The sequence below is a fragment of the Salvia splendens genome, chromosome 8 (genome assembly GCF_004379255.2).
Source record: "Salvia splendens isolate huo1 chromosome 8, SspV2, whole genome shotgun sequence".
Taxonomy (NCBI): Eukaryota; Viridiplantae; Streptophyta; class Magnoliopsida; order Lamiales; family Lamiaceae; genus Salvia; species Salvia splendens.
Window position 1 is genome coordinate 28,583,244 of NC_056039.1, and position 60,537 is coordinate 28,643,780.

At 41.8% G+C, this 60,537-nt stretch overlaps 3 protein-coding genes across 3 annotated transcripts; all 3 read right to left on the reverse strand.

Annotated features, from left to right (window-relative positions):
* Window positions 1-3,749: 3,749 nt before the first annotated feature.
* On the reverse strand, window positions 3,750-4,342 carry LOC121743280 (cysteine proteinase inhibitor 1-like). Its single transcript, XM_042136535.1, has one exon. It carries the CDS (start codon window positions 4,309-4,311, stop codon window positions 3,943-3,945), a length of 369 nt encoding a protein of 122 aa, XP_041992469.1. The 5' UTR covers window positions 4,312-4,342; the 3' UTR covers window positions 3,750-3,942.
* Window positions 4,343-49,680: 45,338 nt separating this feature from the next.
* LOC121746028 (cysteine proteinase inhibitor 5-like) lies at window positions 49,681-50,043 on the reverse strand. The gene has a single exon (XM_042139965.1). The coding sequence runs from the start codon at window positions 50,041-50,043 to the stop codon at window positions 49,681-49,683; it is 363 nt and encodes a 120-aa protein (XP_041995899.1).
* Window positions 50,044-53,461: 3,418 nt separating this feature from the next.
* On the reverse strand, window positions 53,462-56,049 carry LOC121746226 (tonoplast dicarboxylate transporter-like). The gene is made up of 6 exons (XM_042140164.1): window positions 55,508-56,049; window positions 54,797-55,274; window positions 54,681-54,724; window positions 54,479-54,574; window positions 53,900-54,410; window positions 53,462-53,818 (listed from the first exon to the last, which is right to left on the reverse strand). Exons 1-6 carry the CDS (start codon window positions 56,042-56,044, stop codon window positions 53,760-53,762), a joined length of 1,725 nt encoding a protein of 574 aa, XP_041996098.1. The 5' UTR covers window positions 56,045-56,049; the 3' UTR covers window positions 53,462-53,759.
* Window positions 56,050-60,537: the final 4,488 nt, after the last annotated feature.

A 60,537-nucleotide genomic window follows, 5' to 3' on the forward strand; every position in this document is an offset into this window, starting at 1 on the left:
TTTACTTGACCCAGTGGTTAAATCTCCGTTGATCAAGCTAGCTAGTTTAATTCTTCCTAGAGTAAAAACAGTAGTTAAAAACTCTCAAGTTAAAGCATGGCAGCAACCAACCCCCCTGTTCACTACTCACACACTCAACACACCAACTTCTCTGTGGGAGTTTACAAATTACTTTGGTAAGGAAAAAAGAGCGAGAGCAAGACTGCATTGATTAAGTGGCAACGACATTTGCTAACTGATCCGACCGGTTCGGTTATCATTCCATATAACTTGATCTGCATTCTAATCGCGTTTTCGTCTCTTTCCAAGTCCTTCCAATGGAGTATGAAATAGGTGGTAAATTACGAGCACAATAACAAATATAGTAGTGAGAGTGAGTAGTAGAATGTAGAATGTAGAAACTAGTAAACAACTTGAGCAATTAGAGAGAATGGGGAGAGAATAGAGAAATGGAGATTTAGAGAAGGAAATCCTTGTTAACACAAGAATGGGGAGTGTAGAAATGAAAGGGAAGTGGGGTATTTATAGGAGTAAAATTAGAAGAAATAAAAAAAATTTCAAATTTCAAATTCTGCATAAACCGGCGGTTTACCACCTAAACCGGCGGTTCAGCCCACGGTTTTGGCCCGAAAACCGCCGGTTTCTGACCGGCTTGCAGGCCTACGCCCTGAACCCTATGGCCTACGCCTGAAAAGTTGCCGGAACCGGCGGAAACCGGTGGTTTTTCTGAACCGTGCCCGAAACCCTACAACCCTATACCGGAAATAGCCGTTTGAACCGTTGAACCGACGGTTCAAACCGGCAAACCGTCGGTTCACGGTTCACAAAACCTTCGACCCTGAACCGGACCGTTGGAACCGGTAACCCGCCGGACGGTTCAAACCGCCGGTTCCGGTCCCGGTTCCGGTTCATGAACTGGCGGGCCCGAACCGGCGGTTAACCGCCGGGCCGGTTCGGTTTGTGCACGCCTAAATTTACTAATTCCATACTCCTTACATTCCATGATAGTAGAATTATTTTGCAATTTCAGTACGTTCTATAATAGTGAAGTCATTTCTCTTTTTAGTAAAAGTCAACATATTTCTTATCACTTACTTTTCTCCATCTCTTACTTTTTCTCTCTACTTTTTCCTCTATCATACTTTATTATCTTCTTATTTAATACTTACACACATTTTTCTTAATCTCCGTGCCAAAAATAAATGTATTCACTATTATGGAACGGAGGTAGTACTAAGTCCTATAAAAAACTAGTATTCTACTTTTATAAGTTTTTTTTTCTTTTATAAGGTGAGTCTCATTTTCCACGAGCAATACTTCAATCAATTTTTCTTTTTATCTCTTTCATGTTTTCCAATTTTATATTAAAATTGTACCATTCCCAAAATTCATGTTTTTGTGTGGCGGATGGAGTATTTAAATCTGTGTCGTTTTCACATTCTTCATTTTATGGGACAAAGGAAATCTGTTCCAAAAAATAGTTCATTATTTCATTTTTGCAAACTTTTTTACCATATACTGACTACATTCTAAAAAAAATAGATGAACTTGTAATAATATGAGTTTTAATATACAGTTGGTAAAATAAGATGGAGATTTGAAAAAGTAAGAAAAAGAGAGAAAAATGGTAATAGAAGTAGTGTTAAGGGATTGTGTGGTCCACATTATTAGTGATATATAATTAGTTAAAACTTTTCATATTTAGACTTGGTTTTATTTTAGCAGATAATCCAAAATGCTAAAACTAATCAATCTATTCTTGAGGATGGAGGGAGTATTACGTTACTTTAACTATTTTTTTTCTTTCTCTCATATTTTATTCAGTAGCTTCATTTCTCTTTATTTTCCCTTAAAGTGGAAAACTCTCTCATATTTTACTCACAGTAGCTTCATTTCTCTTTATTTTCCCTCAAAGTGGAAAACTCACTTTGTTCAAATAAGATTTCGACAGAATACTCATGTGAAAAACAGCTATCAGAACCAACCATTACCCAAAAAGAAAGGCCTTTATAGATTTGATTGGGACATATTTAAAGTTAGGTCTCCTCTGTAAGCTAAATTTCCATTTTTATGATATAAGTTTGTTTCCCTCCGAAAGATGTGTTCATTACGAATTCGGAAGGTCCAAATCATATTCTTATCCTTTAAGTATACTCGAAATGTATTCTTTAAAAAAAATGGATAAAGAAAGAAAGAAAATAAACAACAAGGGAATTTTATAGTTGCCCTTCTGGTTCTGAAAAAAACTTTATGATATAATGATAGTATATGAATAGTAATACTAGGAAAATCTCAAAACGACGGAATTTCCAATTAAATTGTGTTTAGGACTCAAAAATAAGATGTTGCGTGACCAAATATCTTTAGTTAATAGTACTCCTATTATGTTTCTTTTTATTAATGTTTAAATCTCAAAGAAAGAAACTATATCAAGTTGCAGAGCCATGTGTTCCATATAGAATGGGGCCAATCAAATAAAGAAAATTGCCGACTGATTGGATTTTATATGATTTGATTTAATATTCCTTCTCTCTCTCAATTTTAGTGTGGCCAATCAAATAAAGAAAATTGCCGACTGATTGGATTTTATATGATTTGATTTAATATTCCTTCTCTCTCAATTTTATCACAGTTTGACCGGACACGAATTTTAAAAAATATAATAAAAAGTGAGTTAAAAAAAGTTGGTAGGATATAAGTCCTACTTTTAAAGTATTAATTTTATAATAAATTGTGAGTAAGAATAAGTTAGTAAAATGTGGGTCCACTATAAAAAATGGTAAAAAGTGAAATGTGACAAATTTTGTGAGACGAGCGAAAAAAGAAAAATGTGACAAAATTTCAGGACGGAAGGAGTAATTAACAAAAAAATAACAATAATAAACTATTAGTTGGAGATATTTTAATAGAGTGAACTACAAAAATAGTCTATGAACTATGAGTTTATCTCACGAATAATCTATGAACTTTAAAAATATCTATAATAATTTATGAATTAAGAGTTGATTTCAAAATGTACTTTTGGCATTTATCCACCCGAAAATGCCTTTTTGGGTTGCTGGGTAATTTCATCTTTTTAAACTTTTTAACTTTTTCAATCTGATATTATTTCAATGTACTAAATCTGAAATTATTTCAAAATTATCTTCTTTTTTCATCTGTCATCCTTCACTTTGTTTCTTTATTTCAAAATTAGATTTAATTTTATAAAATTAAATATAAAATTTAGATTTTTATAAATATCAATAAATTATTTTTATTAAAATGATTAATGTATGTATTTTATTATAAAAGAGTTTTGTCTGAGCTGGCTGCATAGTTTTATTTCGCAGTGAGTTGAGAAAGAATACATAAATTAATAATTTTAAATAATATATTGATATTTAAAAATCTAAATATTATATTTAATTTTATAAATTTAAATATGTATTTAGAAAATGAAACAAAATGAAGAAGGACAAATGGAAGAAAAAATAATTTTGAAATAATATTAGATTTAGTGCATCATTAAAATAATATTATATAAAAATATTTTAAAATGTGGAAAACTGAAATTGACCAACCGCCTAAAAGGGTACTTTTGAGTACAAAATGCTAAAAGAACTAATTTTGAAATAAACCCCTACTTTAGAGACTATAATAGATTTTTTTAAAATTAAAAAATTATTGACGAGATAAACGCTTAGCTTAGATACTTATTTTAATAAAATTAGAAAGTAAAAAAAACATGGGAAATCTTCTAGACCCACTAACGCATAATCTTTTGTTCATTTCTCTGAAAATTACAAAAGTTCACCACAAAAATCACTCAACAAAAATCTCAATAAAAACTTGCAAATCTGGAAGCAGATACAAATATCTCGAAAATTTATTTCACTTCAATATCTGATACTGATACACAATATCTGGCCAGTTTCACAATCTAATTTCTAAAATCGGCGATTAGGCTTTAATTTTCTCGAAGGAGGTGAGCTTAAGGGATTTCGGCCCAGGCTTGGAATAAACGACGGCAGAATAAGTCTTGGGCGCGGCGGCGGAGTCCTTGGCGGAGATCACGAGCCTGTAATTGATACCAGCTACCACCTGCGACTCTCCCTTTACCACAGACACCAAAACCAAGGCCGCGTTCTTCTGCTTGTTGTGTTCCGAAATCGCGAATTTCGCAATTTTGAGAATCTCCGGTGCATTGGGATTGGCGATTGGCTGCCAGCCGCCGACGATGCGGCCACGGGAGGCGGCTGAGATGGGAACTAGCGCAACTACCATGAGTGAGAGAGCGGCGAGGAGAATGTGAAGGGATTTGGGTGCCATGATTTTGAGTATGGTGGGTGGGGAAACGGGGACAGTTATATTTATAGTTGGGGGAAATTTATTACGAGCAATATATATCTTAGTCACGAAGTTTCATTTAATATATTGGTACTAGTAAAAATATTAATTTTGTTATTATTTGAAGGATAAGATATCATTTGTTTTCAATAAATTTTTTATTTATTTTATTTTCTTTATCCCCACACATATATTAACGGTTTATTTCCTATTTTTTTCTTTGTCAACTTATCTCCTCTCCCATTTACTTACAACTTTCTTGAATTTTAGGTAGAGTTATTAACTGTAATAAAGTAGAGCGAGAAAATAGTTGGATATTTGAACGAGACAATGAAAAAAATACATCTTTATTCTTTACTTATTTGTTTTATTCTCATATGTATATTAGACGTTTCTTTCATTTATTTTCTTTGTCAACTTTCAATAATATTTCCTTTGTCCTATATACAATAATTTCACGAATTAGACAAGAGTTTAGGTAGAGTTAATGAGTGTAACGAGATGGGGGAATAATAAAGTTGGATATTTGAATGAGAGAACGAAAAAAATAATATCTTTATAGGTATAAATTATAAAGGAAAAATACACGATTTTTACACGAGGTTGATGAAGTACAAATTTAAACAAGTGACACAATTGAAGAAATAGTATATTTACTTTCCAAAGACGTTATGTCTTGCTGTATTTAGTTTTGATGAGCTTTCTATTTGATCGACTTAGTGGGGAGTGAATCCCAACTAGATTTGCTAAGAGTTAGCGAATTCGGGTGTGGCTAGGGGGGTGAGCCTTTACTCAGACTAGTGTACACATATAGAGATCGTGTGTCATCTTTCGCGTTTTTGATACTCTTGTCGTCCGCATCGCATCTCCTCAACTTGTTCGTAATGCTTTCGTGCAATTAATAAATTATTCGAGAAGTATTCGAGAAGTATTTAAATTAACTCGGAATCTAAAATAACTAATTTTGATATTTTTGCATAACAATCCGGTCAAGAGAAAATTCAGAAAATAATAAAACGTGATCCCCCAAAAGAAATTAAGTTGGGCCCAAAACATTTTAAAACCATCAACCCAAAGCAAATAAATAACCCGGCCCACCCAGGAGCCCCAAATCGGCTACTTGCCGTTGTCCTCCTCTCCTCCACGCCGCTGCCGTTCGAACAGCCGGCGTCGCGTCTCGGTCCGGCAGCCCCCCAAACTTTAATCAAAGGTAATCCTTTGTTTCTTAAATTTCTGTTCTACAGTTTCGAGGCAAAAGTTGCGTGTAAGGATTGTGGTTGGGAAGTTATGATCATTGAACGGTTTCTCTAATAATTTGAGTTATTCCGTGGTTGTATGAGATTCATGTTCTAAACATGAAAGATACGGAAGATAGAATGGTGTGGTTACCTTTGGTGAAAATTGGACTTTGGGTGTCAAAAGTAAAGGACTCCTTGCTATTTCTGCCATGGAAAACTCTCTGAGTTTGATAAAAAGAATTGGCTTTGTGAGAATCTCTCTCCTCTTTGTGATTAAAATTTGAATTCAGGAACAATTTTTTTTAGAGTGAACTATATAAAACGTTCCTGACCTTTGCATTTGTTTCACTCCAGGCTTATCGGCACAGATCTCTGACGTTTAACATAATCACATATCTGGTATTTGTAGCCATTTTCGGTCCACAATACCCTTATGGCTTGCAGGGTATTTTAGACATTTTACGGGCGTGTTGCAGGCATCTCTGCCCGAGGCTGCACTTTTGCAGACCGGTCTGCATCGATGTCAAGTCAAAAGTTTGAATTTAATTTCTTAAATGTAATGTGCATTCATTCCTAAAAGTTTGAAATTGAATTGTTTTCTTCCTCCTCTCATTGTAATTCAAGCAGCAACTGTAATAATTCGTCGTATTGACTCAATTTAGATAATTTCTTCTGTCGCAATGTAAATCGGCCTTCCATTGTCTGTCGTCGTCTTATCCCTACCGAGTGGGGTACTTTTTTTGAGTGGAATTTGCAGCTGAATGTAGTCATATTCAATATAGGGTTTATGTGTGTTGGGTTGAAATTCGTCCTTCGATTGTACTGTGCATTTATTTGTTGATGGTCGAATTAAACTGTGTACTTTCCTCTACATTTGAATTTTGAAGGATATGAAAATGTGTTGTATTCTCTCACCTCAATTCACCCTCCCATTTTCTTTCGTCTACTGCGTGTGGTCCCCGCCGTCGTATACTCATTGTTCAATTCTGTATAGCTGAGCTTGAGATCGCAAACTTGCACTCTGACCCATTTCGGTGGTTTTAGTAGCTGTAGCTGGAAATTTAGGGTTTAAGTATGTTATGTGTGTGTTATACTGCTGTCACCAGGCTATTTTTTTGGGGAATTTAATTTCATAAATAATGTCGTATAGGTTTTTAATATGTTTGGTTTTAAATTTCCCATTCAGCGCGTTCGTGCAATGTCTTCTTCAAGTTCTCAATCGTTCGGGTCAAGCTTCAATTGGGAGTGGCCTCGTCCACAGATTGTGATCTGTAATCAAGATCTCGAGGCGTAGCTTGTGACATCTAGGACGAATGCTAATCCTGGGCGACGTTACTATCGTTGTCCAATATGGAAGGAAGATGATTGTAGATTCTTCCGTTGGTTTGATGCAGGTCTATCGCCAAGCCAAGACACTTACTTTCAAAGAATCAAGCTCGAACGAGACAGGTTTGAAGAACAACTCCGTTGCAAGAATATCGTGGAAGGTGTCCTTGAAGATAAATTACGCATGAAAAGTGACGAGTGCGAGAAGCTGAAGTTAAAATTGAGCATGAATAGTGAGGAGTGTGCACGTGTTAATTTAGAAATTGTTAGAACCAAGAAAACTGCCCGAAATCTGAAGATTGTAATATCGTTTTTATGCGTTGTAATTTTTTTCTTAATGTAATGGTAACACTTTTGCTCTTCAAGCAATAAGGGTGGATTTATAGGTACTAAATATTTGAAGTCTCATTTGTAGTATACAGGTACGGGGTGAACAAGTAAATATTGTGTATGAATGAACTTTCACACTGACGACTGGAATTTCCCGCATAGGTACATCAAACTAGCATTTTGAAGTTTTAGTTTTATAATCACAACTAAAGTACGCATCTTCTGTTGAAATACCACCCTGCGTACAAAACTTTTGGTTGAATAACACCCGACGTACAAAACCTTTTGTGAAATACCATCCTACAGACAAAGTTAAGATATGCAGCACACGAGCCTTCTCATATATCGTAGTCAAAACAAAATACGAGTGCGTTCCCATCATGATCCCTAACAAGCATAGTATGCAAAATGTGATTAATGTTAGACAGAAAGACTTCAAGACACCATTGTTTACAAGCCACAAACAAAAACCAAGATTGTTTACAAGCCACAAACAAGATTGACAACCGCGCATATTCAATCCTGATCCCGTCGACGGCCACAGCGTTGCGGCCGAGTCCTGGTCCGACGTGTGCTTGGCCCTGGAACAATGGGATTGGTCTACAAAAAACAACAAACCGGTCAGATGGACTGGATTTTTAGGAAATGAGAAATGAAAGATTGTCGTGAATACTACCTCCTGGCTTGACCGCGCAGACCGCGTGTGCTAGGTCGTTCTCTCCGAGGCATAGTTGTCTGTAACAAACAAATCATTAACATACACAATCAGTGGGTACGGAAATCATGTAATTGTAATGAATAATACCTCTTCATCTTGCACCACGTTAGACGACCCAGTCCTGTCACTGGGCTCACCGGGCTGTGAACTCTGTCCAACCTTGGTTCGAGTATCTACACGGGGATCGTTAGTGCATGTTCTTCGGTTATACCCATCTTGTCCGCACCGACGACATCTGAGTACAAAGGTTCGACTTAGAGACTCAGATCCATCCGCGTGCTGACGAACCACGCCTCACTTTCTTTGGCCGACCACGTTGTCGCTTCGTCCTCGGGGGTGCCAATTCAAATCCAACTGCAGAGGTCTTCGGCTAATTATCCATCCCATTGATTGGATAGAGGACATTCTCGTACATAATCATCATTGTCGACCGCAAATAATAGCGGGACACATAGGCTACTACATCCTTCCCAAGCTTGTTGATAGTAGCGATGGCGTGAGTGCAGGGGATCCCAGTAAGCTGCCATAATCTGCATGAGCAAGTAAAGTCCCACATGTTCACTACGTACTGGTCTGACTGTCCTGAAACTTGGTACGTATCCTCTCCGTTCCAAGTTGATCTCCAAGAAGAAGCCCGCACGAACAACTTATCCACTATCTCTTTGATAACGGGAGGCAGTGGGTGCTCGTATGTCTTGATCCATTAGCCTCTAATCTGTATCCTCTCTATCTGACTTGTCCGGATCTCCTCCAGCATGGTTATAATGGCCAGCTCACGAGCAATTTCTATCTTCGAATTAAATGTCTCGCATATATTGTTGAGGATAACATCGCAACAAACATGCGGAGAGAAATAAGCCTTCACCCATTTTTCTTTAGGCGCAACCCCGAGTAGGTACTGATGTGCTTGAGGATATATAACCCGCAGTGCATCCATCCGCTGAACATACTGTTCGTGTGTTGTACTTGACGCAAGCTCCCACAACATCTCCTTAAAATTCTCCCCGATGAATCGCTTCTTGAAGTTGTTGTAGATGTGTTGCACACAGAAGTGATGCTCACTCTGTGGGAAACCCTCTGTTAGGGTTGGTATACTGAAAAGCATGTTTCGAACGAGAGTTCGCACGAATAGAACGTTGCATGTATACGTAAAAACTCTACAATCCACTTTTGACCCGATTCAGTATTATTCGAGCATTTCGCACGAATAGAATCAGTATATTATTACATTGTGTTTGCTTGTGCGTTTATGAGATGTTTTATAAACATTTAAATGCATAAGAAGTAAATAAAGCCTAAGTCTTTTGCTTAGTAGACTGGTTGTGGACGTCGTCCACTTTAAGGTAACTACAGTCGGTTCTATGCAATGCTTTGCAAAAGAAAAAGAAGAATTTCACAACCTAGATAGGCTTTGGCTACCTATCGTGAAAGGTTGCAATGTCAGTCCGATTATTTCTAAGCCTTATTGAAATAAGATGACGTTGGTGTGGTATAGCACTGAATGGATCTAACAGCAAGACGTGTCTTTATGCTATCTACTGAAAGACGAGGTCTTGATAAATATCTATTTCTTAATCAATGTACGTTAGCATTGAGCATACGATATTGAGTATCTACTACTTTGACTTACCAAAGGTGCGGGTTTTTCGTCACCCAACGATCCAGGTATATTGGGTAGTGGTGATCATTATCAAGCGGTGCTAGGATTGCTATTATGTTGAATCGCGCATGAGGTGAGTCTCGTTTGATATTGTCCTCAAGAGGAGCTTGACCAAGGTTTTATTATTCGGAAACTGGCCAGTTGGAGTTTTATTACTCTATGAATAATAAATAAGTGTTTCTTGCTAAGTCTACTCTTGGAGTTAATAAGATGTTAATTAATTAAGTCCATGGCAGACTTTAATTAATTAATGGGCATTTATATCTTAAGCGTGGGAAATGAATAATAAACAAAATGGAAACCCGGAATACTTATAATTTCGGATTTGGATGGGGAGTTCAATATTACGTCTGTAGTGGCTGCTCGTAATATTCCAATATAAGCTTGTATTAAATTGTGGGTTCAATTTAATTAGTAAAAAGCTAATTGGGGGAGCCCATATCCAAAACATTCCATAGATCCCTGACTGGGCCCAATATGAACTATTATAAATAGGAGAATAAAAGAGACAGAAAAAATTAATGATTAGAGTTAGAATTTTCGTCCCTCTCTCTAATTAGAAGAGGAACGATTTTTCTACTTCTTTTCTCCTCCGTGAGTTCTTCAGCTCCTCCTCCGTGAGAATTTCTGTCTTCTTTATTCGAGTCCTAGTGTTTCGATAAGATCAGCCCACCCTGATGTCGGAATACAGTTCGGGACACCAGTCAGAAGATCTGTGGTCAAGTATTGAAGATCATCGTGGAGAAGGCGCAAGCAATCGACGATTCTTTGGAGAATCAACGAGGTAAATTGGCTAACTCCGTAGCAAGCATGTTTTAGGATTTATTTGTTCTAAAGCATGTATGTAATTCAAGTTATGAGCATGATACATGTGATAATTACGCGAATAGATTTTGTCTGAATAATCTGCTAAATAGATCCGTATTATGTGATCCGTTTGCTTGCACGCTTCCGCTGCCAACCCCTTCAATTGGTATCAGAGCCAGGTTTTTGGCTCTGATTATTTGGATTTAAATTTCGCGAAATTCATGTATGCATGCGTTATTTGATTGCGAAGCATGTTCTTGGTGTTTTGTTTAATTTTTATGCATGACGAACTCAAGAACTATCGAATCAAGGAACTTGAATTTTTCGATCGTACGAGACGTGCGATCCGTCGGCGTTCGCGCTGAGGCGGATCGCACCACGCGCGATCGAAGTAGGGATGTCGAGACAGTGGGAGTAGGGGAGCTACGATCACGGGGCGACGCGCAGACGAGTGAGGGCTCGTGCACGCCGCCGGCCGAGACCGCACGCCCCAGACGAACCCGCGTCGAGATCGACACAGAGGCTGGCATGGTGCGGCAGTTTGACCGAGAACTGGTCGAGACACCGAGGCGCCGAGAGCCCAAACCCTAGGCGGAAGGACCGAGACGACGCTTGAGCCACTGGCCGAGAGCAGCGCACCTTCGTGCGCACGGCTGGCCGAGGCAGTGGGAGCATTGGGTCTTGGTGTGCCGAGTCGGGCGACGAGCCACTGGCCAAGAGGAGCCGGGCCACCGCGCAAGCTCCTGGCCGAGCGACCGCGTCACCCGACGTGCCGATGAGGCCGAGAGCGTACGCGCCTTGTGCGCGACGCTGGCCGAAGACGGAGGCGACGGGCTGGCCGAGGAACCGTGCCACCCGACGCGTCACCTGGTGCCGAGACACTGGGTGCGTCGTGATCCGACGACGAACTCGTCGGATTTTCATCGTTCATCGTTCGTGCGAATCTCGTACGATGAGATAACGATGAATGATTATTTTAATGATTACTTAATTATTTTATTAAAAGATATCATTAAAATATTGTTATTTAAGGGAAATAAAATCTTTTTGGAAGATTTGCCTTGATTTTAGGAATATTTATTCCTAGATGATATGGATGGGAATAATTTAATAGTTTCCTAATATTCATCTAGATTCAAGATAAATATAGTGATAAGATTTGAATATATATTTTGTGGATTTTATATATTATATGAGATTTGATTTAATATCAAATCATGGATTAATTAGATTCTTTCCTTATTTATTGGATTTATATGGATTTTATTCCTGGATTAAATCCTAGTTATATTTGGAAAATAATAATCTAATCATTTTGTCTGAATAATCTGCTAAATAGATCCGTATTATGTGATCCGTTTGCTTGCACGCTTCCGCTGCCAACCCCTTCATCCTCCAGGATGGCTTTTGCAAGACCCTGCCAAATTCATGTAACACAACACATACAGTAGTACATGTATTATAAGCCCCAACACATACAGAAAATCTATAATCACACTCGATTTACTACGCTTATAGGCAAAATCACAACTGAAGTAGTATTCTTTAAATAATCACAATTACAGTATACACGTTTTACTGAAATCACATTTCACGTACCTTTTGCTGATCAGACATGAAGACAAATCGTGGGGCAATCTCCTGTAATTGGATGTCCTCTGCCAGATAGCCGAGGAACCATTTCCACTGCTCATAACTCTCAGCCTCAGTCACCGCCCACGCGATAGGCCACCAGCTGTTGTTTGGATCAATTCTCATGGCCGTCATGAGTTGGCCTCTGTACATTCCTCGCAAGAAACAGGCATCCAAGAAGATAATCGGTGGGCAAAAACGCATCCAACCCTTTTTCAACGGTCCGAGGCAAGTATAAAACCGCAAGAATCTTGTACCTACAGCCGCAAGATCTCTAAAGTTCTCATAGTGTATATGCACACTAGAGTCCGCGTGTGTCCGCTCCAATTCAGCTTTGTAGTCAAACAGCCTACATTGAAGTCCCGCCTTGCCAAAAATACCTTCTAAGGCAATGTCTCTTGCTCTGTACGCCTTCATCCTGCCAACTTTGAGCTGGAATTCCTCATCCACACACTGTCGTATAGCCGCCAATGGGATGTGGGGATTCGCTTTGTTTTTCTCCATGTAACGCTCAGCTAGCCACTCGGATATAAGTCATCTCTGATCCAATACCTGGGAGCATGTGTGCGCATGATCTCTGTGCATATTCACTACCACAAAATCGGTATTATTGTGGCTTTCAATCTTCCTTGCATAAACATACCATTCACAAGACTTTCCTTTACACATGGCATGAAGTCTCTTGTCATCATTCTTGGATACATCGATATAGTGTCTGCTCATTATCGCGTACTGGCGAATGGCCTTATAAAAGAAATCTCTATCCTTAAAAAAATCACCGGACTTCCACTTTGGCAGCTCATTTATCAGCTTGAAGTGGGTGTATTTGATACCCTTCATACGCAAGCCTTCCAAATCCTTAAGATCTTGGAGATCTTGTAGCTCATCAACTGTATCTTGCTCGCACAGAGGGTTTGTATCTGTCGAGTTCCTTTGATCAACAATAGGGGAGGACCTGCGTTTTTTCTTGGAGCTTCCACTGCTTTCACCTGTCTCTGGCTCCGCACCCCCTTGTTGTCCCGCTTCCTGTTCCGAGTGTTGTTACCGACACAACGACTCGTAATATGAGGTAAACATTTGTTCATCACGACACATGTTGGCCAACGAGATAAAATGGCCGACCTCATCATCACTGCCATCATCTTCAATACTTCCCTCGTTATGAAGATGACATCCATCGGGAACATAATCGAACGACGGACAATAAACATCTTCCGCCACCTGATAGGGTACATCTTCTACCACTGGTATGGGTTCTTCACATGCGGCTGCAGCTGGAGCTGACTCATGCACTTGGGTGTCAGCTTCGGACATGAACAATTCATGGGTAATATCCTCAATGATCAGAAAGATATCATTGTCAACCCGAATGTCCGGCTGTGACTGATAACCACCGTCCATTACCGGTCGGTAAACGTCTTCATCTGCTGATGCTCCTGCCCTTTCCGGATCTGGTTGGTGAACTAATCCTTCCGGCTCAGTTGCAGGTTCATCCACACTTGGACCAAACGGAATGGAATGGTCCACAGATGAAGGTCTAGCGACATCTTGCAATACACAAATGAGATACACAAAATCAGATGGACTACATCACAAATGAGGGACTACATCACAAATGAAACGAACCAAATGTACACATATGAGATACACAAAATGTATACAAAATCACAAATGTGGTACTAAATCAATTGTGTAAATCACAACTCATTACCTCTGGTACGTGTTGTTAGGGTTTTGTATACTAGAAATCACCTTTCGAGTGATTGGATACTGTAAAACTCTAATGGTTATTTTTCAATAAATGCAACAGATTATTTTTGTCATAATGTTGTTATGTTTTACATTTAACGGTTGTTTATTGCATATTTAAATGTATGAGCAAACGTAACAAAGTCTAAGTCTTTGTTTTAGTAGACCGGTTGTGGGCGTCGTCCAATTTAAGGTAACACGGTCAGTTCTAACCAAAGAAAAATAAGAATTTCACAACCTAGATAGGCCTAGACTACCTATCGCGAAAGGTTGCAATGTCAGTCCGATTATTTCTAAACCTTATTAAAATAAGATGACGTTGGTGTGGTATAGCACTGAATGGATCTAACAGCAAGACGAGTCTTTATGCTATCTACTGAAAGACGAGGTCTTGAGAATTAATTTCTTAATCAATGTACGTTAGCATTGAGCATACGATATTGAGTATCCACTACTTTGACTTACCAAAGGTGCCGGGTTTTCGTAACCCAACGATCCAGGTATATTGGGTAGTGGTGATCATTATCTAGAGGTGCTAGGATTGCTATTATGTTGAAACGTGCTCGAGGAGAGTCTCGTTTGATAACATCCACAAGAGGAGCTCGAAACGAGGTTTTATTATTCGGAACCTAGCTAGTTGGAGTTTGATTACTCTATGAATAATAAATAAGAGTTTCTTGCTAAGTCCACTCTTGGAATTCGAAATATGTTAATTAATTAAGTCTATAGCAGACATTAATTAATTAATGGATGTTTCCATCTTAAGCGCGGGAAATAAATCAAATACAATTAAAGGAAACCCGGAATACTTGTAATTTCGGATTTGGAAGGCAGTGCAATATTACTTCTGTAGTGGCTGCTCGTAATATTCCAATATAAGCTTATATTAAATTGTGGGTTCAATTTAATTAGTAAAAAGCTAATTGGGTGAGGCATGTTCCAGATTCTTCCTTAGATCCCTGACTGGGCCCAATATGTTACTTAAATAAATAGGAGAATAAATGAGACAGAAAACACAACAATTATTTTGTCAAATTTTCGTCCCCCCTCTAAAGAGTGATTTTCGAAAATTGTGCTCTCCTCCGTGAGCTGAGTTCTGTCTTCCATTATTCGAGTCCTAGTACGTTAGTGAGATTTGCCCACACAAATATCAGCGTATAGTCCGGGACACCAGTCAGAAGATCCGAGGTCTTGTATTGAAGATCTTCACGTGGAGACGGAGCAAGCCATCATCGATTCTTGATTGAATCAACGAGGTAAATTGACTAATTCCGTAGTAAGCATGTTTTAGGAATTTTATGTGCTAAAGCATGTTTTAATTCAAGTTATGAGCATGATACATGTGATAATTACGTGAATAGATTTTGTCTAAATAATCTGCTAAATAGATCAAATTCATGTGATCCGTTTTGTCCGCACGCTTCCGCTGCCAGCCCCTTCAGTTGGTATCAGAGCCAGTCTTTGGCTCTGATTATTTGGATTTAAATTTCGCGAAATTCATGTATGCATGTATTATTTGATTGCGAAGCATGTTCTTGGTGTTTTGTTTAATTAATTATGCATGATGAACTCAAGAACTATCGAATCAAAGAACTTGAATTGCTCGAACGCACCATGTGCGATCGAGATAGGGATGTCGAGACAGTGGGAGCCGGGAGCCGTGATCACGGGGCGACGCACAAACGAGTGGGGACTCGTGCGCGCCGCCGGCCGAGACCACACGCACCAGACGGAACCCGGGTCAAGGTCGACACGGCGGTGACTGGCGCGGAGTGGTGGCTCGTCCGAGAGCCACCGAGACACCGCGAGACACCGGGCCGAACCCTAGGCGGAAGGTCCGAGCTGGCCGAGAGCGGATGCGTCACCGTGCGCGCCGCTGGCCGAGAGCTCGCGACACCCGACGACTCGGAGGGTCGAGCCGGGCGCCGAGACGCTGGCCGAGAAGCGTCGGCACCCGTCGATCAGGGCGCCGAGACGCTGGCCGAGAGGCGCGCGCCTGGCCGAGAAGCGTCGGCACCCGACGAGCCGAGACGCCGAGACAGGCGTCGAGCAGCTGGCCGAGAGGCGAGTGCCGCCGTGTGCGCGCCTGGCCGAGAAGCTGCGACACCCGACGAGCCAGGCGGCCGAGACGCTGCATGCGTCGTGATTCGACGACGAATTCGTCGGATCTTCGTCGTTCATCGTTCGTTCGAACCTCATACGATGAGATAACGATGAAAGATTATTTTAATGATTATTTAATTATTTTATTAAAAGATATCATTAAAATATTATTATTTAATGGAAATAAAATCTTTTTGGTAGATTTACCTAGATTTTAGGAATATTTTTATTATTATCTATATCTATGGAAATAAATAATATTATTTTATTCCTAGATGATATAGATGAGAATAATTTAATAGTTTCCTAATATTTATCTAGATTTAAGGAATATTTTTATTATTTTCTAATATTTAATAGTTTCCTAATATTTATATATCTAAGATCCTAAAAGGGATAGATATGTATGAATACATTAAATAATGAAATATCTTCCTAATCTTGGACATGGAATTAATTTGAATTTAATTTTTCATGTCTTATTAAGAATTAAATAATTTGTTTATTTTAGATATATCTTATAGTAGACATGAATAAGAATTATATTCTAGAACAATAATTTCCTAAAGGAAGATACCAATTAATAAAAGATTTAATTATCCAGTAGATTAAATACCAACAGAATTTAATTAAGCCTTAAACTGCCTCAAGGCTAAGGATAATTAAAGTAAAACCATAACCCAAAATATAGAAGCTATAATTACGAACTCAACGTTTGTATATGGCCTCCATCAATTGGCCTGCAATTTATGAAGCCTTTTTCTAATATTATCGCCACATGCTCTGTGGGGACAATAATCCTAAGAAAATAGCAAGTTCATGAGGGCGGGCTTCTCAAATATAAATAGTATGAACTAGAATGTAGTTTCCAATATTATCGCCACCTGCTCTGTGGGGACAATAATCCTAAGAAACTGCGAGATTCAGAAGTTCACACAGGATTTATGAGATAGCTTGATCTTGTTAGCAGCACACAAGCATTGTTATGGGAGTGTGTTGTAGAAATGAGACTCTGTAATGCTAAATTCGGTGGTCTTGCTTAGGCAACATTAGGCGGCCATGCCACTCTGTGGTCTCTGGACTATTCGTCGGTGTTGTGACCAGTAAAATTGTAAGATTTTAATGCGTATTGACTTCCTCTGGAGGGTACAAAATTTTAATTTTACAGTTGTAAGATTTTGAAAAGTTTTATGGTTAATCTAATCAAACTTCTTACATAAGTTTATGACAATAGTAAAATACTCTGTTTTGTAGTGCAAATCAAATCGTCAATATGTCATTCAATCCTCTTTCCGCAATTCTCAAAGAAAATAAACTCGAGGGCCAAAATTACATAGAATGGAAACAAAATTTGGACATCGTTCTCACAGCAGATGAGTACATCTTTGTGCTCACCACCCCGCAACCTCCAGTGCCGGCGGCTACCTCTGCGGCAGGAGTCAGAGATGCACACAGATGGTGGCATAAGGCGAATGAGATGGCTAAGTGCTACATGTTGGCATCTATGTCTTCAGTACTCAAGCATCAGCATTCAGCCATGGAAACAGCCGCCGAGATTATGTAGAATCTCAAAAATCTTTTTGGTACTCAGAATCAAACGGCGAAGTCTCAAGCCTTTCGGAGTATCATGTCGAAGACAATGAAGGAAGGCTCGTCTGTGAGGGACCATGTCCTCGAGATGATGGGCCACCTCAACCAAATTGAGGTCTTGGGAGGGACGATCGATCCCGAGTCCCAGGTGACTATCATCCTTCAAAGTCTTCCCCCTAGCATCCAACAGTTCAAGCTCAACTTCGTGATGAACAAAAGGAATTACACCTTGGCAGAGTTGTTGACTGAACTTCAGTCGGCAGAGGACCTTATGGTCCAGGCTAAGGCGGCCATGATGACTTCGGCGCCTCGTTCCTCTGGCTTAAAGCCTAGCAAAGGAAAAAGGCAAGCACCGAACTCAGGACCGGCCAAGATAGCTAAGGGAAAGAAGAAGAAGAGGGCTAACAAGAAGCCCACGGGGAAGTGTTTCAAGTGTGGAGAAAAGGGGCATTGGAAGCCAGACTGTCCTAAACGGGGCAAGGCTACAGGTATGCACCAAGCTCTAGTTGTCGAGTCTTGTTTGACTTCGACATCAATTTGCACTTGGGTTATTGACACAGGAGCCACTGATCATATTTGTTTTGATCCTGACTTAATGCAGGTGACAAGACGGCTACATGATCGTGAGATCGAAGTCCAGCTGGGCGACGCTACCAAAGTGGCGGCCGTTGCAGTGGGAGACATTTATTTGCGTTTTAGTAGTGATAAATTTTTGATTTTGAAGAATGTTTTGTTGATACCTTCTTTTAGAAGAAATTTAATTTCAGTTTCTAAATTGGTTTATGATGGATATTCGATTTCTTTTAATGACAACTGCGTTATTAAGAAAGATGGTTCTTATATCTGTCGTGGTATCATGGAAAACAATCTGTACACAATCACTTCTACATAGTTTAATAATCGCAAATCAGAACTCAATACAACATCAAAAATTTCAAAGAAACGAAAAGAACCTTCAAATTCAATGAACGAAACGTACTTGTGGCACCTTAGACTTGGTCATGCCAATGAAAGGAGGATCCATTCTCTTGTTCAACAAGATCTTATCAAAGGTCTAGAGGAGGAACCTTTTCATAAGTGTGGGTCATGCTTAGAAGGCAAGATGACCAAGAGGCCTTTTAAGGCTAAGGGAAATAGGTCCAAGGAAGTACTTGAGCTCGTTCATTCCGATGTATGTGGACCAATGTCAACTGAGGCAAGAGGTGGTTTTCGATACTTCATCACATTTATTGATGACTTCTCGAAAATTGGATATGTCTACTTGATGCGTCACAAGTCAGAGTCTTTTGACAAGTTTAAAGACTTTAAGACTCTTGTGGAGAAGTATCATGGGAAGAATATCAAATGCCTATGATCTGATCGTGGAGGCGAATACCTCAGTGCCGAATTTTTGGACTACTTATCGGAAGTGCGAATTCAATCCCAACTGACTGCTCCGGGCACACCCCAGCAGAACGGCGTGGCTGAAAGAAGGAACATGACCTTATTAAACATGGTTCGATCGATGATGAGTTATGCACGTCTGCCTATTTCATTTTGGGGACATGCCTTGCTTTCCGCAAGTCACATTTTAGACAATATACCATCAAAATCCGTACCTAAAACTCCATATGAGTTGTGGACTGGGCGTAAGCCCAATCTAGCACATCTCAAGGTTTGGGGTTGCCCGGCTCATGTATTGGAAAAGGATCCAACTAAGCTAGGATCTAGGACAGAGGTATGTTTGTTTATAGGTTACCCCAAAGGAACGAAAGGTTATGAATTCTTTAGTCTCCGAGATAAGAAAGTCATTGCGAGCACTCACGCGACATTCTTAGAGGAAGACTATGTAATGAATCATAAACCCAGCAGTGAAGTGGCTCTTGATGAGCTAACTTCAGTCACAAGTTCCATTAACCAAGAACAAGTACCAAGTGTACAAACAATTCCCGAAACTTTAACTTCTACTCAAAATATTGTAGTGCCGCGCCGCAGTGGGAGGGTCTCACATGAGCCCGACAGATACATTGGTTTGGAAGAATCTATGGATCACTCCTCGGACAGCAATGTATTAGATCCCTGGAACTTTGCGGAGGCGCAGGCAGATATCGATCATTGCGAATGGGTAAAAGCAATGGATTCGGAACTACAATCTATGATAGACAAAGACGTCTACGATTTATCCGTCCTACCCGAAGGTTGTACTGCCATTGGGAGCAAGTGGATATATAAACGTAAACGTGGACCCGATGGACGAGTTAAAGTCTTCAAAGCAAGACTAGTGGCCAAGGGGTATACCCGAAAGGAAGGCATCGATTATGATGAGACCTTCTCCCCAGTGGCCATGCTCAAATCGATCCGGATACTGTTGTCTATTGCAGCTTATATGGATTGGGATGTATGGCAGATGGACGTTAAGACTGCATTTCTAAACGGCAGTCTTGAGGAGACCATCTACATGGAAAAACCCGAAGGATATGCCATAAAGGGCAAAGAACACATGGTTTGGAAGCTTAAGAAGGCCATTTATGGCCTCAAGCAAGCATCCAGATCGTGGAACCAATGTTTCGATCAAACTGTTTGCAAGTTTGGATTCGAAAAGTGCCCAAGTGAGAGCTGCGTGTATAAGAAAGTTGATAAGGGGAATGTGGTGTACTTAGTTTTATATGTAGATGAAATTCTTCTAATTGGAAACAATAAAAAGATGTTGTCATCAGTTCGAACATGGTTATCAAACCAGTTCGAGATGAAGGATATGGGAGACGCGGGACACATCCTCGGGATCAAGGTTCTTCGGAATCGAGAGAAGAAGATGTTGTGCTTATCTTAAGAATCTTACATCGAAACAGTAATTAGTCGTTTTAGCATGCAGGACGCCAAGAAAGGTTTCTTACCTTTTAGACATGGCATCCATTTATCTCAAGAGATGTGCCCTAAAACGCCGTCTGAGATACAAGCAATGAGAAGGATTCCATATGCTTCGGCAGTTGGAAGTCTCATGTATGCTATGCTTTGTACTAGACCAGATATTTGCTTTGTTGTTGGCATGGTGGCAAGATATCAGTCGAATCCGGGGGCCAAGGACATTGGACTGCCGTAAAGAACATACTCAAGTACCTTAAACGGACTAAGGACTATGCTCTAGTTTAGAATGCAGTCGAGCACTGTCCTTTGGGATATACTGACTCAGACTTTCAAGCTGATCAGGACTCGAGAAAATCTACTTCAGGATATGTGTTCACCTTAGGAGGTGGAGCCGTAATTTGGAAGAGTGTGAAGTAGAAATGCATTGCGGACTTGACCATGGAACCCGAGTATGTGGCCGCATCAGAGGCTGCAAAAGAGGCTGTATGGTTCAAGAACTTCCTTATGGATTTAGGTGTGGTTTCGAATCTGCCCAAGAGCATCACTATTTATTGTGACAATTCTGGTGCTGTGGCAAACTCGAAAGAACCAAGAGCTCACAAAGCGAGCAAACACATAGAGCGGAAGTATCATACCATTAGAGATATAGTGCAGAGAGGAGACATAAAAGTGGTCAAGATTGCGTCAGAGAACAACCTGGCAGATCCTTTTACAAAGGCTTTGGCGGTAAAACCGTTCGAGTGCCACGTTGAAGGGATGTGAGTTCGACTCATTCAAGACCTCAACTCGCTTTCAGTATAAGTGGGAGAAATTTAGACGTGTGCACTACTATTTTGTATACTCGAAAGCTGTTTTGAGTATAAGTGTAATAGCCGAAAATGTTGAAGTTTTATTCTTTTATTTTTTTTGGTTGATTTGTGATTTTGTGTTTAATATATGGTGTGGAAAATCTTAATTGTTTTATTTTTTGTTGTGGATGTGAGATAATTTATCTAGGCAATTAAAATTAGGTTAATTAATAAATCATGGATTAAAATTCTAATTAACTAAATCTTTTTCTCTCCCTCTTCTTTTTTTTTTTCGAAAACCCCTCCCCCTCTCCCACTAATTCCTCAACCTCCCCCTCACTCCCTCATAACCGATCCCCCCCCCCTTTTCATTCTTTTTCTCTCTCGGTTCTCTCTCAAGCTCTCTTCTCTCTCGCGTCGTGCACAACACCGGTAAGCCCCTCTCTCCTTCTCTCTCTGGTCCTCTTCCCTCTCACTCCCTCTCACTGAATTCTTGGTTTCGTCAAGGTATATCTCTCGTACCGAATTGAAATCGGAGTAGGGAAGCGTTTGATCTACGTTCGAACTATCCGGGAAAGGTAACCCAAACCCTAACCCTTGTTAAATTCGAAAAACATGCATGTAGGACGTTTTTGGGAAGGTTTAGATGCTGAATAGATTTTGTGATTATGTGTTGTTGTCGAGCATGTTTTGATAGTAACTGACAGTGGGTTCCGACCCCGTTTTGACTGAGCAAACGATCTCCTTTTGGTACGAAATTTTTAACCGTATAAACTTGGATGTGTCTTCGGTGTGGTGTGTAAATTTCAGCTTCATTGGATGTCGTATGATTTTATTATGATTTTTGCAAGTAGACTGCGCAGATTCGCGAGTTGTATGTTTTTGGGAGATGTTTTCATGTGCTTTGGGTGTGTTTCTGAGTGTTGTGTTTTGTGAAGTATGTGGGTGTGTTTGGCCAAGAGATGGCTCGGGAAAATCAGTGTTTGGTTCGAGGGTTTCGTGTGTGTTGGCCGAGAGTTGTAGGGTTCGGCCTAGGGCAGTGTTGTGGAGAGTTTTGAAGGGATGAACCAGGTGTTTGGGTGTGTTTTGGGACGTAGGAGGTGTGGTGTGAATGTCGTATAGGGTTTGAGAATCGGAGGTTGGAGGAAAGTGAGTGTACACTGGACCGCGCCAGGCGCCGAGCCAAGGCCGAGACGGGTGCCGCGCCAGGCGCCGAGCCAAGGCCGAGACAGGTGCCGCGCCAGGCGCCGAGCCAAGGCCGAAACAGGTGCCGCGCCAGGTGCCGAGCCAGCCGTCCGAGGTGCCGAGCCAGGTGGCCGAGGTGCCGAGCCAGGTGGCCGAGGTGCCGAGCCAGGCGGCCGACGTACCGAGCCAGGCGGCCGAGGTGCCGAGCCAGGTGGCCGAGGTGCCGAGCCAGGCGGCCGACGTGCCGAGCCAGGCGGCCGACGTGCCGAGCCAGGCGGCCGACGTGCCGAGCCAGGCGGCCGACGTGCCGAGCCAGGCGGCCGACGTGCCGAGCCAGACGGCCGAGGTGCCGAGCCAGGTGGCCGAGACACCGAGCCATGCCGAGATGCCGATCCTGTTTCCGAGCTTTTTCCGAACCTTTTCCGGGCCAGGTGAGCCGTTTGCACAGTAAGAGTATGCCAGGAGTTGGAGTGCTGTGTGTGTGTGTCGTGTGCGCGTTTTGAGGTACGTCGTACGCGTGTCGGGTGCGTGCGGGGTGCGTTTCGAACGTGTGGCTTTGTGTGTTTGTTTGATAACATGTTGTTAAGTGTGTGTACGTGTAACGTGCTAGATGTTGAAGTCGTCCACGTAGGAATCATGCATTGTCGTTTAAACCTCGTTTACTCTGACTCTAATCACGATTTATTTATCTGTCAAAAGGGTGACTGTTTCGAGGGAAGTGTGGTTGAAGGGAACTGTTTTAAAAGCTAAGCAATCGAGGTGGGCTTTTCTACCCTACTTTTATGTGGGCTATTTTTTTTAATACGGACTTTGTTCCGGAAATGTTTATGGAGGTGAACTGTTTGTCTTGCCAATTGTTTTGATTTGAAACCTATCTGAAGTGGTTTACCACATATGTTTAATCAAATTCGGGTCTGTTGGGCTGCGAACCCTCAGGCTAGTGTACACGAGACCGGGAGCCATCTGAGAGCAAGTTGGCCGGTCTAGTTGACTTAGGGTGTGGCCACGCCCCTTGTCACCGTTGGATCAGATAGTGTATGATGGTGGGAATAAGGGTGGCAATATCTGAAAATGACTGCGCAGTCGAATTTATGAAATATATTTTGTGTACTTGGGTTATTTTCTTACACTTAAAACCCCAAGGTTACACTGATGTGGCATGACAAACTATGATTTTGGCGTGTGTCCACTGAGTGCAATAAGTACTCAGCCCTGCATGTTGTTTTCTTAATGTGCAGGTTGAGCGGCGATGGGGATGACGGATGTTGAGCAGTGAAAGCCAAATGAGTGTTTTACTTGGTCTTTTGGATGGTGTCGTGTCGTCATACCCGGCATCATCTGTCTTTTGGTCTTTTCCGCTGCTTTGTAATCCGATACATTGTTTTTATTTAACTCTGTTTACATTAACTTTAGTAATGTCTTCTTAGTACAATGTTTGAAGTGAACTTCTTTTTAATAAATGTTTTTGGGTCAAATATTCCTGTTCTCCCCTTTCTTCCCCGCTTCTTTATTCCTCCCCTAGTCGCGGTCCACCGTACTTCCTATCCTTAGGAAATGCGGGCGTGACAATAAGTGGGAGATTGTTAGGGTTTTGTATACTAGAAATCACCTTTCAAGTGATTGGATACTGTAAAACTCTAATGGTTATTTTCCAATAAATGCATCAGATTATTTTTGTCATAATGTTGTTATGTTTTACATTTAATGGTTGTTTATTGCATATTTAAATGTATGAGCAAACGTAACAAAGTCTAAGTCTTTGTTTTAGTAGACCGGTTGTGGGCGTCGTCCAATTTAAGGTAACACGGTCAGTTCTAAACAAAGAAAAATAAGAATTTCACAACCTAGATAGGCCTAGACTACCTATCGCGAAAGGTTGCAATGTCAGTCCGATTATTTCTAAACCTTATTGAAATAAGATGACGTTGGTGTGGTATAGCATTGAATGGATCTAACAGCAAGACGAGTCTTTATGCTATCTACTGAAAGACGAGGTCTTGAGAATTAATTTCTTAATCAATGTACGTTAGCATTGAGCATACGATATTGAGTATCCACTACTTTGACTTACCAAAGGTGCGTGTTTTTCGTAACCCAACGATCCAGGTATATTGGGTAGTGGTGATCATTATCTAGAGGTGCTAGGATTGCTATTATGTTGAAACGTGCCCGAGGAGAGTCTCGTTTGATAACATCCACAAGAGGAGCTCGAAACGAGGTTTTATTATTCGGAACCTAGCTAGTTGGAGTTTGATTACTCTATGAATAATAAATAAGAGTTTCTTGCTAAGTCCACTCTTGGAATTCGAAATATGTTAATTAATTAAGTCTATAGCAGACATTAATTAATTAATGGATGTTTACATCTTAAGCGCGGGAAATAAATCAAATACAATTAAAGGAAACCCGGAATACTTGTAATTTCAGATTTGGAAGGCAGTGCAATATTACTTCTGTAGTGGCTGCTCGTAATATTCCAATATAAGCTTATATTAAATTGTGGGTTCAATTTAATTAGTAAAAAGCTAATTGGGTGAGGCATGTTCCAGATTCTTCCTTAGATCCCTGACTGGGCCCAATATGTGACTTAAATAAATAGGAGAATAAAGGAGACAGAAAACACAACAATTATTTTGTCAAATTTTCGTCCCCCCTCTAAAGAGTGATTTTCTAAAATTGTGCTCTCCTCCGTGAGCTGAGTTCTGTCTTCCATTATTCGAGTCCTAGTACGTTAGTGAGATTTGCCCACACAAATATCAGCGTATAGTCTGGGACACCAGTCAGAAGATCCGAGGTCTTGTATTGAAGATCTTCACGTGGAGACGGAGCAAGCCATCATCGATTCTTGATTGAATCAACGAGGTAAATTGACTAATTTCGTAGTAAGCATGTTTTAGGAATTTTATGTGCTAAAGCATGTTTTAATTCAAGTTATGAGCATGATACATGTGATAATTACGCGAATAGATTTTGTCCTAATAATCTGCTAAATAGATCAAATTCTTGTGATCCGTTTTGTCCGCACGCTTCCGCTGCCAGCCCCTTCACGTGTGCATGGGATTCTCCACCTCCAACATCTCCTACTTCTTCAAAACATCCTCCTCCAACCTCTGCGGTACATTCAATGTCGGGTGCTGCTACGGATGCTTCTCCAATCTCAGAGACCGGGGCTTCGGTTGGTACTGATTCGGTTGATACCGCTTCAAATGCATTCGCCAAATTTTGACTAGCTACCTCCGCGTCCCTTTTCCTCTTAGCATGATCATCGTCTAAACTCTTCGTAAGATATTGCACGAACTCTATATCCCTATCATACCATCCAATCATTAAAGGCTTATTCCGCTGCCTCCTCATCCGTCTAGGCTTTTGCTTTGGCACACTAGGTTCGGTTTCTTCAATCTCTTCAATGATGACTCCTGGGGGTTTAGCCGCCCTGAATCTGAGAAGCACTTGTGCTTCATCCTTCATTTTCTTCAATAGAGCGTCAGCCCGGGTTATCTCTACAACATAGATGTGAACTAACTTTGTTGTCGTAGACGCCACCTTGAGGAAATCCGTCAGATGTGAATCCTCAACAATGGGCAACAACAGGCCGCCGATTGAAACCCCCGCGCATGCATTACTGTACTTTGGATCGCAATAATAGAACTCACATATCATCTTCCTATCGTACTTCAACTTTAACACCATGCTCGATAGGTCTATGAGCGCGAAATGGTTTATATTGCAGAAGTCGAAGTATGTCAACTTCCAACCAACATACTTGTTGTCATCGTTGGTATTGAAGAATGAACCGCCATGATGGAAAGCAATTGAAAACATTCCAGGCGCATCCCCTGTTAAGGAGAACAATAATCGGACCGTTAACAATCAAACCAAAACAGTAAACAAAATTCACAACAAAAAATCAAACTCTGGCGCCCTAATTCACCAAATGAGGATTAGAAATCAATTTCCGGAGAAACAAAAATATATTCACAGTTTAAATAAATTCTGTAAACCTTAAATCACAAACCGAGGGTTATAACTTACTATATTCATCTTCTGGGACGAAAAAATCAAGATCAGGATCGCGGATATCCCAGGTTTCTTCTTCCACATCTATGACCACCGGTGCATATCTCGGTGGTGGTCGACAGTGTGGTGGCGATGGCGGGGGTGTGGGTTCCCTGTTACGGCGAGACGATTTCCGGGACGACGAACCGCCTGATGATCCGGCGCGCTTTCGTTTAAGTGCCATTCGTGCAAAATAGTTTTTTCACAGAGGGGGCAGAGAGAGAGATTAGATTGAAGAGTGAGCACAATGTTTTGCAATTTTTTGGCGGGGTAGGAGAGATAACTCATTTTTTGCAAAACTTTTAGGCGGGGTGAGAGTGAAGGCCGAAACTAAGACTTGTGAAATTTTTTAAACATATTTCATAAATCACACCCAGAGTCCTGAGTACGTGGCGTGTGCGTGTGGTCCATTACGTTACCAACCGCCACTGATGCGCCATCATGACTTGATGGCTGACACCCGCACATCAAATCACGCCAGAGTATGGTGGCCGCCACTGCAGGTCAGATGTGGTCTGACCAAAATGCCCGTTTAGGGTTGAAGGGTATTTTTGTTCGAAAATACCTGATATGTGATTATGTTAAACGCCAGAGACCTGTGGCGATATTTTTAAACGTCAGGGGCCTGGAGTGAAACAAATGCAAAGGTCAAGGACGTTTTATGTAGTTCACTCTTTTTTTATTTGTGTGGAGGCATGAATTGCAGATTTAGTATTAGGAGAGATACGTGTAATTGAGGTTTTAATTGGTGACTTTTGATTGCAGATTGAGGGAGATCAGAAGTCACGCTTCTGGAGAAGAAGATCATATCTAAGAGCATCCACAGCGGCGAGCAATTGCTCGTCCGTCCGTCCGTGCCAGCGGCGCGGCACCGCTTTCCGCCGCTGCGCTCTTGCCGCTGGCACAACGCTTCTTGATGCATCGAGCACGTCCGTGCCAGCGAGTAGGCGACGTGGCGCGTTCTGATTGGCCAACTGCATATCCGTTGGAAAATTATTTTTTTTAAATCGAAAATAATACCAAAAAATAAAAAAAAATATTTTCACAATCCCAAAAAATTGGCCTTTTTTGCCCATTTTTCTGTATTTTTTGAATTTTTTCCCTCCAATATAGTCTATAAATACACACATTCATCATCATTTTTTACATCAAATCATCTCACCTTCATCTCTCATTCATATTTTTCATACAACTTATCTACATATTCATCTCTCACTCAAAACCTCAAATGGATTTCACCCATCTCATTGCGGAAGCGGAGCGTGAAGAACAAGAATACTACGAACAATATTGTGCCGCTTATGAAACATATGTCGCAGCGAATACCCTCGCCCCTCCTCCTCAACCAACTAGATCAACTCGCCGCTACATCCATCGTGACCGGGGAGGGAGCCCACGAAAGGCTCGTTGCCAACTATTTTTCCGACCAGCCGCGGTTTCAGGAAGATTAATTTAGGCGTCGTTTTCGCATGTCAAAGCCCTTGTTCATGCGTATTCTCAACACATTGTCCGCCCGTGTTGAATACTTCCAAACAGGTCCAGATGCAGCCGGTCGGCAAAGTCTCTCAGCGTTGCAGAAGTGTACGTGTGCCATCCGACAACTCGCTACTGGGCAAACGGCCGACCTCTTCGACGAGTATTTGCATGTCGGTGAGTCCAATGGAATCCTTTGTCTTAAAAATTTTTGCGAGGGCGTTCGTTCAACTTTCGGTGATGAATTCCTTCGGGCACCCACCACCGATGATTGCCAACGGTTGCTTCGTCTTCACGAAACAGTCCATGACTTTCTCGGTATGCTTGGCAGCATTGACTGCATGCATTGGAGGTGGAAGAATTGTCCGACTGCTTGGAGGGGGCAACACTTAAGCGGCCACAAAGGCGACGGCCCAACACTTATCCTTGAAGCGGTCGCCGACTACCGCCTATGGATTTGACATGCATATTTCGGTGTTGCCGGATCCAACAACGACTTGAACGTGCTCTATTCTTCACCCCTCTTCAATGATGTGTTGAATGGTGTAGCACCGGCGATTGACTTCACCGTCAACGGAAATGTATACCACATGGGTTACTATCTCGCCGATGGTATCTACTCAAGGTGGTCGACTTTCGTGAAGACGCTCAGCAACTCGCAAGACCCGAGACGGGTTCTTTTTGCGCAGCGTCAAGAGTCTGCGCGGAAAGACGTCGAAAGAGCATTTGGGGTCCTTCAAGCCCGATTCAACATTGTGAAGGCCCCGTCTCGCTGTGGTACGTGAAAAATATCGCCGACATCATGTACACGTGTATTATCTTACACAACATGATTATAGCCGACGAAGGACCGAGGGCGGCTAGCTTTTACGACGAGGATGAAGCCGGAAGCTCAAGCGCGAGGCCTCCCCCACGCCGAGATGTGCATACGACGGTGGGTGAGAGGATCAAAACAAGGCACACAATGCGCGATACCCGAACCCATGTTGAGCTACAAGAAGATCTAATCAAACACATGTGGGCGAAATTCGACCACGAGTAGTGGGTTTTTTAATTTTATGAATTTAATTATGTAATTTTTAATTTTTAGGAGTTTAATTATGTAATTTTTAATTTTTAGGATTTTAATTATGTAATTTTTATTTTTTATAATTATGTAATTTTTATTTTTTGGATTTTAATTATGTAATTTTTATTTTTTAGGATTTTAATTATGTAATTTTTAATTTTTAATGTATTTTGTAATATTATTCCGAGTATTTTTAATGCATTTTAATTTTGTGAAAATGTTTTTATTTAAATTGAATAATGGAATGGTGGGACTGATGGGGTACGAACTAAACAACTAAACCCTAATGGCGAGCCCAATAGCAGTGACGGCCCATTAGCCCAAAACCCAAGAAAGAGTATCAGTTCGGCACAACCAAAGAGTTCAGTTCGGTTCGGCACAACCAAAGAGTTCGGTCGCAGCCTACAGCTCGGTAAAAGCCAACCAATCAAGCTCTACTCTCAGATCGGCAAAAGAACCAATCAAGCTCTACTCTCAGATCGGCCAAAGCTGATCGGCAAAGTTCAGCAGTTCGGTCTCAGTATTCGACCGAACAAGGAGATAGTGGACCCATGCAGGACCTCCACGACCTCCACTACACCCACGATCTATTTAGTGGTATGAAGCAGTTGTCAACCTGCAAGCCACGATCTTGGATAGTGGACCCATGCAGGACCTCCACGACCTCCACCACACCCACGATCTATTTAGTGGTATGAAGCAGTTGTCAACCTGGAAGCCACGATCTTGGTTCACATGTATAAATAGAACTTAGATCAGATAGACAAAAAAGCTCTCTAGATATCGAATCATATAGCAAGTCAGTGTTGTAAGCTGTAATCCAGATCAAGCAATACAAATTTGCCCTCCTTTCTTCCCGTGGACGTAGATTTACCTCAGTAAATCGAACCACGTAACTTTCTGTGTCGTGATCTATAGTTATTACCTGCATTTATTACCATCAAAAATTCGCCCAATCATCACTGGCGCCGTCTGTGGGAACCAGAGAACCAAATCTGTGATAAAAGCGAGTTTTTGATCCTCTTCCACCAAAAAAATGCATACCAGATCACATAATACCCGTGCTTCCGTCCGTGATAACCATGAGGAAGCTAGTCCAGCCCGTAGGTCTGGAAAACAGCCTCGTGAGAAATCTGTCTCCAGTTCTCACGGTGAAGGAACAAGCCACTCCAGAAGTCATCGCACCGAGTCTTCCCAGCAGCCCGATTTGAACGAGGCTGTCAAGTTGTTTTTGGCCGAGAAGCAGGATGAATTCTTAACATTCCTGCAAAAAGGCCAAAAGCCGGAGACGAAAACGGCGGATTCTCTCTCTCCATCTAGACATGAAAGTCACTACCGCAGTAGTGTCGCATCTCCCCGGAGAAAGAATCCTCACCACCGACATGTTCCTCTTCCTCCTCGTTACCGGAATCACAGGAGAACTCCATCTCCACCATACCGAAGAGATGTCGGGTTCGCCATGTATGGAGCGCTGAAGACTCCATTCTCGGATGATATCACCCGAACTCCGTTGCCGCAGAATTACCGAACTCCGTCAATGACTTATGACGGGTTAGTGGATCCTCATGATTTCTTGGGACGCTATCAGTATAATATGGCGAACCAAGGTCTCAATGAGGTTCACATGTGTAAGCTGTTTCCCGAGCTGCTCATCGGGAACGCAAGGAGGTGGTTTGATAGCCTCCCTCAAGGCAGCATTAGATCTTACAGAGATCTAATGGATGCTTTTCATAGGAGATTCTTCCAGAAAGCGGAAGCCCGAATCACTTCGGCTCAGCTGCTTTCTATTCGTCAAGGTCGCGATGAAAAAATTAGCGACTTCATGACGAGGTTCCACAAGGAATGCCTACAAGTAGATGATCTCAATGATCTACTTGTCATTTCGGCATTCCAAAATGGAATACTGCCAGGAGCTCTCTACAGGAAGCTCGTTGAATGCAGTCCGCAAACAGCTCAAGAGATGTGGGACATTGCGGACCAGTTTTCTCGTGCCGATGAGGCAGACCGTCGAAAACGGTCTTTAGACAGCTCATCTAGAGGAGACAAAAAGAAGCCCGATCATAGCGATCAGAGGCTTCCTCGCCGAACTCCTTTTGAAAGAATTCAAAGGGCACCGGTACAAGGCAGATTGGGACCACGTCTCGATCTTGAGAAACCGCCCGCTCAGTTCGTACCATTGAACAAGTCGAGAGCGGAAATTTTCGAACTGCATTCCGATATGTTCGAAAAGCCAAAGCGGATGACGAAATCGGCCGCGCGCCGAAGTCAGGATAATTATTGCTCCTTCCATCAAGACCACGGTCACGATACCGAGGAGTGCCGACATTTGGCTGCAGGTATTGATGTTCTTGTGAAAACAGGGACGTTAAAAAAATACCAAAGCAAGCAGCCGAAAAAGAACAAGAAGCAGAGAGGTGCGAACTGTGCTCCTCAGGATCCGAAAAGGCAACAGGATCCCGAAGACGATGACGAGCCGCAATATGATGGAGTAATCCAGACTATTGACGCTCTCCCAGCCGGGAAGACTAAATCGTCCCTGAAGTCAGAGCGCAGAGGCTTCAATCGAGAGGAGCCAACGCATAAAAGGCTGAAGCAGGACGAAGTGATTACATTTTCAGATGCTGATCCCGTCCCGGCCATCTCTCCTCATCAAGACGCCATTGTCATTCAAGCCGGAGTGGCAAACAAACTGATCCACAGAGTGTTCGTGGATACAGGAGCGTCAGTTAGCATTCTTTTTAAAGAATGTTTCGATAAACTGGAAGTGGATCCAGCTCGGCTCAGTCCGGCTCCGCTTCCTCTGAAAAGTTTCGCCCAGGAGGACACCCGCCCTGAAGGTATTATCAGCCTTCCGATTACGGTGGGAAGAGCGCCTACAAGCTCCAGTACGATGATCGAGTTCTTTGTGGTAAAAGCTCGGTCCCCGTACAACATTATACTGGGAAGAGACTGGCTCAACACAGTTCGGGCCATTTGCTCTACTTATCACCTCACCATCAAGATCCCCACTAAAGGAGGGATAGCGGTCATCCGAGGTGATCAAAAGAGAGCAAAAGAGTGTTTGCAGATTGCGCTTAAAAGTGCCGAGCAATCAGATCGGCACCATCAAGCATAGCAATCACAGCAGCCGGAGTCAGAGGCAGGCGAAATGACCGAAGTCACACCGGAGCCGAACTCGATGGAAGTTCGGTTATATGAAGATGATCCATCCAGAACGGTGAAGATCGGTTTCGCGGGAACACCTCTACTCCGGGAAAAGACCATCCAGCTCCTCAAAGAGTACAAAGACGTCTTTGCGTGGTCGCCGTTGGACATGACCGGAGTGCCCCCTGAGGTAATTACACATCGGTTAAATATTGATCCTTCAGTCCGGCCTATAAAACAGAAGCAAAGACTCTTTGCGGCAGAAAGAAGTCAAGTCATCCATGACGAAGTCCGCCAATTACTGAAAGCGGATGTGTTATTTGAAGTGAAATATCCTTCTTGGGTGGCCAACCCTGTGATGATCAAGAAAAAAGAGGGAGGATGGCGGATGTGCATAGATTTTACCGATCTAAACAAGCACTGTCCTAAAGATTGCTATCCCCTTCCGAACATAGATAAAAAAGTAGAAGCTTTGATAGGCTTCGAAATTTTTTGTTTTCTTGATTTATACAAAGGATATCACCAAGTTTTAATGGATGAGAGTGATGCTTCAAAAACGGCTTTCATTACTGACTTCGGCATTTTTGCTTACAAAAAGATGCCATTCGGTTTAAAGAATGCCGGAGCCACATATCAAAGGATGGTTGACAAGCTATTTCGGCACCTAATCGGAAAAGAGGTTGAAGTGTATGTTGACGACATAGTCGTTAAAAGCAGAAGCACTTCGGAGTACGAAGACAATCTCAAGTCCACTCTCGACGTGCTCCGAAAAGCCAACCTCAAACTCAATCCCCAAAAATGTACCTTTTTGGTAGATTCGGGAAAGTTTCTAGGTTGTTGGGTTTCAAAGGAAGGACTCAAGGCAAATCCGCTAAAAGTTCAAGTTGTTCAGAACATGGCAACGCCGAAGTCCATACATGATGTGCAAAGGCTAACTGGATGTCTAGCCGCACTGAATAGATTCCTTTCCCAAGCAGCCGAAAAGCAAATGCCGTTCTTCAATGTGTTGAAGAAGGCACCAAAGTTTGAGTGGGGAGTCGAGCAGAAAAAGGCTTTTGACGAGCTCAAAAGTTATTTAGCCGAGCTTCCTATTCTCTCTGCTCCAACAGATGCCGAAGTGATATTCTTATACTTAGCGGCATCAGATCAAACCATTAGCGCGGTGCTTGTACGAGAAGAAGGCCTAAAGCAGTTTCCCATCTACTTTACAAGCCGAGCATTAAGAGGTCCAGAAACAAGGTATCAACCTCTGGAAAAAATTGCTCTGGCATTAGTAAATGCAGCAAGGAGACTGCGGCCATATTTCTATGCTCACAAGGTATGCGTCTTAACCGATCTTCCACTTCGGCAAGTTTTGACTAAGCCAGAAGCATCAGGCAGAATTGCCAAGTGGGCCATAGAGCTGGGAGAACACTCAATAGAATTTCTACCTCGGAAAGCCATCAAGGGACAAGCCTTGGCAGATTTTCTTGCAGAGGCAAAGTTCGATCAAGCAATCCCTGTTATTGCCGAACAGAAAAATCCTGCCAATGACGAACTAACACAGCCCCAGGAATCCGAAGTAGAGCCGCCGGACTGCTGGAGTGGATTCGTAGATGGAGCTTCGAATAAGACGGGAAGTGGAGCTGGTATTCTACTTATCGCTCCCGACGGACACGAGGTAACTTATTCACTTCGGTTCCTATTCCCAACTACTAATAACGAAGCCGAATACGAAGCCCTCCTTGCCGGACTTCAATTAGCGCAAAGTCTATTTGTCAAATCTCTCAAAATCCATTGTGATTCACAAGTCATAGTGAATCACATGCTGGGTACAAGCGAAGCCCGAGATGAGAGGATGAAAAAATACTTGGACAAAGCGCAAAGCATTAGCCGAAGTTTCTCTTATTTTCGGATAATCCGCATTCCCAGAGCGGAAAACAGCCGAGCAAATACTTTAAGTAAGTTGGCCTCATATCCGAGCTCAAAGGTGGAGGAATTACTACACCGAAGCATTGATGAAGCTGAGATACATTCAGTAACCAGCTCGCCGAACTGGATGACGCCGATCTTACAGTATCTAGATCAAGGACAACTGCCCGAGGATAAGAGAGAAGCTCGGAAAATCACATGCCGAGCACTTCGGTATGAATTTCATGAAGGAGTCCTATACAGAAAGTCCTACCTTCAACCGTTATTGCGATGTGTAGGACCAGAAGAGACGGACTACATCCTTAGAGAAGTTCATGAAGGATCTTGCGGTACCCACATCGGAGCTAAAGCTTTAGCTAAAAAAGTTCTGAGATGGGGATATTATTGGCCAACTTTGGTACAAGAAGCAGTGCAGCTCGTCAAGACATGTACGAAGTGCCAAATCCATGCAAATATCCCAAGGATGCCGCAGACCGATCTATGTGCTATGCAAAGCCCTTGGCCTTTTATGCAATGGGGCATAGACATAGTAGGACCACTACCACAAGCTCCTCGGCAAATGAAATTCCTTATCGTTGCCGTGGATTACTTCACGAAGTGGGTGGAGGCTGAACCATTAGCTACGATAACGAGCTCGAAGGCATTGGATTTTGTCTGGAAGAACATAGTTTGCCGATTTGGCATACCCCATATCCTCATTTCGGATAATGGGACTCAGTTCACCGACAAGACATTCAAGAATTGGTGCCAAGAGCTGAATATTCAACAGCGGTTCACTTCGGTCTCTCACCCACAAGCAAACGGACAAACGGAAGTAACAAACCGTATTCTAGTGAAAGGGTTAAAAGCTCGGTTAGAACAAGCCAAAGGACAATGGGTAGAAAATCTTCCTCAAGTCCTATGGTCTTACCGAACTACACCAAAAACCTCAAACGGTGAAACTCCGTACAGTCTGGTGTACGGCACTGAAGCCGTGATTCCGGTTGAGATCGGCATACCCAGTCCCCGAACTCTTAATTTCTCAGCAGAACTAAATGAGGACGGACTGAGAGCCGAACTAGATCTTGCCGAAGAAAGAAGAGAATTGGCCTGCATAAAAGCAGCCAAGTACAAGGAGCAAGTAGCCCAGTATTATAACCAAAGGGTGAAAAAGCTGCAATTTCAAGTGGGAGATCTCGTCTTGAGAAACAATGAAGTAAGCCGAGCAGAAAAGCTGGGCAAACTCGAACCCACATGGGAAGGTCCATATCGGGTGTCAGAAGTCCTCGGCAAAGGGTCTTATAAATTGACTCACATGTCAGGAGAACAAGTACCCCGAACATGGCACATTTCCAACCTCAAGAAGTTCCATTTGTAAGAGACAGTCCGGTCAGTCAGTCTTGTGTCTAGTTCGGTCCTAGGGGTATGTGCTTTCTTTGTTTTTTACTTGTTTTTCATGCTTGTCGTTTTATAAAAGTTTAAAACCTTTTTCGTCTTTTTTATTTGTCTTTATGTGCGTTGTCTCTCTATGTGCGTGTCGTCTCTTACAAATGTTACTGAGGTATTTTGTTCTTTAAAGGCTGATCCCCTTTTTAGAACATGTATTAAAGACAATTGTGAGTCCAAGCTTCTCAGGAAGATACAAGACTCCACAATTCAGCTTAAGAAACAAGCAGTTCGTCTGAAACGAACTGCAAAAAGGGAAAGTCCGATCCGAGCGATAAAACTCGCCAAATTAGGACAAAGGGAAAGTCCGATCCGAGCGATAAAGCTCGCCAAATTAGGACAAAGGGAAAGTCCGATCCGAGCGATAAAACTCGCCAAATTAGGACACAAACCAAGTCCGGTCAAAGAAGTTTACTTCATAAGACCAAAGACGAGTCCGGTCAAAGAAGTTTACTTCATAAGACCAAAGACGAGTCCGGTCAAAGAAGTTCACTTCATAAGACCAAAGACGAGTCCGGTCAAAGAAGTTTACTTCATAAGACCGAGGACGAGTCCGGTCAAAGAAGTTTACTTCATAAGACCGAGGACGAGTACAATAAATGAAATAAAAAATCGCTGAACTGTAAGTACGCAGTGATAGAAGCGAAATGAAAAAAATTTTCATTTATTAAGTCTTGTTCGGCATACAACTCCGCTGCCCTACGAGAGGGCGTTACGCTATTACAAAGGACTATTCTACTGTCCACGGTTGCTAAAGTTGAGCCACCTATCCGAAAAATCCTCATGATGCTGAGTTCGGGCGTTCCGAGCAGTTGAAGAATAAGTAGGTGGACGAGCTGCTCTGATCGATCTACCGCCTCTTCCCTGAGTCCGGGAAGTTCTGGCACCTCGGCGGCGAAGAGTCTCTTCACGAAGCATTTGTTGATCTTGCTCACTCATAATCACAGCTCCTCTACGAACTTCAGTCCGTCCTTGTCTTGACGTTTCCGGTTGCTCCTGAGTCCGTTCTCGTCTTGACGTTTCCGGTTGCTCCTGAGTTCGTTGCTGATTTGGAGTAGGATTTTGAGCAAGTGGATCAGAGGTTTGAGCTGGAGTGTGAGCATCTGTTGGCGGGAAATGCCTAAGGAATCTCTCGATTGAAGGACGCCGGGAAAGAATGATGTCGTACCGAGAAGCCCAGCGCCGCAATGATTTCACAACTTGTTGGCAAGCCGAGCTCTCCAGCGCATTGTTCCTCCGGAGTACATGAAGCTCCTCCCACAGTTCATCAACTTGATTCTGAACTTCAGATATGCTCATTCCCCCGCGTCCGCAGATGAAATCCTCATATGCAGTCCTCTCAGCGACGACAATATCCAGCTCGGCCTCCAGATCCTTCCTTATGGACTCTAAGTCCTTATTGTCGGACTCCAGCTCCACTGAACGAGCCAAGAGTTCGTCATACTTCATCTGGTCCTCTATGGCTTTTTTCTCAGCTTCGTTTAAAGCCGAAGAGTATAGCCGCTTCCAGTGAAGTACCCTCCAGCTCCTTAGAGTTAAAGAATACAAAGCAGCTAGGTCAGTTCGGCATTTCAGCTTACCGAGCAGGCAGTAAACCACAACAGGAGTAAAAGAGGTCAAGAAAAGCTATACGAAGACACGAGTGTAGAAAGAAAATTTTTTCATTCATAAGAAAAAAAAATTTTTACACAAGGAGGGCTTCAAGGCCATTTTACAAGAAGGAAGAAAGAAACTAAACTAAGAGAAGGGAGACGAAATCATACTCCGCCAGTTTCATCTCCGGCTCCCCTCCGGGTTTCAGCTTCTCCCTCCTTGTCCACCTCGGCTTCAGCCTCAGCCTCCCTACTCCCCCCAGCCTGCTCGGCGCCCCCATAGCCGATCTGCTGCACCTCCTGCTCGGCCTGCCCGTCGCCGGTCTGCCGATCCGGCTGCTCGGTCTCCTTGCCGGCCTCGTTTTCCTGCTCACCCTCTCCATGGAAAATTGGAGCGGGTGAAACAGGTCCCAAGGAGGCAAAGATGGCCTCCATGTTCTCGTCCCGGTCAGCTCGGCAATTACGGACTCGGTCAGCAGAAAGCAGGACCGAGGATGACGCGAGCTCGTCAAGGAGCGGCAGACTCTGGAGACGAGCTGCAATTTCTCGGCCATACAGCGGCAGGACGACTTCGGGTCCCTGCTCAGCATTATCGGTCATCAGTTTCAGCAGATCACCGACAAAGGCCGAAAATTGATTGCTCAAAAAGAGTTTCTCCGCGAAAGCACGGAGAGCCTCCCCTTGGGCAACCACGGCAGCAGCCTCCCTCTGTTTCGACTGCTCTCTCTGGATAATGAGCTCGTTTTTTGCCCGCTGTGCCTCATCCTGAGCCGAGATCCTAGCAGCCCTTGCTTTCTCAAAGTCTGCCCTAGCCTGTTCGGCCTGGTGACGAGCAGCAGTCAACTTCCTCTGCATCTCAGCATAGTCGCTGGACGCTTTAGAGAGTTCAACTGCGACGAGCTTGCTGAGCATATCGTTCCTCTGAAAATGGAAAAAGGAAAAAGTCAACCGAGGGGCCACAAAAAATACAGGAAAAAAGCAAGGCCAGAAAATCAAGAAAAGAATTCACCTCGGCGAAGTCCGTGGGCCATAAAAAGGGCTCACAGATATGTTCCGAAGGAGGCGCCAAGACCACGTCTTTCTCTGGCGCTCTTGGGGGCTTCTGAAGCTTCGCCTTCCTATTTGCCGAAGTCGACTCCGGCTTCTTTGGATCCGAAGAGGTCTTTTGCCTCTTCGGATTCTTCTCGGCATCAGACGCCGAGCTGGTGGTATTCGGCCTCTCCGGTTCCTTAGATTCGGAGGATTTGCGACCGAGCTTGTTTAGCAAGTTCACTGCCAAAAAGCAAGAAAACAAGGTTAGTTTTCGTCGTCCAGGTAGTAATGCATGAAAAAGAAATCCTCACCCTCAGTCTCGTCGTCCGAAGACGAGGAGTCGAACACGAAGTCGCCCTTGACGAGCTCAGACTCCAAGTACTGCGTCCTAATCATAGGAATCTTATTGAGCTAGCCCTCGAGCTCGTTCAACGGTTCTAACCGAGGATGAGGAATTACGGACTTCGGCCCTCTCCAGGGAAAGCCCGGAGCCGCTGTCCTATTGTAAAAAAAGAAGCGATTTTGCCATTTCGGCCATTTGGTTTTACAAAAGGCTCTAAAGGGCTGTAAAGGGATCAAGTAAAACCAAGATCCCTTCCTCTTAAACTGGAAGAAATTAAGGATTGCCCTCAGAGACAGATCCTTATCTAGCCTACGCAGTTCGGCAGCAAAGGCCGATAAGTGCCTCCAAGAATTCGGAGTCACCTGACCTAAAGGGAGTTGGAAAAAATCAAGAAGCTCTACAAAAGGTGGGGGAAGAGGGAAACGAAGCCCGCATTCTAAGCAGGCTTCGTAAACGGTGGCATAACCCTCCGGCGGCGAGTTAGCCCTATGATCGTCGTCAGGAATCACCACCTTCCCCCCGGGAAGAAGATATTTTCCGTGTAGGGATATCACAGTGTCCTTACTCAAGATGCTGTGAAAGTATTCTACGGTCTTCTCCCCGGACTCTTTCCGGCTAGAAGATCCCTTACCCCCTTTCCTACCGCTACCTGACTCAGAAGAAGAAGAAGAAGACATGATTCTTACTCTTTGAAAGTCTGAAGAAGTTCTGAAGAAATTCTTGAAGGAGCGGAAGGAAATTTTGCGCAAAAGAGAGAGAATGCAGAAGAAACAATAGCAAAAGTGTTCCAATGATGGAAAATGGTAATATTTATCAGATTCACAGAGGCATTTCAAATCCGTAGCGCCGTTTCAAATCCCCCTTTTTCTGGATTCAACGGCCGGATTCGCTATCGCATTTAATGCAGACACGCGCATGGCACGTCCCCTGACGTCAGCCTCCCCCTTACACTCATCCAAAATGCCGAAGTGATTCACTTCGCTTTTCGGGGGGGGTAGTGATGGGGTACGAACTAAACAACTAAACCCTAATGGCGAGCCCAATAGCAGTGACGGCCCATTAGCCCAAAACCCAAGAAAGAGTATCAGTTCGGCACAACCAAAGAGTTCAGTTCGGTTCGGCACAACCAAAGAGTTCGGTCGCAGCCTACAGCTCGGTAAAAGCCAACCAATCAAGCTCTACTCTCAGATCGGCAAAAGAACCAATCAAGCTCTACTCTCAGATCGGCCAAAGCTGATCGGCAAAGTTCAGCAGTTCGGTCTCAGTATTCGACCGAACAAGGAGATAGTGGACCCATGCAGGACCTCCACGACCTCCACTACACCCACGATCTATTTAGTGGTATGAAGCAGTTGTCAACCTGCAAGCCACGATCTTGGATAGTGGACCCATGCAGGACCTCCACGACCTCCACCACACCCACGATCTATTTAGTGGTATGAAGCAGTTGTCAACCTGGAAGCCACGATCTTGGTTCACATGTATAAATAGAACTTAGATCAGATAGACAAAAAAGCTCTCTAGATATCGAATCATATAGCAAGTCAGTGTTGTAAGCTGTAATCCAGATCAAGCAATACAAATTTGCCCTCCTTTCTTCCCGTGGACGTAGATTTACCTCAGTAAATCGAACCACGTAACTTTCTGTGTCGTGATCTATAGTTATTACCTGCATTTATTACCATCAAAAATTCGCCCAATCATCAGGGACCCCTGTGCTCGTCCTTGTGAAAGAGCACGGATGTGGGTGTTGTGCTCTTGCCTAAGAGCAGGCAGAAAAAGTGGGGCCGGGCCCACATCCGTGCTCGTTGGCAAGAGCACGGATGTGAATGCTCTTATGTTTTTCAGGGAATGTACACCAAACTACGATAATGTTGGAGAGATTTTCTGCCACGCTCAGAATTGGCGACTTGAACGATTACATAGCTCCATCACAAGGCTGTGTCATTAACACTGAGGTAACTGGTTCTTTTAATCAGTAATGACCAGCTAGGTTTTTGAGAATTGTGATTGGAATTTCACATATTTTGTTCCTTGTTGTTGAAATTGTTCAACTGATTGCCTTTCTGTTAAGAGCTTGGTAAATATTTCCAGTTGTCTAAATTCTTGTGCCAAAAGAAATGAGTCTAATATCTTGGGACGGAGAGATTACTAAGTATTATGTAATATAATCGGAACATTTTATTTAACATCTTCTTCGCAGACATACTCAACATCCACCGCGCTCATCACAACTCAACCTGAACATTCAGGGACAGAACTAGAAATTGAAATGAGCCGGTGCTCAAAACTAATGACAAATACGGCAAAACACACGATGCTCTTGAATCTCTGGTAGCGACTAGTCTTATCTAATAGTACTAGTGGTCCGTAATGGTGTATCTAGGATTTTAGATTTGAATCCAAAGAAAATATTGATATAAACACATTTAGTCATATCTTGATATCATAAGAGTCGCAAATTGAGTTGTTATAATATTAATTTAATATAAATATGGTACTTCATCCATTCGAGATTACTTATCCCACTTTGGTTCATTTCAAATATTACAAATGGAAAAAAAATATTGGTGAATGTGTATAATTATGTAGAGTATTAATTTTATGATAAAATATGAGTGAAATGTGATGCCTATTTATCAAAATTAGTAAAAGATAAATGAATACGTGTTAGTAGAAAGACAAAAAATGAAATATGAGACAAATAACTATGGGAAAAAAATTTATTGGAATAAATAAATTGATTAATACAATATATTATTATAAAAATAATATAATAAAACTTTAAATAGTACTATTTGATTCTTAAAACATTTTTAAAGATTGAAGAACATATTAATATATTCCTAAACTAATATTATTAGTGACTTAAACGCACTCAATCATGATAAATTAAGTCAAAGTACTCTTGTTTATTAGTACTACTCATTTTTCCACCATTAAATTATACCTTTCGATTGAATTTGATTTAACCAATTGAAAGGATTGAATTTAAATTATCTAATTGAAAATTTGGTGCTTAAATGCCAATGTAGAATTTTAGATATTACTACTATTTTCCTAATCCCACAAAACAATAAATGGAGATAAACGTGAACTCTATTCCCAAGGTCAATCATATTTCTCTCTCCCCTCTCTTTCTCCTCATCTTCTTCCTTCAATTCCTTACATCTCTGTAAAAAAAAACCATAAAAACACTATAAGAAAATCTACGAGGGCGGCACCGGCCAAGCCCCCGCTGAAGCGGCGGCTTGGCCTAAGCTATCTTCAGCGGGGGCTTGGCCTAAGCTATCTCCATCCCTATGAATATTCATAAAACACATGCATGGCTGAGTACGTATGATGTACTCAATGAACTTATGCCAAAAATATTTTCATATGAAATAAAGTCATCCCATATCATCTTTGTGTGAACTTTACTTTAAAAATTACGACTATTTTGATTTTAGCTTTCAGCATTCTTATTTGAGTGCGTATGAAAATAGTTCTATATTTTATTGAAAATTTTGTTTTTTCTTATAATTCATTTTCTTAAAAAATAAGTATCATAAAATATAATTTTTGGTCATTTGTACTCCCCTAGTCTGAAAATATGTGCCAGATATTTTTTTGTAATTCATCCGCATTATTCTATTTAGCAGGTACTCCTATTTTTTACTTTCGCAAAAACCTTCCAAAATGGGAAGTGATGTTTGTTGGTTGGCCAACCCAATTTTATTTGTCTGGGATTCAATTTGAGCAATTGTGGTGACTGAATTGAGAGAGTTTATTTTGTGAACTGACGGTTGGGCGAATTTTTTATGGTAGTAAATGCAGGTAATGAATATAGATCACGACACAAGGAATTACGTGGTTCGATTTACTGAGGTAAATCTACGTCCACGGGAAGAAAGGAGGGCAAGATTGTATTGCTTGATCTGGTTTACCAGCTTACAAATACAGACTTGCTATATGATATTTGATGTCTAGAGAGCTTTCTTTCTCTTCCTCCTAGTCTATCTGATCTAAGTTCTATTTATACATTGAACTAAGATCGTGGCTTGCATCACCACTAACTAGGTCGTGGCTTACATCATCACTAATTAGGTCGTGGCTTACATCATCACTAATTAGATCGTGGATGTCGTGGAGGTCATGAGATCCTGCATGGGTCCACCACTAAATAGATCGTGTAGTGGAGGTCGTGGAGGTTCTGCATGAGTCCACTATCTCCCAGTTCGGTTGAAAACTGAGACCGAACTGCTGAACTATTGCCGAGCAGCTTTTGCCGATCTGAGAGTAGAGCTTGATTGGTCGGCTTTTACCGAGCTGTAGGCTGGGGCCGAACTCTTTGGTAATGCCGAACTGATACTCTTCCTTGGGCTTTGGGCTGATGGGCCGTCACTGCTATTGGGCTTGTTTAGTACGTACCCCATCACTACCCCCCCCGAAAAGCGAAGTGAATCACTTCGGCGAAGCGAGTCACTTCGGCATTCTGGATAAAGGTACGGGGAAGGCTGACGTCAGGGGATGTGCCTTGCGCGTGACTGCATTAAATGCGACAGTAAAATCCGGCCGTTGAATCCTGAAAAGGTGGGATTCGAAACGGTGCGATGATTTTGAAATCTTCTCCGAATCTGATAAATACGTCCTTTCTTCATCATTTGAACACTTTTGCTATTGCTTCTTCTGCATTCTCTCTCTTTTGCGTAAAAATTTCCTTCCGCTTTCAAGAATTTCTTCAGAATTTCTTCAGACTTTCAAAGAGTAAGAACTATGTCTTCTTCTTCGTCTTATGAGTCAGGTAGCGGTAGGAAGGGGGATAAGGGGTCTTCTAGCCGGAAAGAATCCGGGGAGAAGACCGTAGAGTATTTTCACAGCATCTTGAGTAAGGATACTGTGATATCCCTACACGAAAAATATTTTTTTCCTGGGGGGAAGGTTGCGATTCCCGACGACCTTCATAGGGCTGACTCGCCGCCGGAGGGTTACGCCACCGTTTATGAAGCCGGCTTGGAATGCGGGCTTCGTTTCCCTCTTCCCCCTGCCTTTGTAGAGCTGCTAGATTTTTTTCAACTCCCTTTAGGTCAGGTGACTCCGAACTCTTGGAGGCACTTATCGGCCTTTGCTGCCGAACTGCGTAGGCTAGATAAGGATCTGTCTCTGAGGGCAATCCTTAATTTCTTCCAGTTTAAGAGGAAGGGATCTTGGTTTTACTTGATCCCTTTACAGCCCTTTAGAGCCTTTTGTAAAACCAAATGGCCGAAATGGCAAAATCGCTTCTTTTTTTATAATAGGACTTCGGCTTCGGACTTTTCCTGGAGAGGGCCGAAGTCCGTTATTCCTCATCCTCGGGTAGAACCGTTGGACGAGCTCGAGGCCGAGCTCAATAAGATTCCCATGATTAGGAAGCAGTACTCGGAGTCTGAGCTCGTCAAGGGCGACTTCGTGTTCGACTCCTCGTCTTCGGACGAAGAGACTGAGGGTGAGGATTTCTTTTTTATGCATTACTGCATTGACGACGAAAACTAACCTTGTTTTCTTGCTTTTTGGCAGTGAACTTGCTAAACAAGCTCGGTCGCAAATCCTCCGAATCTAAGGAACCGGAGAGGCCGAAAACCACCAGCTCGGCGTCTGATGCCGAGAAGAATCCGAAGAGGCAAAAGACCTCTTCTTCGGATCCAAAAAAGCCGGAGTCGACTTCGGCAAATAGGAAGGGGAAGACCCAGAGCCCCCAAGAGCGCCGGAGAAAGACGTGGTCTTGGCGCCTCCTTCGGAACATATCTGTGAGCCCTTTTTATGGCCCACGGACTTCGCCGAGGTGAATTCTCTTCTTGATTTTCTGGCCTTGCTTTTTTCCTGTATTTTTTGTGGCCCCTCGGTTGACTTTTTCCTTTTTCCATTTTCAGAGGAACGATATGCTCTCCAAGCTCGTCGCGGTCGAACTCTCTAAAGCGTCCAGCGACTATGCTGAGATGCAGAGGAAGTTGGCGGCTGCTCGTCACCAGGCCGAACAGGCTAAGGCAGACTTTGAGAAGGCCAGAGCTGCTAGGATCTCGGCCCAGGATGAAGCCCAGTTTGCCAAAAACCAGCTCGTCATACAGCGAGAGCAGACGAAACGGAGGGATGCTGCCGCCGTGGTTGCCCAAGGGGAGGTTCTCCGTGCTTTCGCGGAGAAACTCTTTCTGAGCAATCAATTTTCGGCCTTTGTCGGTGATCTGCTGAAACTGATGACCGATAATGCCGAGCAGGGGCCCGAAGTCGTCCTGCCGCTGTACGGCCGAGAGATAGCAGCTCGTCTCCAGAGTCTGCCGCTCCTTGAGGAGCTTGCTTCGTCCTCGGTCCTGCTTTCTGCTGACCGAGTTCGTAGTTGCCGAGCTGACCGGGACGAGAATATGGAGGCTATCTTTGCCTCCTTAGGGCCAGTTTCACCCGCTCCAATTTTCCACGGAGAGGGTGAGACCGAGCAGCTTGATCAGCAGACCGGAGACAGGCAGGCCGAGCAAGAGGTGCTGCTGATCGGTGATGGGGGCACCGAGCAGGCTGGGGGGAGCAGGGAGGCCGAGGCTGAAGCTGAGGCAGACAAGGAGAAGGAAGCTGAACCTCACCGAGGAGCCGGAGACGAAGCTGGCGGAGTATGATTTCGTCTCCCTTCTCTTAGTTTAGTTTCTTCCTTCTTGTAAAATGGCCTTGAAGCCCTCCTTGTGTAAAAAAATTTTTTCTTATGAATGAAAAAATTCTTCTTTCTGCACTTGTGTCTTCGTATAGCTTTTCGTACTCTCTTTTACTCCTATTGTGGTTTACTACCTGCTCAGTAAACTGAAATGCCGAACTGACATAGGCTGCTTTGTATTCTTAACTCTTAAGGAGCTGGAGGTACTTCACTGGAAGCGGCTGTACTCTTCCGCTTTAGACGAAGCTGAGAAAAAAGCCATAGCTGACCAGATGAAGAATGACGAACTCTTGGCTTGTTTAGTGAAGCTGGAGGCCGACAATAAGGACTTAGAGTCCGAAAAGAAGGATCTGGAGGCCGAGCTGAATACTGCCGTCGCTGAGAGGACTGCGTATGAGGATTTCATCTGCGGACGCGGGGGAATGAGCATATCTGAAGTTCAGAATCAAGTTGATGAACTGTGGGAGGAGCTTCATGTACTCCGGAGGAACAATGCGCTGGAGAGCTCGGCTTGCCAACAAGTTGTGAAATCATTGCGGCTCTGGGCTTCTCGGTACGACATCGTTCTTTCCCGGCGTCCTTCAATCGAGAGATTCCTTAGGCATTTCCCGCCAACAGATGCTCATACTCCAGCTCAAAGCTCTGATCCACTTGCTCAAAATCCTACTCCAAATCAGCAACGAACTCAGGAGCAACCGGAAACTTCAAGACGAGAACGGACTCAGGAGCAACCGGAAACGTCAAGACAAGGACGGACTGAAGTTCGTAGAGGAGCTGTGATTATGAGTGAGCAAGATCAACAAATGCTTCGTGAAGAGACTCTTCGCCGCCGAGGTGCCAGAACTTCCCGGACTCAAGGAAGAGGCGGTAGGTCGATCAGAGCATCTCGTCGACCTGCTTATTCTTCAGCTGCCCGGAATGGCCGAACTCGGCTTCACGAGGATTTTGTGAATAGATGGCTCAACTTTAGCAACCATGGACAGTAGAATAGTCCTTTGTAATGGTGTAACGCCTTCTCGTAGGGCAGCAGAATTATATGCCGAACAAGATTTAATAAATGAAATTTTCATTTCGCTTCTATCACTGCGTATTTACAGCTCAGCGAAAAAGTTTCATCGTGCTCGTCCTCGGTCTTATGAAGTAAACTTCTTTGACCGGACTCGTCCTCGGTCTTATGAAGTAAGCTTCTTTGACCGGACTCGTCTTTGGTCTTATGAAGTAAACTTCTTTGACCGGACTTGGTCCTCGGTCTTATGAAATAAACTTCTTTGACCGGACTCGTCTTTGGTCTTATGAAGTAAACTTCTTTGACCGGACTCGTCTTTGGTCTTATGAAGTAAATTTCTTTGACCGGACTAAGCTTGTGTCCTAATTTGGCGAGTTTTATCGCTCGGATCGGACTTTCCCTTGTCCTAATTTGGGGATCGGACTTTCCCTTGTCCTAATTCGGCGAGTTTTATCGCGTGGATCGGACTTTCCCTTGTCCTAATTCGGCGAGTTTTATCGCGTGGATCGGACTTTCCCTTTGTTGCAGTTCGTTTCAGACGGACTGCTTGTTTCTTAAGCTGAATTGTGGTCTTGTATCCTCCTTAGAAGCTTGGACTCACAATCGTTGGCTTATATATGTTCTAAAAAGGGGATCAGCCTTCGAAGAACAAGATACCTCAGTAACATTTGTAAGAGACGACACGCACATAGACAGACAAAACGCACATAGACAAACAAAACGCACATAGACAAACAAAACGCACATAGACAAACATGAAAAACAAGTAAAAAATAAAGAAAACACATACCCCTAGGACCGAACTAGACACAAGACTGACTGACCGGACTGTCTCTTACAAATGGAACTTCTTGAGGTTGGAAATGTACCATGTTCGGGGTACTTGTTCTCCTGACATGTGAGTCAATTTATAAGACCCTTTGCCGAGGACTTCTGACACCCGATATGGACCTTCCCATGTGGGTTCGAGTTTGCCCAGCTTTTCTGCTCGGCTTACTTCGTTGTTTCTCAAGACGAGATCTCCCACTTGAAATTGCAGCTTTTTTACCCTTTGGTTATAATACCGGGCTACTTGCTCCTTGTACTTGGCTGCTTTTATGCAGGCCAATTCTCTTCTTTCTTCGGCCAGATCTAGTTCGGCTCTCAGTCCGTCCTCATTCAGTTCTGCTGAGAAATTAAGAGTTCGGGGACTGGGTATGCCGATCTCAACCGGAATCACGGCTTCAGTGCCGTACACCATCGAGTTCGGCTCCGGTGTGACTTCGGTCATTTCGCCTGCCTCTGACTCCGGCTGCTGTGATTGCTATGCTTGATGGTACCGATCTGATTGCTCGGCACTTTTAAGCGCAATCTGCAAACACTCTTGCTCTTTTTTGATCACCTCGGATGACCGCTATCCCTCCTTTAGTGGGGAAGGAGTTCGGCGAGGAAGCCTCTGATCGCTATGATCGGGCTTCTTTTTGTCTTCTCTAGATGAGCTGTCTAAAGACCGTTTTCGACGGTCTGCCTCATCGGCACGAGAAAACTGGTCCGCAATGTCCCACATCTCTTGAGCTGTTTGCGGACTGCATTCCACGAGCTTTCTGTAGAGAGCTCCGGGCAGGATTCCATTTTGGAATGCCGAAATGACAAGTAGATCATTGAGATCATCTACTTGTAGGCATTCCTTGTGGAATCTCGTTATAAAGTCGCTGATCTTTTCGTCGCGACCTTGACGTATAGAAAGCAGCTGAGCCGAAGTGATTCGGGCTTCCGCTTTCTGAAAGAACCTCCTGTGGAAAGCATCTATTAGATCTCGGTAAGATCTAATGCTGCCTTGGGGGAGGCTATCGAACCACCTTCTTGCGTTCCCGATAAGCAGCTCGGGAAACAGCTTGCACATATGGACCTCATTGAGACCCTGGTTCGCCATGTTATACTGATAGCGTCCCAGGAAGTCATGAGGATTCACTAACCCGTCATAAGTCATCGACGGAGTTCGGTAGTTCTGTGGCAAGGGAGTTCGGGTGATATCGTCCGAGAACGGAGTCTTCAATGCTCCGTACATGGCGAACCCGACATCTCTTCGGTATGGAGGGGATGGAGTTCTCCTGTGATTCCGGTACCGAGGAGGAACAGGAACATGTCGGGGTTGAGGATTCTTCTTCCTGGAAGACACGGCACTACTGCGGTAGTGACTTTCATGTCTGGATGAGGAGGGAGAATCCACCGTTTTCGTCTCAGGCTTTTGGCCTGTTTGCAGGAATGTTAAGAATTCATCCTGCTTCTCGGCCAAAAACAACTTGACAGCCTCGTTCAAATCGGGCTGCTGGGAAGACTCGGTGCGATGAGTCTTTGAGCGGCTTGTTCCTTTTCCGTGAGAACTGGAAGTAGATTTCTCCCGAGGCTGTTTTCTAGACCTGCGGGCTGGACTAGCTTCCTCATGGTTATCACGGACGGAAGCACGGGTATTATGTGATCTGGTATGCATTTTTTTGGTGGAAGAGGATCAAAAACTCGCTTTTATCACAGATTTGGTTCTCTGTTTCCCACAGACGGCGCCAGTGACGGTTGGGCGAATTTTTGATGGTAGTAAATGCAGGTAATGAATATAGATCACGACACAAGGAATTACGTGGTTCGATTTACTGAGGTAAATCTACGTCCACGGGAAGAAAGGAGGGCAAGATTGTATTGCTTGATCTGGTTTACCAGCTTACAAATACAGACTTGCTATATGATATTTGATGTCTAGAGAGCTTTCTTTCTCTTCCTCCTAGTCTATCTGATCTAAGTTCTATTTATACATTGAACTAAGATCGTGGCTTGCATCACCACTAACTAGGTCGTGGCTTACATCATCACTAATTAGGTCGTGGCTTACATCATCACTAATTAGATCGTGGATGTCGTGGAGGTCATGAGATCCTGCATGGGTCCACCACTAAATAGATCGTGTAGTGGAGGTCGTGGAGGTTCTGCATGAGTCCACTATCTCCCAGTTCGGTTGAAAACTGAGACCGAACTGCTGAACTATTGCCGAGCAGCTTTTGCCGATCTGAGAGTAGAGCTTGATTGGTCGGCTTTTACCGAGCTATAGGCTGGGGCCGAACTCTTTGGTAATGCCGAACTGATACTCTTCCTTGGGCTTTGGGCTGATGGGCCGTCACTGCTATTGGGCTTGTTTAGTACGTACCCCATCATGAACTGAGACAACATGTTTGACAATTGCAATATATAGAGAGAGATAGGAAGATGATCCAGTACAAAATATCCTTCCTATGTTAACTAACAATTTGAAGTGTTATGATTGCCTACAATAACTACTCAAAAGTCTCAAATTCGAATCAATTGTGTCGCAATTTACAAATTTAACATTGCATTACGATAGCAAAAAATAAAAATTATGTACCACCTCTCCAATAGATAATATTACCACCGGAGACCTATGCGATCATTCATCAATGTAGAATCCAGAAATCCTGTGTTGGATAGCAAAAAAATCCAAAAAATATATAAATAGGTATATTAAATACGTTTATATATGAATTATTCTCTTATATTTATCTGTATTTATACATAAGACATGAAGCGGAGGCAAAATATCCATCGCTAAAAAGCACAAACCATGCGAAAAATACAAATTATACACCTTTTTTGGTAATGGGAAATACAATTTTGCTACCAACTAATCGGAAATTAGTTTTCAATTGGTTGGAAGGAAGTGAGGGATTGGGATCCCGAGAGGCTGGAATAAACAACGGCGGAATAGGTTTTGTCAGCGGCGCCATCCTTGGCGGAGATGACGAGCCGGTAATTGATACCATTAACCACCTGCGACTCTCCCTTCTCCACACAAACAAACACCAACGACGTCTTCTTCTCTTTGTTGTGTTCCGCTACCGCGAATTTTCCGATCGCAACCACCTGCGCTGCGTTCGGTTTCCCGATTGGCTTCCAACCGCCAGCTCTCGCCCCTAGGGAGACCGTGGCCACGATCGGAACCGCCACCGCCACAATTGAGAGAATCACGTACAAATTGTGAACATATTTGGATGCCATGATTTTATGATTATGATTTCGCGTGGATCAACAACCTTCTATTTATATTGGAGAGAGGCTTAATTAACATCTTAATTATCCCTTAACAAATTAATACTCCTAAAAATTCATGTTTGATACCTTTCATAATCAATGTAAATGCCTAAGCATATATACTGTAACTAATAAAATTATTAAAGTAAATTTCTCTCTTTTTTTTAATATATAAGTAATTTGATGGCTATAAGATTCATAAATAAGGCGGGCTCAACCCTCACCTTATTTATTTTTTAAATCTGTAACATTTAAACTCACAAAACAATGTGCCATTTTTTAAAAATAAAATAGAAAAAGCGACTTACTCAAGTGTAGGGTTATAAATCAGTCAACTCTACTTAGTTGAGAAATAATTAGGTTTATTTCCACCACATTAGAAATTTTTAGTTCTAACTTTAAGATGACCGTGTTCGATTTGTTAGATAAAATAATACTAAGATCATGAACCAAACAAACTATATAGTTAATCTTAAGATGCAATCTTACAAATCGAACAACCCCTAATTGTTTAGGTTTTCAGGTAGCACAATCAAGTTCAAAACTAAAGGAGAAAATGAATATGTACTCCATATTCATTTAACTCTTAAGAACTCTATATTTAAAATAGTAACCTGGCAAATAAAAAAATTAAAAACATAAAAGAATGATAATAGCAATTAATATAATTCAGATAAAATTGTTTTCTATGTTGTTGGTGCGTGCCTTTAATTTTATGGTTGACAGATGTTTGAAAATCGATCTCCTAGTTTCTAAGATAGCTAAAAATAGAAGCTCCCAAATTAATTCATTGTGAGCCACGGATTAGGTTTCCAGAGTTAATATGTAAGTTATCATATTGTGCATAACCACAGGTGTTATTGTTGGTTAGGCTCCCAAATTTTGTCAATTCTGTGGTGTTCATTTGTCATAACAACGTTTAATTAATCTACGGTTTCTTGTTTTCAATATATAAACTTCCAATTTCACCTATCTTTTTCACATTCTCTTTCTAACCATTATTTTTGCTTTCTAACTCAAAAGTGTCTTTTCTAACTTAAAATTGTTCACAAACAAAACTCTTATGACATTTATCTTATAAGCTTCAAGAGCTTATAAGCTCTCTAAAATAAATCTCGTTAACGAATTTCATTAATATTTTAATTATTTTAGAAAGAATCCATAAGCTGACCTAACGAACCCATGATCGGATTGGGCTCACTTGTTGGGCCAAAGGTATCCAACTAATTGGTTATACTGCAAATTTGCAACTAGAGATTTGAGTACAAATTCATTACAGATGATGTTAGTATTTTTAAAATCAGCATAGGAGTAATAATTTACAGGTACAAAAGTAGAGAATTGTAATATAATGGAAATATGGTTTTAGGCATATAGTTTCAAAATTGAAGTGTTTAAATTTTATTTATACATAATGATGAAGTTAAAATTCACACACATCCTATAATTGAAATGATGGGTGGGATATCTACCAATACGGATGCATATATTATAACTAAAATTTTATAATTTTTACCCAAATCAAATACAATCTCAAGGAATTTTAATAAATTATGTAATCGATTTTTTATTCACTGATGAGATAGTCACAATTTTATTTCATCTATGAGTTTCGTAAATTTTCAACAATATATCATGCCACTGCTACATTATCTTTGGTAGTGCGAGTCCATTTAAATTACTAAATTTTAACGATATTGTTTATTGAATTGCTTCTCTTCATATCATTATATGCCGTTACACAGACTAATATTACTAAGCATTATAAATCAACATTAGGAGACATGAAATTAAGCATATACAAAAAATAAATAAAAGTAAAGATAAAGGGGCAGTACATTTTAATATGCCTTTTTCTTATTTTAACATTACAAATTGTAAAACCTCACCCTTTAACAAAAGAAGTGAGTTTGTTAACACCCTTGTCAACAGAAACATTAAAGAAAAAATACTCTTTTGAATCTTTATCGTCGGCTGCGACGATCACAAGTTCAAAATTTTTTCCTATTTGTGTCGCCTCTGACAAGGAGGAGAGGGCTATCTTGGTGTTATGTGCTTTATTGAATTCATCAATTGCAAAATGTGCAAGTTGTATCACCTTAGGGTCTTTTATATTTAAGTTGGTAAAACCCGAACCGGAATTGGTGCGGCCGTGGGAGTGGAAGCCAAGGCTTTTCGACCGCCAAATGTGGCGGCGGAGGTGGAGGCCGCAATGAGGCCTAAAATCACGAAGATAGAGAGATATTTGAGCTCCATTTGATCGACTCTGTGGCTTAATATTTTTTATTGTGAGGATATAGATCTCTTCTTGGTATGCCATTTATAGGGCATCAATGGATGAAACGTATAGGTTCATCATAATATACGGTCAAAATTTGATTAACTTAATTGCATAGATTTGTTATAAGATTGTGGTAACGTAATAGTGATGGCAGTGTTATGTATGGAATTGGTGGATACAAATTATTACGTTGAAAAAAATAATTATTACTCTATTCGTCTCATAAAAATATGTACATTTTGAAATAATACGGAATTTAAGTATAATTAGTAAAGTAAGAAAGAAAATGTGAAGTGTAGTTAAAATAGTGTTATAGAAATGCTAATGGTGGGCCCTAATAATATAATTTACAAATAAATTGATGTATATAATTAATGAGTCGTGGACAACTTTCTATAATAGAAGTGCTAATATATTTGTGGGACGGATGGAAATGAAAGTGGATATATATTTGTGTGACGGATGAAAATGGAAATTGCATATATTTTTATGGGACGAAGGGTGTAGGATAAAGATAAATTGACAAAAATTGTATATATACAAAGTGCCCTTCAAATTTGAATAGGATAAGATTAAATTATTTTGAATTGGTAGCACCATTGATTACATACTTATATAAGTATGACTAATTTGATCCTTATATTTTTCCTTAACTTTTATATTGTATTATATTTTTCTTTAACTTTTATATTGTTTTAAAAAATATGTAATTAATTTTATTCTTATTAAAGATTCACAATAAAAGTTTAGATAAAATAATTATTTATAGTATTTTAATGAAATAAGTTTTTTTTTATTCATTTTATTTAAACTATCACAATGATATGAAGATAAATAAATTGTTCATTTTTTTACAAAATAAAATTGGACAAAATACTCTTTTATTTGGGATTTCTCTAGTATTATGCTATATATATATATATATATACTTTTAAAACTACTGATATTTTATTTTTAATTTCTAACTTTTAATTTTGATAAGTCGTTTTACAGGCTGAATGATCCCAATACTTGATATGACAAATATCACAATAAAGGGTCATTTAGTAGATATGTTAACAACTTACAATCCCATTATAGTTTTAATAATGTGTTTGGTAAACATTTTCACAGTCCTAGAAACAACAAGGCAATATAATATGTTAATACATTATAAAATAATTGAACTAGAGAGTATCTTTATACTATCTTTTTCTTTTCTAATTTTTGAATGGACATAATTTAGAAATTACAAAAAGAATACATACAATGATTTTTGGAAAACATAATAGATGATATTTCCAAAGGCATAAAAGAGACACATAAAAGGTTGGAACTTGGAACAAGAAGATGAAACCTGAAACGCAATCTGATTGGTAAAACGCGCTTCTCGTCCACCTAACCTAAACCGGTCTTGATTTAGCTACATTTTACTCCTTGAAAAGTTGAGCATTGGCTCATCTGTACCAAAAACATACGCCCCTGCAAATGTAACACACAATTTCTTGGTTAAATACCAGATATTGATTGAAAGGATCGTCAAAATTTGAAAACATGAATTACCGAGGGTAGGCATCATAATGGAAAGAGCGAGAATTCCAGCAACTTTGAGGGGAGTCCCGGCTACCACCATATCACTTATCTGAATATGACCCGTGCTGAATCCCACGATATTCGACGGCGTCCCCGTCGGCAGCAGGAAAGCGAACTGCGCGCCGATAGCACCGGGGACCATGAGCAGCAGTGGGTGGAGATGCATGATCTTTGCGATCTGGATCAGCAGTGGCACCACCAGAGTGGTGGTCGCGTTGTTGGAGGTGAACTCCGTGATGACGCCGCTCACAATCCCCACCGCGGGGGCTATGGCCCAGTACGGCGCTGCCTCCAGGAACCCCAGCATCTCCGAGAGCACGTCCGCTAGCCCGCTCGTCTGGACACCCTCGGCGATGGCGAACCCTGCCCCCAAAAGCAGCACAATGCTCCACGGCAGCTTCTTGCATTTGTTCCAGTCCATTAGCTTCTCACCTGCTTGTTTTTTGTTTGGGATTATGAATAGTAGCGTCGCCACCATCACCTGCTCACACATTTTTCTTCCTCAGTGATGTTGTTATAGTTAATTTTGTTTCACTTGCGAACACTTACGCTGGCAGTTCCATCGCCCACGCGGTCGCCAAACAGAGATCCCCAGCCAGGTATGTCGTCCGTTATGTTCCGTGTCATCCACAATACTACCAAAAGCTGAATTCACAAGTCAAGAAAGAGTTTTTGTTAATTTTTTCCTATGTATTTCTAACTATAACCTTTGTCACCAGATGCAATAGCAATTTGAAAATGTGTGACTCACCGAGAACAGAACAAGTACCATCTTTTCTGCAAAGGCAATTGGACCTGCATTATATCAAAAATACCATAAGATTTGACAACCGTTCTACCACGAGGACAACACACGCACACACATACCAAGGAGAAGGAGCTCGCTCTTCAAGTGGGCCCTGTCCAAGTAAGCAGAGAGGGCGAGGCTGGTGCCTTTTCTGCAGTAGAGCAAGCAGAGGATGGCCCAAAGCGCAACAAAAATAAGCAAGGCGAGAGGAAGGGCAAAGAAAGACCAGGTGCTGAAGCTGATGGGATCGGCTTCAGGGAAATAGCTCTTCCACATTCCCACCAATACGAGGTTGACACCTGTCCCTGTCAGAGTGCTCATCCCGCCCACTGCCGCCGCGTATATCACCCCAAGCACCACCGCCTTGCAGAATTTCGACACCAGCTCCGACTGAGCCTCCCCCGTCGGCAACCGCTGCAGGATTCCGGTCGCCACGGGCATCATCATCATCGCCGCCGCCACATTGTGCATCCACATGCTCACGAATGCTGTCGTCCCACATATTCCCAGCAGCAGAAGAGGAGGATTCAGCGGTTCGCCGCAGAATAATATCGTTATCTGCACCATTTCCATTTACAAATACAATTTTTAGTCTAATCCTTTTTTTTAACATATATAACTAACATTTTTACAAGTAGTAAAAACATTTATTAGTAGAGTAGAGTACATCATTTGTGTGGCCAATTAATTGACAGGAGCAGGTGGTCACACAAAAACAACTCCATTTGACCACTTCCAATTTCAATTGAAACATAAAAAGAAAAATACTAGATTAAATTGAGAGAGCTTACATTGAGAGCTAATCTCCGGTGTATGTTGTAATGCTCAACAGCAAGCGCGAGAATGAAGCTTCCAAGCACGAGCGAGATGACGTCATCCATGTAGGAATGGGCGACGTCGTCGGCGGAGGAGATTCCGAACAAGGGGAAGAGGAAGAGCGGCGCCATCGAGGTTATCGGCATCGGCACCGCCTCCGTCATCCACCACGTGAAGATCCATGCCAGCACCCCCAGCATGTTCCGGCTGGTGGTGCCGCCGCCGTTCAACTTCACGGTCAGACATACCACGGCGCAGAGTAAGGGACCAAGCAGGATGAAAAAGTTGTTTAATGTCAAAATGGATCTCATAGTTGGACCGAAGCTCCGCGATCCGGCCTCACTCGGATCTTGGAGCGGAAGAAGTGGGGCTTTCGGGTCATCCACGTCGGCCGCGCCGCTGTTCTTCATCTTTGGGTGGGAAGAAAATGATAAATGGTTTATTATTATTTTTTTCTTTTCAACTAAAAATTGTGAGAGGAAATGTGTTAGTTGCATTTGGCCATTGCCCATCAGGGACGGTATATATTTACAATTTTGGTATTTTGTCAGTCTCCAATTTCTTTTTTTCTTTTTGTTTAGATTTTATAGTAGGAAGGTCGTATATAATGACTAATTTCTGGATAGAAAGATAAGACCGATAACAGTAATATGAAACAGCTAATTACATAATTATATGTAATGAAACATAATTATACTCCTTGGTTAAGGCCAAATGAGAAGGATATTACATATTTTTATAGCAACATAATTATGCTTTTATATGTGAGCCCAACGAGATGATTGGTTATGGTATGAGGACTCCACTAAAAATAAAAACTGTTACATCAATAAATACGGTACACATATACGTATATTGTAAGAGTTGAACACTAATATTCTTATTTAGACCAATAATTGTAAGTTAAATGATACTTATATATATACTAGTGGAGAGTGTTATATTGCTAACTTAATACTTATGACTAATTATAATTAAATAATAGCACTTAGGTATTTAAATCAAGGGCCTGAATCATCAACCCGAAATGTCATTACAATAAAAAAAACATATATTAAGGTCAATTTATAACAAATTAGTTGTAACTAACTTTTGAAAAATATTACATAACTTTAAAACGCATATAATTTTCTCGATTTAAATTATTTTTTCGCACAACATATATCAAATTAAAGATAATTACATAAGGATTCTAACGAGATCTCACTTGCATATGTTCCGATGTCAAAATTAGAAAAAAAATTCAAAAATTTTTATTTTTTTCGTACAGCAACAAATGTCAGCAGTATATAAAATATGTCAATATAATACATATAGAATATCATTCTTAAATCAATGTGTTGACATAAGCAACGTATTGACATTCTCAAAGTATTGTGTTGATATTTTCAAAATACTATATTGACATTTTCATTCAAAACTCTAATTTGGTAGTTTTTTTTATCTATTTCGATTTAATTAATAAAAACAAAAATTACACGTGGCAAATTTTAGACCACTAGATTTCTAAAATCTTATGGTCTTAAATTAGTTGTAGTTAGCAACTAGAGAGTGAGTTAGCAATTGATCACTCCCCTGTTCCCAAAAGGATGTGTTTCATGATTAGTAAAACAATTAAAACTTCATAATTTGTTAATTCAAATTTTAAATTTATCCAAATTATAGTTGATCAAAACATCATAATTTTAATCGCTATATATTTTTATACAAATGTGAAATGTCACATTCTTTGCTTAAATATGGAGAACCAGATGTGCTCAGAACGATTTCACATGGAAAAATAATCCAAAGTAATGTAACTAAAAAGGGATTAAGTTTGACTAACTCCATTAATTACTTAAATAATTAGAACTATGTGACTTGGCACCAAACTAAGCATTATAGCACCTCGGAAAGATTGATTGTTCTTCAGTTGCAATAAAAAATTGATTTGGTTGCAATAATCATTCTAAATTACGCCAATTAACAAGTAACCAGTGGAATATACTCATATATGTGGAATGCTTATTCTCCACGAGAATTATTGCTTTGTTCTCCAAACTGTTTGGAGCTGGTCGAGGTATTTGCCTAATTTATAATGCATTGACCCAAATTTATGGATTTAACTAATTATTTTTCAACACAATTGCTGATGCAGAGAAAATATAGTTTAATTATAAATTTATACTATAACTAACGAGCTATATCATTATAATATTTCAATCATATAAGTTGAGAATTGGAAACTTTCACTTTTGATCAGTGAAGCTTAATTAAATATTTTTGAAAAAGCATACTGATCAGAGTTAACAAACTAACATTCTCCACAAATATTTTAATTGTTAGAGGAGATAGATCACTTAATTCGCTTATGAAAGTGAATATCAACGAATTTATACTACTTATAAGATTAGTGATCACATATTTTGTATTTTTATTAGAGTGGATTTTTTGTGGTGATTGATTTGTAATGACAGCCTCCATCAGGTGCAAACTGTTAGAGGAGTGAAGAATGGGTTGATCAACCAAGCCGATGACTTGATCAAGTGCGATGACTTCATCAAGTCATCGGTGATCAAGAGCGATGACTTGATCAAGTAAGCCGATGACTTGATCAAGCGTGTTGAAGGAGATGGCTTGATCTACCAAGCCTTGTTGCATGAGAAAAGTGGAAATGTGCATGTGAGGACTTCGCATGAAAGTCGTACACGAGGAAAAGCAAGTGACAGCTCTCAACAAGCTGTCATCGCACGAGCCAACACCTCACGAGCTAAGCTCGTGACTGTACCCATGCTCACAGCTAAGATGCGGGACCACGAATGTACTTGGAGAGACGTGGTGCTAAAGGGATTAAAGAAGGAAGGAGATTAACAGAATTTGTTATGATTAACTTTGTAATCATGCTTTAACTTGTACTAAATGGATTATGGTAGAGTTCGAGATGTTTCCTATGCCACACATATGTAACCGCACTTTGAGCATTTTGCATCATTCAATGAAATAGTGAATTCGGCTCTCACCATCTTCTATATCAAGTTATGTTTTGCCTTGCCTTAGCTTTCATGCTTTATTGTTGTTCTTTTCATGGTATCAGAGCGAGATCTTTTTAATCTTGTCTCTATACTTCTTTTTCTTCTTCTTTGTTTTGTTTCCAAGAATGGCAAGCTCCAACACTTCATCTGGAGACATTGCTTAGAGCCAAGGAGCTCAGCCTGCCTATGCGCAGCTGCCCCCCATTTCAGTAAAATTGACTGATGGGAACTTCCTAATATGGCAACAACAAGTTGATGTCACTGCTTACGGGTACGGGCTAGAAGGATATCTAAATGCTGAGAAGAAACCTCCATCTCAAACAATAGTTGTTGCAGAAGAAGAAGAAGGAGGATTAGCCATAAATGAAGATTTCATTTCATGGCAGAGACAAGATAGAAGAGTGGCTGCGTGGCAGCTCTCATCTCTATCAGAAGGAGCCCTAGGTCTTGTTGTGGGACTGAGATCAGCTAGAGACATCTGGAGTGCTCTCGAGACAAATTTTTCCAGCAGATCTACTGCAAAGATCATGCAATATCGGTAACAAATGCAAAATTTAAAGAATGATTCACTGAGCATGAGTGAATACATTGGAAAAATGAGAAACTATTTTGATCTTCTTGGATCTGTTGGGTGCAGGGTTTCTGAAGATGAACAGGCCATGCATATCCTTGGAGGACTTGAGCAAGAGTATGATCCTGCAGTTTGTGCCATCAGCTCCAGATCTGATTCATGGAGTCTAGGAGATGCCACTGCTTTCTTGCTCACTTTTGAGTCTAAAATGGAGACCATGAGATCTCACTCTTCCAGTGCAGAAGGCTCACAACCTGCTCTCAACATGATGCAGCAGTCAAATCAGAAAAGAGAGTTTACTCCATACAATCAAACAAGTTTTGATTCAACTGCAAGGGGAGGATCAAGAAATCAGAGAGGAGGTAGAGGAGGAAGAGGCTTTGGAAGGGGAAACAAAGTGATTTGTCAACTGTGTGACAAACCGGTGCACATGGCAGCCAAATGTTGGCACAGATTTGAGCAAAATTATGCTCCTCCTCAATCTTAGCTGCAATTCAGAGGGAATCCATCCAATCAGCATCAAAGTTTCTCCAATCCATCAGCACATCTGGTGCATACAACCTCTGCAAGACCTTCTCCATCTCCCAGCTCTTCTAATGTTTCTGAGTTCGGCTATGATTTTGCTGCATCAACAAGCTGGTATCAAGACTCTGGTGCTACTCATCATGTCTCTGGAGATTTGAGAAATCTCAACACAAGCTCAGAATACACTAGAGGTAAAAGTCTTTTACTTGGAAATGGATCTCTAGTTATGATTTCTAATGTTGGAGAATCAGAGTTAAAGTCCCATTCTGCTAGCTTTTCCAGGAAACTCACCTTAAACAATCTCCAAACCTAAACTCTACACTTTACTTGTCTCTCCACCTCCAACTCCTAAATCTGCCACTGAGGCATTGCTCATTCCAGTTTAGAAAACAGCCATGTTGGCTGAATATGTTGCCTTACTCAAGAATAACACTTTGATCCTTACTACATTGCCTCCTGGAAAGAATCTAGTGGGGTGCACTTGGATTTTCAAATTGAAACTTCATCTTTCTAGAGAGATTGCCAGGCACAAGGCCAAGCTTGTTGCTCAAGGTTTCTCACAACAACCAGGGTTTGATTTTACTGAGACCTTCAGCCCAGTGGTTAATCCTGCAACAATTAGAATGATCCTCACTATTGTTGTATCTTTTGGCTGGGAAATAACACATCTTGATGTCAACAATGCTTTCCTCAATGGTGAGTTGAAAGAGGATATCTACATGAGGCATCCTCAAAGTATTGAACAAGGTGGTCCTCACCTGGTCTGCAAGCTCAAAAAGGCTATCTATGGTCTCAAACAGGCTTCAAGAGCCTGGTTCTTTACCATTCACTCAGTGCTCATTTCACTTGGTTTCAAGCAATCCAGAGCTGATGCTTCTATGTTCGTAAGAAGATCAGG

Excerpts from the sequence above, each read along its gene's own strand:
- LOC121746028 (XM_042139965.1), bottom strand. The coding sequence starts at position 50,043 with ATGGCATCCAAATATGTTCACAATTTGTACGTGATTCTCTCAATTGTG.
- LOC121746226 (XM_042140164.1), bottom strand. The coding sequence starts at position 56,044 with ATGGGCAATGGCCAAATGCAACTAACACATTTCCTCTCACAATTTTTA. Across the intron at positions 54,411-54,478 it reads TGGGCGATGGAACTGCCAGC|GTGATGGTGGCGACGCTACT; the intron begins GTAAGTGTTCGC and ends ATGTGTGAGCAG. Across the intron at positions 53,819-53,899 it reads CATTATGATGCCTACCCTCG|GGGCGTATGTTTTTGGTACA; the intron begins GTAATTCATGTT and ends TTACATTTGCAG.
- LOC121743280 (XM_042136535.1), bottom strand. The coding sequence starts at position 4,311 with ATGGCACCCAAATCCCTTCACATTCTCCTCGCCGCTCTCTCACTCATG.